Source organism: Rhinatrema bivittatum, chromosome 13, assembly GCF_901001135.1.
Source record: "Rhinatrema bivittatum chromosome 13, aRhiBiv1.1, whole genome shotgun sequence".
Classification (NCBI taxonomy): Eukaryota; Metazoa; Chordata; class Amphibia; order Gymnophiona; family Rhinatrematidae; genus Rhinatrema; species Rhinatrema bivittatum.
Window position 1 is genome coordinate 12,219,166 of NC_042627.1, and position 71,314 is coordinate 12,290,479.

The following is a 71,314-nucleotide window of genomic DNA, read 5'->3' on the forward strand; positions in this document are numbered from 1 at the left end:
ACAGCCATGTTTTTAAGTTCTGTTTAAATTTCTTGTGGCAGGGTTCCAGGCGCAGATCAGTGGGCAGTTTGTTCCACAAGTTGATTCCAGCTATTGTGAATGTTCGTTCTCTCGTTGAGACATATTTTATCTGTTTAAGCGTTGGAGTAGTTAGCTTAGCCTGGTGCGTTTTTCTAATTGCTCTGTCTGAAGTATGGAATGTAAAGAACTCAGATAACCAATGCAAGTCTTGGTTATATAATGTCTTGTGAATAAGGGTGAGTGCTTTGAATGTTATCCTAGATAGGATCGGAAGCCAGTGCAGGAATTGTAGAGCTGGAGTAATGTGTTCGTAGCGGGGCGTGTTAGTTAGCAAGCGTGCAGCTGCATTTTGTAGCATCTGTAATGGTTGTATTGAGTTCTTTGGTAGACCTAGTAATAAGGAATTACAGTAGTCCAATTTAGATAATATAGTAGGGATGTGAATCGTTTTTTGACGATTTAAAATATCGTCCGATATATTTTAAATCGTCAAAAATCGTTAGAGGCGATATATAATAGGACTTCCCCCGATTTATCGTCAAAAATCGTAAATCGGGGGAAGGGGGAGGGGAAGGGGGAGGGCGGGAAAACCGGCACACTAAAACAACCCTAAAACCCACCCTGACCCTTTAAAATAAATCCCCCACCCTCCCGAACCCCCCAAAATGTCTTAAATTACCTGGGGTCCAGTGGGGGGGGGTCCCGGTGTGATCTTCCACTCTCGGGCCACGGGTGCGTTGATAGAAATGGCGCCGGCGCTACCTTTGCCCTGTCATATGACAGGGCAAAGGTAGCACCGGCGCCATTTTGGTTCCTGTCCCCCGACGTCATAAGCGTAGGAGATCGCTCCCGGACCCCCGTTGGACCCCCAGGGACTTTTGGCCAGCTTGACAGGGCAAAGGTAGCGCCGGCGCCATTTCTATCAACGCACCCGTGGCCCGAGAGTGGAAGATCACACCGGGACCCCCCTACTGGACCCCAGGTAATTTAAGACATTTTGGGGGGGTTCGGGAGGGTGGGGGATTTATTTTAAAGGGTCAGGGTGGGTTTTAGGGTTGTTTTAGTGTGCCGGTTTTCCCGCCCTCCCCCGATTTACAATTTACACGATATTTAAAAAAACAAAACCGCGACGATCCGATTCCCTCCCCCCCCAGCCAAAATAGATCATTAAGACGATCGATCAAACGATTCACATCTCTATAATATAGTAGCCTGTAGTACTGTCCGAAAGTCGTTTGGGTGTAGTAGTGGTTTTATCCTTTTCAAAGTATGAAGTTTGTGGAAACCATTTTTAATGGTGGAATTGATGAATTTTAATGTAAGATGATTGTCAATTATGACGCCAAGACTACGGACTTGTTGTATCGTGTGATGGTCAGATATTGATAGTATAGTCGGGCTAGTATGGTTGTTGTTTGTGCTGAGAGTGTGATTACATTAATTGGTTAATTTGTACAACTGTGAAAAAACAAAAGAAGGTGTGGATAATATCATATCAATTCTACTTGAAAGGTTTAAAAGTATGTATGGAGAAGAGTGGTATGGATGAGTATGAATGAGTGTAGATTTTAATGATGTATTGATGTAATATGTGGATTTTATAAGAGTTTCAAGATTTCTGCTACTTCTTGTATGTAACTTTTCACAAAGATTGAATAAAAGAGGTATTTGAAAAATAACAAAAATAATAATAATTGTGCTTTTACTCCACTCAAATGAGAGTGTTTGTCGGTGTTAGGATTTAAGAGGCACAATAAGAAGTTCGATATTGCCTAATAATTGGGTTACTATATATATATATATATATATTCAAATTCTGGTATTACCTCAGCACAACAAAGTTCTTCCAGTGCTAAATGCTTTGTGAAGTAAGACAAACCCCTGCAAATGAAAAAAAGACACTTAGAACCTTGCCATTCTATACAATCACAGCACTATTTCTCAGTACTCACATAATAATAAGTTTATCTATGAAAAGGCAGAAATACAAATATTACACCAGGCCCTAGAACACTAACACACCACCTGTTGGAGTAACCGAGCAAGCCGGACTGCTACAAATCCCTACAGAGAAACTACACGCTAGCAGAAATATTGCACCTCAGTCACACACAGGCAGATCACAGACTGACTGTTACCTAATACAGAAATAAGAATAATAATTAGAAACAGAAACATGCAGACAAAAACAAAATAAAAAATACAAAAAAAAAACCAGACTCTAAACCAGACTCATGAAAGAGCAAAATACAAAAATATAAGAAATGCTCACTCCACCAGAATTCTCGGGGCCAAATTCAGAGAGTTCCCAGGCATGGGCACTGCACCCTATCCTTTGTGCTTTTACCCACCTTTGTTCCAGTCCACTACTCAGCACCAGTATCCCTTCCATACTTCTCTCTTCTCCTGCTGTCACCCTAACCTCTCAGAAAGCCAGCTCTGCAACCCCAACTAACAACTCCCCCCATTCCTCTCCCCATGTCCGACCCCAGCACTCTCCCCCTTCCCACCGGGCTGAACCTCAGTATTATATTCTCCTTTCTCAGGCCGAACCCCAACACTCGGTTCTCCCTTCCCCTCCAGACTAGACCACTGTACTCTCTCGTTCCTCCCCTGTTAAGGCTGAACCACACAGAGCTTGCCTGCACTTCAGCTCAGCTCAACAGTACCAGCATCAGGCTGAGAGGCCTTGTCTGGCCATTTCTTCTATCCCCAGTAACATCCGCCCCCAACTTCGGGTGGGTCACAGCTGCAAGAGCTCCCTGCACCAGACCTGACAGCTTACCGTGTGCCCTTAAATTAAAAATAAACTAAAGACATGGCTCTTTAAACAAGCATACCCGGAATAGGATGCTCTCCCACACCTTCTTGTTATTATTTATAATGCCCTCTCAGTTCTCCTCATAAGTTAAACACACTTCTCTCCTCTTTTCCAGTACTCCTCCTCCTAAGTACACCTGTACATAGGTACCCTTCATTATTTTCTCCTCCTGCTCCCTGTTTTACCCTTCCCTGTTTATTGTATTTCCTTTAAGTTCATTGTAAACCGATATGATGTTATCACGAATATCGGTATAGAAAAGCTGTTAATAAATAAATAATAAAAACCGTGATGGGGCTGGAGGAGGAGGAGGAGGCTGCAGCAGCAGCTCGGGCCGGACCACGGGATGCACACGGCGGCACCGGCAGTAAGCAGGGGAGACTCCTTACAACACAGCTTTCCAAACTTGTCATGTTGCTGACACACTTTTTTTTAGACAAACATAATTTCACGACACAGTAATTCAGTCTACTAGCAAACCAGAGGTTAAAGGTTAAACGAAGAAAACGTATTTCGACAATTTATGTATGTTTCCTTAAATATATACATACATTTTTGTAGATTACATAATGTTATACCCACAGTGACCCCCAGGCAGCTCCCATTCATTCTCACACCGCTCCCTCCCCACCCCCCAGGCAGGCACCAATTCATTCTCTCACACACACACACACACACACACAGACCCCCAGGCAGGCACACATTCATTCTCACACACACACACACACACACTCCCAGGCAGGCACACATTCATTCTCACACACAGAGACCCCCAGGCAAGCACCAATTCATTCTCACACACACACAGACCCCCAGGCAGGCACACATTCATTCTCACACACACATGCACCACACACAGGCAGGCACCTATTCTCACACAGACAGACCCCAGGAGGACACCCATTCATTCTCATACACAGGTACAGCCTCAGGCAGGCACCCATACATTCACACACATACACCCCCAGGCAGACTCCCATTCATACACTTGCACGCACTGAAGGCAGACCCCCCTCTCTTTATTTTGCCAGCAACCTCAGAGCCTCTCTCATTCCTCTGCTGCTACTGGCACTGAAGCCCATTCTGCTGCCTCCTCTGTGCAGGCCCTGTGGTATTAAATATTTGCGGGCTTCCACTTCCTCCATGCCGATCTCGTACATTGCGAGATCGGCAATACAGAAGGTGCTATTCTTGCACATTCCCAAAGATAACACATGCCAATCACTAAAAAGTAATTTTTTTACCTTTGCTGTCTGACCTTATTTTTCTAATCGGTTGGTCACAGGCTTTTTTTTCCACCTTCCCATTCTTGGTTTGTTTTTTTTTTGCCAATTCCTTTTACAGGGTCTTTTTTTTTTTTTTCTATTTCTTTTCTCTCCATCTGTTTTCTTCCCTCAAACACACAATCAGGTTCTCATTCTCACAGCGGCCCTACTACCGGGCAACGTTTTTCTTCTGGGGCTGCGCAGGCAGGGAGGAGGAGGAGGAGGAGGAGCGAACGTGACCCTTTTCGTCGGGCCGTGGTGAGGTAAGCTCCACCACGGGCCCCCTCCGGCCCCGCTGCTATGTGGACCGGGCGCCACACCTTCACACTGCAGGCGCCACACAGAGTTTGGAAAGCTCTGCCTTACAAGATGGAGCTGGCAGTGCTTGGCCCTCGTGCAGGTGCAGGAGTCAGGACCCTCAGCCCAGCCAGCTAATCCCGTGCCGCCCCTGCAGCGTGCTGCGTGCGGATTGGCTGGGGCAGCTGTGACTCCTGCAGTGCCCGCGTGCTGGCCAAGCAAAGGCACCCATTTCTAGGGAAATTCTGCTCAAAATATTTAAAATTCTGCATCTTTAAGTAAAAACGTTTTTCTGTATTAATTTAAAATGTAATTACTTAGAGACTGTCATGTAAATTGTGTTATTTTGACCAATATAAAGTTTGCAGAATTTTAAGTTTTTGTGCACAGAATTCCCCCAGGAGTAATATAGGAAAGATGTAACTAAACTTGCATGGACAGTAGTGGGGCTGCAGTTCAGTTTGTTCATCTTTGGTCCAAGATGTGCTCTAAAAATTGTTTAGGAAAAACATGAAATTTATGGAGATTTTTTTTTTGTCGCAGTTCTGCCAGGCTTCAAGTCATATGCTGGTGTCTCTCAGAGACTGGCTTGATAAGCTTTTGGGAAAGTGCACGAGTGAGTCACAGACACCCTGTGGGTCAGTTGTGAAAAAGTCCCAGGGGCTGATATTTTCCTGCAAACCACCCCTGGCCGCCCACCAAACCTTTACTACCCCGGCCTAGTGTGCCTTTGACAAATCAAGACCTGACCAGAGGAGGTGGTCTGGGAGATGGGAGGGCGAACCCACTGGATGAGACAGAACTGGGGGGAGCGGAGAGACAGATCTGGGGGCATTGAGCCTGTTTCAGAGGAAAAGAGAGCTGGGGATTGAGCTTGGTTAGGGGGAAAGAGAACTTGGGGGGTACAGAAGAGAGCTCAAATATGGAGGGAAAGAGTGGAAGGGGTCGAATCTGGGAAGAGAGGTTTAAGCCTTTTTGGGGCAGGAAAGGTCAGGCCTTATGATGTACTTTTATGATACACCCAGGGAGAATTCTACATACAGAAAATTAAAATCCTGCATCTTTTTTTTGTATTGCATTTTAAATTATTACTCAATGACAGTGCTTGTATTTTATTTTGGCAAAATGAGCATGCAGACCTTTAAAATGTGCGCAGAATTTTTAAGTCCCCCCCCCCGGGAGTAGAAAGGTTTGTTTGTTTTTTTTTAATTTTCTCTGTCAGTTTTTGGGAACTGGGCTTCTTTGGGGTTTGCACAGGACGGAAGACCATGCATTTCGGTTTCCCTTTCCTGGGGGTGGTGCTGCCGCCTGCAGATTCCGGCTCCGGTTTTTTTTTTCGCCCGCACGTTTCTGGTTTATGCTCTCTGGCTCCGCTTTCCCAGCTGCAGTCCCCAGCGGGGGATGCACGGGTGCCCTTTGGTCCCCCCCCTGCCCCCGGCTCTCCTCCTCTGACTGCCCCTTCAGTACCTCGCCAGGCCGCGCTGCTTTTCTTTCCTCCTCTCCTTGTCAGGGCTCGGGCGGATCTTTTTCCCCGCGTGCACCCGGAAGGAGCCGGGCAGAGAGAGTGGGGGGGGGGGAGGGGAGCGCCGCGGAGGAGGCGATGGGGAGCGCGGCGGGTGCGCTTTCCCTGGGCCCGCTCTGGCTCTGCTTTTGAAAGGTAAAGCTTTCTTTTTGGCCCGAAACCGGGACGGGGGCCTGGGCACGGTCTCCGGTCAGCAGCAGGGACCGGCAGGGCTGCAGGGTGGTTTGCAATGAGGGGGGACGGGGGACGCGGAGATCTTACCGCCCGATGTCATAAGGTGCACTCCGCTCTGCGCAAACTGTACCGCCCGTGCAGAAAAATGTGCGCATTGCCCCGGGCCGGCAGATGAGGGCGTGAGCTATTACCCACCCCTGGCTTAGCTCAGGGTTTCTCAGCACTGGAAATTGTACTCTTTGTCTGAGGTGGGGTAAAGTGTCAGCCTGGGGGCCAGGAGCTGGAGTACCAGGACCGGGACTTGAAGCTGGGATTTTGTGTTTCAGTAGCGTGCTTTGCGCGCAAAAAAAAAGCATGTTTTCTGTGCAGGAAGTAGGGAGATCGATATTCCAAAGCCATTTAGACGGATAACTGAAGAGTTATTGGTCTAAATGGCTTACTCAGCTATATTCAGCCTTTATCTTGCTAAATTCTAGCCAGCTAATAAGTTAGGTGGGGGGGGGGGGGGTGTCTGATCCAGTCAAAGAGTTGCCCTAAAGTTAGCCAGCTATAGTTAGCTGGCTAACTACTGAAGATAGCCGGTTATATTCAGTTGTGCGGCTGCACTTCTGAATATGCCTCCAAAGTTGGCTGGATAAGTTTATCCGACTAACTTTGCTATCCGGACTGTATCTGAATATAGACATCATTATTTCTGTACATGAATCATGTTTGTCAGTGTGCTAAATCTTTGCTTACATTTTCCAGTTTGTGTGCATATTTAAACTCCTGATGTATTAGAATACCATTACCTTACTGCATCGGGAATTAAAAAAAAAATATATATTAAGTTTGTGCTGAATTTTAGTGCATATTTTTAATGTTCAGCTAGTTACATTGGCCCCAAAGGTAGCTTAGATCTGCAGTCACTGCCATGAAGATGCCTGAGGATGGTTTTTATTCACTGCTCTGTGAAAGAGTGAGATAGGACACCTGGGGATAGGTGTCTATTCCTTGCACCATGTGATACGGTGAGATGGAAGGGACAGAAATGTCTTGGGATTTGTCTTTATTCTTTGCACCATGTGATAAATGCCTGGGGATTTTCTTCCCCGTGTGATACAGTGGGATCGATGGGATAGAAATGCCTGGGGATGGTCATTTGTTCCTGATCCTGCACCACATGACACAGTGAGATTCAGGAGATCTCTTGCTCAAATGGAAATCTGAGTAATTATGATTATTCTAGGTTTTGCCTGCTGTGCTTGTCCTGGGAGGCTCGGGCTGGTTGCAGTTTACCATACAGTGAAGTTCTTCTTGGGAGTGTGTGACTGCCCAGCTGTTGACCATGTTTGACCGGTCGGGATACCAGGCCCTCCCCATGGGGGACTTTGATCGATTTCCCTCCGACGCTGGTCTCTACGGGTCTCAGAAGAGCTTCTTCCATCTTGGCCCTGTGGAATCGGCTCTGGGTTACATCACAAGAACACCTGGTCAAGACTTTCCAGGTGAGTGTTCCTAGCGGAGTGAGAGCTCTGCGCAGTGAGCAACAATTCACCCTATTCAGGGCCAGAACCAATTGGTGAGAAGGTCCAATCAGACAGATCTGCAGCTCAGTCTGGCCGGAATAATAATTCCAAATCCCAGATCTGGCTGCTTTAAAAGCTGAAAGGCTATCTTGGTGATTTGCATCAGTTGTGATTCTTATTTTTTATTTGGCTGTAAACTCTCGCCAGCTCTTTTACGGTTCCTTGCCATCTGGAAACTGTGGTTCCCTTATTTTTCTTCTCTGAAAGTTAATTTTTAGCGTGATCAGTATTTCCTTGGAATCGAGGCACATGAGAGCGTGCCTCGATCAGCAGTTACAAAAGAAATATTCCAGCTCTAAGGGCAGTTTCTAACAGTGAGGGTAGTTGTGAGGGCAAAAAAAGGTTGTGTCCACCCTCAAACCAGCAGATTGCTGGGGCGAAGCTCGGGAACAATCCGACACTCGGACTCAGCAACGTGGGCAGGGGCCTAGAACAAGTAGGAAGCCGGGCTCTTCACTCTGCCCTCCCTGGGGGTTTGTTAAGGAGTTGCTGGGATAGTGGGAAGGCACTCCTGGCCATACTGACGGGCCGATACAGTAAAGTCCGTGGGAGAGCGGCCCTTCACCGGTGCGCGTGATTCTCTATTTAAATTAGGTGACACGGTAAAAACGAGGAAAAGGAGGCGCTAGGGACACCAGCGCGTCCCTAGCGCCTCCTTTTTGACAGGAGCGGCGGCTGTCAGCGGGTTTGACAGCCGACGTTCAATTTTGCCGGCGTCTGTTCTCGAGCCCGCTGACAGCCACGGGCTCGGAAACCGGACGCCGGCAAAATTGAGCGTCCGGTTTTCGGCCCGACAGAGCGAGAGGATTGTGCTATAAAACCTTGCCTTGTTGGATTATGCTTTGAAAGGTGTTGCTGTGCTTTCTTCAGCTTTTCTTTGCCCTCCCTAAACGTTTACAGCCCCTTTGTGGGCGGGTTATTCACGCAGCTGTCGGCGTCTCTGTCTGACACGCAGGCCGCGTGGCCTCTGATGGTGCAGGTTTCTCTGTAGCGTAAGGGCCTTGTACAGTGCTGGAAGGGAGCGCTCATGCCAGCTGCGTAGATGACTTGGATTTCAGCAACGTTTTAGTAGGCGGCACTCTCCCTGCTTATACTGGAAGCTGCAGGCTCCCTCACCATTTTGTAGCTCTTACACATGCATTCCTGCCACCCTTTTGTAGCAGCTCTGCTGCCCCGCTCTCTCTCTCAGCTCTGTCTCTGCTGCCATGCTGTGCATTTACCCACTCACTTTTCATTCCTTTAGCAGATAAGTCTCAGAGCTGGCTTTCGTGGATCTGCCATGGGATTGTCACAATCCTGGTCTTTGCGCTGCTGGTGCTCACCTTTCCTATCTCTGCATGGTTTGCCCTGAAGGTAAGGCACAGCTCTCGGCGCTCAGCAGGTCACGCTGTAGCGATAAGACAGGCCCTTCCACTAATCTCCAGGACACCCACTGCCCCCATCTGTGGCATGCCACCCACCCACCCCTCTTATCTCTGTGAGTTTCCTTTTATACCTACTTTGATAATAAGCTCTTTGGAGCCGAGACCTCCCTTGCCTTGTCTACCTTGTGTTAACAGATTTACTGTATTTATTCCAGGGTTGACATACCTCCGTTTATCTTAGCTTGCACGTGTTGTCAACACATCATAAAATAAAGCAAGAATAATAATCCTGGTGGCCCCACTGCGAATGGGCCACAGCTGGTTAAGCAGCTGGAAGTGCAGAGATACAGAAAAGACAGGGAATTCGCTTTAATACATTTAAAAGTTTATTTTCTGCCAAAAACATGCTTAGAGTTGTGCATTACTAATGCACAGGTCTGGCAGAACAAATGGTTCTTGCCATGTTAACTTACCTGGTCCAGATCCCCTTTAAATATTTTTAAAAATTTTTGGTAAAATGAAATTCTTTTGGGAAGGGGTGATCACATTCACAGCAAGGTTAACATTAAAACAGCAGGGTTTTTCAGACTCATGATTTTGCCTTGTCACCAATTCTGTGATTCAGTCACAGATTTGGCATCTGAAGTCTCTTTCCCCTTAAATTTAAAAAAAAAAAAAAAAAAGTCTGATTTTCATGATGTGCTCATTATTGAGTGGGTGCAGTATTTTGTGTGCTGTTGCTTCTTATTGTGCCGTTAGCATTTTCTCATCGAGTTTGTTTATTTTTATTTATTTATTTACTAGGTTTTCTATACCCATCACTAGGCGATACCATCGTAACGGTTTACAATACATAAAACTGGGTCACAACATAAATAATTCAAAACAATAAAAAACATTATTTTAACATCACTAAAATGTAAACAATCATTACATCCTAAAATCTCTCAGTATATTCAAAATAAAATTAGTAAAACATCAGTAACTTAAATACTAAAATAGATGTTAATATTGTTTAATTCTTTACTTATAAACCAAACATACAGCAGATACATAAGGAAGCAAGTTACATGCAATAGATATTCTGTGGTCCTATATAAATCATGGACTTGCATAGTCAAAAACCCTGTAACCAGCCGCAGCACGTGTCCCTTCTGTGACAGGTTATAATATACACGTAATTTCTGGCTTCCATGCCATTGACCCAAGGCTAGAGCTAAAGTCAGGCCTTATAACCAGGCGACTGACCAGTTAGTGACTGGATGTGCTCTCTGTAACCCGCCTCATCCATGTATGGAATAGTGAGCCCAGGACTACCCCCTTACTGCATCATATTTGTTTAAGGCTTCTTTCAATGAGTGAGTTGGGTTTTTCTATTCAAGGTGCGCACTTTTCATTTAAACAGCGATTGTTCTGACTCCTCCGCAGAGCCCCACCTACTGCTGGGAAGCAGGGTCTGCAGTGCTTGGGACAAAACGATCAGAAAGATTACCTCCTGCACAAAGTTATTTAGAAACTTCCACACTGGATCAGATCGGGGGTCCATCAAGCCCAACAGCGACCAGTCCGGGTCCCAAATAGTAGATGGATTCCATGATACTTTTGCCCAGGGATAAACAGTGGCTCCCCCAAGTCTACCTGATTAATTAATAATTGTTTGTTTTTCCTCCAGGAAGTTATGCCAAGTTTAGCCGGTTTCATTTTCTCAAATGTCATGACCCCTGTAAGCGCAAGGGATGCCCATGTGTCATGTGGTTAAACCTGTAAACGACTAGGGGGACAGGAGATGGCATGAATGTCACGTGGAAGACCTGCAGACGCTTGGGAATCCTGCTGCATGAATTCTGCCTGTGCTTTCTCCTCCCCCCCCCCCCCAGATAATCCCGCACTATGAGCGGATTGTGGTGTTCCGGCTGGGCAGGGTCCAAGCCCCCAAGGGACCCGGCGTGGTTCTGTTGCTGCCGTTCATTGATCATTGGCAACGGGTCGATCTCAGGACGAGAGCCTTCAACGTCCCTCCCTGTAAGGTGAGTCATGCCGGCACCCAGTCCGTGAAGTTGGCTCCTTTTTTTTCTCTCTTTTCCTGGCTCCTTATTTTTACCTCTCAGTGGTGTTTTTAGCAATGTTCAAGAACAGAATAGTCTAGCGGAAAAGTCGCGGATAGCAGCTGCCCTGGTGTGAGGGAGTCTGAGGTTTAGTTTAGCTTTTGTGGTTGGGATGGAGACTGAAGCTTAAGTGAAATTCTGTCAGCACATCGAAGGAGAAGGAACAGAGTATGGTGGGACTGGTGCCTGCTCTGGTGGAGAGAGGTACAGCTTCTGCCTGACACGGAAGGCACCTGAAGTCCTGGGGCTAAGGGACAGGAATCTGGGAGGCCAGGGGTATGTGCCTGGGCTAGGAGGCTGGCTGGGTGGCTTGGTCTTGGTATTGCGTACAGTATTACAGGATTTCCAGGGTCAATTTAGCAGTCCCATCCACACCTAGGAGCTCTGCACCTGTCTCTGGTACTCCCAGAGGGGTATTGGACCCTGGTGCAGTACTTATGGAGGGAGTAGTGTTGGGCTCTGGTGAAACATTTATAAAGGATTCTTATCAAAAACCCCTGTCGCGCTTCTCAGAGATGCTCTGTCCTTGTGGATTTCTGCAGGTGACTACCAAGGATGGAGCAGTGATCTCAGTTGGTGCTGATATCCAGTTCCGGATCTGGAACCCAGTCCTGTCCGTCATGTCTGTGCAGTGCCTAAACACAGCCACTCGAATGACAGCCCAAAACCTGATGACTACAACCTTAAGCAAGAAGCTCTTGCGAGAGGTTCAAATGGAGAAGCTGCGTATTGGAGACCAACTGCTGGTAGGGCTTCGCCTTTTATATTAACCTGTCCCTTCCTTCCTTGCCCTGTACTTCTTCCATGCCAGTGTACTCTGTCTCATGGAGAGTGCTGACCACTACTCCTGGAGCAGTGAGGCTCAAATGTTTTTGTTCATTAGTCTTTGGGAGGTATTGCTATGTCTTAAGACCCAGCACAAACCAAAGTGATGTCATAACAGATGAATATTTCCCATTCTTCACACCTTTAGTGCTGTGAGCCAGTTAAACTTATAGAAAGTAAATTCTCCATTATGGTAGATCTCGATTTAACCCAGTGGATCACTCGCTTCTCCTACAAGGAAGGCCATATATATTATTCCTAGTTTTATTTGTGCTGGTATTTCTTTGTTGGATCATTCCATTAGTGCTACGCCATTGGTATGGGCAGATCGCTTTATGGTATCCTTCCAAAAGTGCTATCTGCAGTCCACATTTAATCATGATTGTGTGACCTATGTTCTTTCCAAGACCATATGGACACAAAGGAGAACAGACTGTAAGAGAGCCCTGGGGTATTACCTAAAGAGGATGCAGCTACACAGTCAAGCTTCCCAACTGCTCACGTCTTTTGATCCCAAAAGGTTGGGAATGACAGTTGTCAGATGAGCTTTGTGGCTAGTTGACTGTATAACATACGGTTACGGGCTGGGGCTGGTGTACAGATTACAAAGTCTGTCAAGGCTCATCAAGTGCATGTCATGGCAACTTCTGTGGCTCAATTCAAGTTCATTGCTGTTGAAGACATTTTGCAAAGTTTCTTCTTGGTTGTCCGTGTAGCCCATCGTGTTTCGAAGAGACAGTGACTTTAGACAAGTAGTTCTGCACAGCCTGTTCACCCAGTAATCCACTCTGGGGCTGGGTTATCTTTAAGTAAGTGCTTCTACAGTGCAACCCTCAGCTTGCGACTGCTCACACGTAATGGCTGCTTAATGCCTGCTGGTTGATGGAGAAAGCAAGTTTGCTTACCTGGAAACAGGATTCTCTGTAGATTGCAGGAAAAATTAGCCATTCTTAATACCTACCTACCTCACTAAAGCTTAAGTTTTGGAAGAGACCGAGGGACCCGTGAGAAAGCAGGCTTGCACGGGAACACTGGAGCAATTCTCAGTGAAGTCGTTTCTAAGCAGTGAGAGCTGGGTCTCTGTTGGCGCCGTCAGATGACATCACCCACACATAATGGCAAACTCATCCTACTCTCTATCTGGAGAACCCTGTTTACAGGTAAGCACATTTGCTTTCTCTGTATCCTTTCCCCATCCATTATGAATCTAATCAGTGCTTCTCTGTGTCTACCCTTCACAGGTTGACATCAATGAAAAGACTAAGTTTTGGGGGCTCGAGGTAGATCGAGTTGAGTTGATTTTCGAGGCAGTGCTGAAGCCAGGTGAAGACATGCTCCCGGGACCCTTGATGGTGCCTCCTGCCGTTTCGGGATTGGAAGGGCTGGTCGGCCCCATTCAGCAGCTTGCAATGCATTTACTAAGCAACAGTCTAGCAGGAGCCAGTCAGAGCACAGATCAGAGTGAAAACCTTGATACTAGTGAGTGTTCAATCTTGTTTTTAAAAGAAAAATTATTATGCTAGATTGCCGAGGGTTATCATATGTTACCTCTTATAATGTCCCTTCTGCACAGTGATTTTACTCTGACAGTTGGTACGACTGCTGCGGTTTTTGATATTTAAACGTCACAATTAAACTTGGCATTTGTTTCTATTTCTGGTATTTGTATATTAATACTAACTTTAAAAAGTCTTTTTATTTTGGACTGAGTACCCAGGACTCTTCCACAATAAAATGAAAAGCCCCTGAATACGATCCAGCCTTTGAATTCCTATAGCCCAACGTTTCCCAACCGGTCGGCACACACTGGTGTGCCATGGCTGCAGAGCCCATCCTGCACTCGTTTTTTTAAAAAAACAAAATCAGTGCCAGGATTGAGGTACAAAAAAGCACGACACGCAGATGTGCATGTGCACTCAGGAAGCAGACTCGCTGCCGCTGTGTGTGTGCAGGCAAGCGAGAGGTATCAGCCTCGCAGGCCACGGGGGCGGGAGTGGGCAGAGAGAGAGGTATCAGCCTCGCAGGCCACGGGGGCGGGAGTGGGCAGAGAGAGAGGTATCAGCCTCGCAGGCCACGGGGGCGGGAGTGGGCAGAGAGAGAGGTATCAGCCTCGCAGGCCACGGGGGCGGGAGTGGGCAGAGAGAGAGGTATCAGCCTCGCAGGCCACGGGGGCGGGAGTGAGGGGAGAGAGAGAGCATTGTAAGAAAGAGAATATGACTATATATATATATATATATATATATATATATATATATATATATATATATATCTATCTACCACTGTAAGAGGGGCACTTCCAACTCGGGATGGATTTTGGAGAGGGCAGTGTTGCATTGGTCTGCCTAGGGTGCTACAGACCCCTTGCACCGGCCCCTGCTGCTGGTGAAATTGGAGGAGGCCAAGAGCCGGGCAGAACACAGAGATCGCAACCTGCACAAAAGTTAAGTGAATGCTATTAAATAGAAAGGGGGCAAGTAAGGAAACTGTTTTAAGTCTCTGCAATGTGCTTGTGTGGCATGAAATCCTTCCCCTCTCTCTCTCTCTGCCCCTCCCTCCACCAAGCCCAATCTACAGAGCTCTTCTGTTGCCCCATCATAGCCTTCCCCTTGCTCTTCCCCTTTTCCATCCACAGAGGAAAGGAATGGGGCAGTGGAACTGAGGGTCACAGTTTAAGCAAACAATAATTATAAAGTAAAAAATGTAGTACATTTGTTTTTTATTATTAATAATGTGCTGGGGCCAATGAGGGGTGAGTTGTGCGGAGGGGGAAGGAGTGGGGGCGGGATCTGGTGTGACCTAAATGTGTTTTGTTTATGTAAGTGCGCCTTGGGCTGAAAAAAGGTTGGGGAAACACTGCTGTAGCCCATCAGGTGTTCAGGATATGCATGAGATAAATTTGCATGTACTCCCATGTCTTTATAAGGACACTTTTTGTCTTGACTGAATTAAGTTCATTACCAATATTGTGGGCAGTAGTCAGCGCTGGTACCAGCAGCCAGTAACCCAGGGAAAAGGGTCTGATCTTTCCACCCACGTTGGGAGTGAACTGGGATCCCAGAGAGGTTTTCAGAGATGAGAGCGCTCGGCAGGGATGAGGATACCAGAGGAGCCAGAGAGTAGGAAAACCCCCCACTACCTGCAGATTGGAATGATAAATGGGAAGCACCTGAGCCCAGTGACCTTTGAACTGTGCTTCAAAACCTTTCATCTTTTCAGGAATAGATTATTCCAATGCTTGCTTTATGGGCGTTCCCACAGATACCCTCGGAGCTCTTCAGGTTCTTCAAAATTCAGCTGCTCGCATTCCTAACAGATTCCCAAATGCGAGATCCTCTCACTCCAGTTTGATGTTCTCTTCATTGGCTTTCTATCCGGTGGAGAGTTAACTTCAAAGTTCTTTATGCTGATTCACACATTTTTCAGTAACACTTCATTACCCTGGCTTATCTTCAGTCCTGCGCATTTACAACCCAACGTGTACCTTAAAATCCACACACAAAGGTCTTCTTGAGGTCCCCACTCCTTGCATAGCTCACCTTGTTGAGACCAGAGACCAAACGCTTTTACTTGTTGGTCCTCTTTTATGGAAGTCTGTGCCCGAATTTTTACACATTGCACTAACACATTTAAAAAAAAAAGCCTTGAAAACTTTGCTCTTTAGACAGGCATCTGGATGTAAGATCTATTAAGAAGTCATCACTTTTGATGGAATTGTTTGCTCATTTGACTCAGTTTGGCTGCACACCTTGATTGGTTTGAAGGACATGAGGAGAGTGAGGACCCTCTCCCTGCCAATGGAGTACTAAATTGTGGCCAGATGTGCAGGTCGTCTAGGGTTTGCTCAATATCTATTACTTGACTAGTCGCAACAGATCATAGTGCTGTTGGGCTGCTGTCTCCGTTCTACGTTTAGCCTTTGTCATTGATTATCAAGTTGCTTCTTCTCTGCTGCCGCATAGCAGGTGAAAGCGTTGAGGTGGTGAATGAAGTGGACTCTCCTCCTCCTCCTCCTCCCTTGGTGCCGAGCCCTTGCAAGACTTATCTGGGTGCAGATGAACTTATCTTGGCTGTGGAACTCTTCCTCTCCGAGTCTCTGGTTCGCCAGGTTGGAGCCTGCTACCAGTTTAACATCACCCGCCCAGGGGGACAGCTGAAGACGTACTTCTTGGATCTCACAGCAGGTATGGCGGCACGCTCTCATACTTTAAAAGCAGTTGCACCTCCCACCTAATGCAAAACTAAGATAATCTGGGAGACGGACCTTACTAAGACAAGGAGTAAGAGCTGCTGGCTGTCTCCAGAATAAACCCGTACATTGTTTTAACACGAGATAAAGAAAACGACCACAGGATCCTCTTCCTCCTGTTTCGCATCACTCTGTACAGCTGACGTTAGATGCTTTGGACATGATATTCGGTTTTGCTGCAGGTAGGAGGTGCTACTGCTCACATTTATTTATTTGTTTAAAAACCTGTTTATACCGCTTTCTCCATGGATTGTTCAATGCGGTTTACAAGTAAAGTAACGTACATAATTCTTATAAAGTCATTAACAGTAAGCATTAGATAAAGGAAGATTAAAATAACATGCATAATAAAACATTAACTAAAAATAGACCTAAAACTGGGTCTGAAAATATGCAAGTAAATAAAAACTCAAGAATGCTACTAGGTAAATAGAACACAATGCTGAGGCTCAGTCAGCATATGCTTTCCGCTAGTACAAATACGATGACCAAATTCTAACTTTTTAATACTGAGAAAATCCTATTAAGGTGACTAATAAGGAGAATTCACACCTACTCGTGTGCCTGTTTAAAAAGATAAGTCTTCAAAGTTTTTTTTTTTCTTTTTTTTGGAGTCTTTTAAATTAGTGATGTCTCTTAAAGCATCTGGGATTGTAAATATCCCTCATGTTTGTGTCTGTCTTCTTTCTTTTGATATTCCTTCATTTCTCTTTCCTTCTCTTCTTTCAGTCCTCAATTTCTCTCTCTAATTTTTCTACACAGTTCATGAAAACTCTCTTTCTTCAGTGCTGCCTTGCTGTCTCAGCAGCCCCCCCAGACAGCACTTTACAGTGATATTTAACAAGATGAAAAAATAAATTCTTCAGGGTGTCTGGCAAAAAGCCGCCATCAGTAGTTGAAGGAGTGCATTTGCAGTCGTGAAACGTCCATTGCCGAAGGGCATGACCCATACTGCCACTGCAGGGGTCTGGAGCTTGACCCGGCCAGCTGTTACAGTTCTGGCTCAGTGTCCCCTGTATTCCCAAATGTCAAGGGCCTGGAAAATGGAGGAACTGCATAAGTCCGCCTTGCCTGCCTCCCCAGGAATGGAGTTTGGCAGGAGCGCCTCGTGAATTTCTCCCCCTTCGGTAGAACAGGCTGAATCCCCTGGGTCGCGTAATCAAGGGGAATGCACTGAAAAAAAAATGTAAATTATTCTAACAACCTCCGTTTTTAATTGTTTATTTAATTTAAATATATTGGCTTCTGTTTGTCCGTCCTCTGGGAGACGACATCAGATGGGATTTAGGGCCCTATGTTATTTCGAGGACCTGACTGAGAAAAGAAGTTCTCCTCTGTGCCCATCTCAGAAACCTCCATTCCTCAGGCACTAGAGCGGCATACTCGGGGTGCAGAAGGGGTGTCTGCCCACTGGGCTGGTTTACAACTCCATAAGGTGCCTGGTAGTGAAGGGAGTTTGTGGCACTGGTGTTGAGATGACACCTGTGCTTGAATATTCTTCTTCTTTTTTGTATCCTGAGTAGTAAGGAGAAGCGTCCTTGTCTTGCTGTCATTTATTCTTTAATTCAACCAACACAAGACTTCTCCAAAGATGTATTTTTGTCCATGAACTTTCAAAACCAAACAAGTCCCTTTTTCAGGTGTCTGTTTCCTTTTACTGTCAAAGTCTCTGGTGCCGTTTCTCTGATTTTTTTTTCTGAGCTGAGCTTATTTGCTTTGGTGGCAGTTGAGCATTGGAGAACGGTGCTTGGCACCACGCCATGGCTTCTACTTACCAGCCCAGTCTCAGCAATGCCTTGCATGTGTGTGTGTGTGTTCCCCTCTGCAGGGAAAGGAAAAGCCGGCCACGGAGAACCCGAGGGCAAGCCCGACGTAATCCTGGAAATGTCAGAAACCGATCTTCAGGCCATGGTGCACGGTGACCTCCAGGCCCTGGGGGCCTACATGAGCGGAAGACTTCAAGTGCGCGGTGACTTCAGGACAACCTTAAAGCTAGAGGAAGTCTTCAAGGCCATGATGCACCGATGACGCGCCTGCTGCTCGGGCGGAATTCCCTCGCTCCGTCGCATGCCATGGCGAGAGGCAGAAATGAAGGCCACGTTGAGAGGGGATCACCCTCAAGCCCATTCCAGCTAGCGTTGCCAGCGGACCTTCTGATGCTCCATGTCGTCAAGCTATTTGAGACTAGATCTGGTTTTCCGACTTGTGCCTCCAGTGCTCGTGCAGAGTGCTTTGGAGTGAAGGTTAAAAAGAAAATGCTGCCTACTACAAGGAGGATTATGAAGTACTGAAGAGAGAACTAATTCAATTTGGATGCACAGCATTAATGCTCCAAGTGTCTTGTTATGCAAGATGACTGTAAGCTGATAACTTTTTCCACAAGCAAAGATGTTTTTAGGTTTGAGGTCCAAACAGACTTGCCCCCCTAGGCATTGTATGTACCCTTTCTGTCCAGCACTAATTACTGCTGCTTCCAAAAATAACAAACTGGAAGGCCCTAAACCTCCCCAGGATTGGATGTCAATCTCATGGGGGCATGGAAGCTCAGCTGGCATCACTGCTGCACAAGAAAATGTAAATAACATATACATTTACATATGTTTGTTATGACAGATGGCATTTGACTGGGTTTTATTTTTCTTAATTTCCATATGAATTAGGAGGGTTTTTTGGCCGTTTTGCAGAACTGCACGGCAACGGGTGGTATGGTTGCTGTTCCTAGAGCATCAAGGTGACACATGAAGTTTTTGGGTTTTTTTTTAAGGTGGTGCAGTGGCAGTGACTCCTGGGATGGTGCCTGCCTCTGCATTATAGTAAGGCTGCCAGATGGCTTCTATGACATCAGAGACAGGCTGAGCAAGTTCCTGTTTTTGTCCCGATGAATCTTGGGATGTGTAGTCTCCTGCTGTTCTCAGTACAATGGGAGCTACAAGTCCAGAGATCCAACAGAGCACAGCAAGGGCCTGCTCAGCCATCTGGAAATTGTAGACTGCAGGGGCTCTGTGAAATGCTTTACCTTGTGATTTTCTTAAGAAAGACTGCAGAGCTAATGAGTCAGATCTGTGAATGATGTTGTAAGCGCCTAGCAATCTGTACCCCAAACCCAAAATATTGTCATGATTTCTAAACACATGCCAGAGGTATGCAGTGCTTTACAGAGAGATACAGTGGTCAGCCCCTTTTCCTTGAAGTTCACAATCTAGTCAAGACTGACGGACACAACAAAAAAAACAAATAAGAGACCTCAGGTAAGAGAGCAAAGCCATGACTGGGAATCCAGAAGGTAGGTGGGATTAAACTGAGGAGGGGGAAATGATCAAGTATGATAGGTGGGGTTCTGGAAATGTTTCCAGGAGAGCTCTAGCTATGGCAATTGGAGCTAATCAGCCTTGTAAACCGTGAGGAACGTCAGTCACAGTTCCGCTTTAAGAAACTGAGAATACTGGAGATTTCGGCTCCTCTCCCAAAAGTCCTTTAGTGTGTAGGAACCATGATGCTCTTAACTACAATTCTTTGGATTGGGAAGGGGCTTAGTGGACTGAGATTTTGTAAAGGTTATTTATTTATTGCTTAGTTGCTCATGTCCTAGGAAATCATTGCTGTCGCTGAAGCAGAAGGCTGTATAAATAGAAGAGGTGGTCATACAAGTCCCTAAAAAGGCCCCCTCCTCCTCCGCCTTCTCTCCCCGTTTCTATTCTGTTATTTACTGTCCAGAAGGGTCTTGACTCACCTTTTGCTGAAGTAAAGGCTGAAAAACCTTTGACAGGTGTAATGTTAGCCCTGTACACTGGGAAGAGAAATGCAAATCCTGCTTGGTACCTGCTGCTATAGCTCCCGTTTCTACTAGGGGGGGTTTGCTTTGCTGTTCTTTGTTCAGCGTGGCATTTATATGATGTGTAGGAATTTTGTGATTTATCATTAATTATTGGACTTTTCATATCGCTTGTAAAAAAAAAAAAAAAAAACCCCACATTAGCCACGCTCAGAAGATGCAGCATAAAGCGTGGCCTGGCTATCCATCCCTTGCCTGCTGCCCGTTTAATTACCGCACTCCAGAGCTCTTGCCTGTAACTAGGAAAGAGGCGTGAACGGTTGCATGTGTTCTGCAAAAGGAGCTCCCACACCTTTAAGAGCCATTGCTGGTGTCTCTTGTTGCTGCCGGGTGCTGAGAGCGGAGCCCAGATCCTGGCCTGGATCCGAGCTTCAGGCAGTGGGGACTTTTCTGTGGCCCCCATCCTAATCAGCTCCGAAACACGGAGTCGGAGGAGGTTTTGTTAGGAAGGGGACTAGCTGGACTTTAGTCAAATGAGGTTTTCACTAAGGATGTGCATCCATTTGAAATTAAAGTGAAAAGTGATCCGAATGAGCCCTTTTTCATTTTGTTTCAAATGAATCAAAGAAAAAATGAAATATGCTGTGGATTTTTTTTTTGTTTTGTTTTCGGCAAATGGTGCACACAGTTTGCCAAAAATGAAAATCATGAAAAGAAGGAAAAAATTAAAAACCCTGAAAATGAAAAACAAGTCAACCCCCTCCCAAAAAAAATATATGAACTAAAAATGAAAAACGTTATTGTGTGCATATGTCTAGTCTTTAGCAGTTTCCTAGCACTGAACTAGCTTTGGATGACCTTTGCATGAGTTTGGATGAACTATGATAGTTGTGTTGGGTTTGCTTGCTCCCTTTGACACAGTTGATCATGAGATTCTACTTTATAGGCTCGTGGCACTTGGTGTCTATAGAGTAATGTGGAGCTGGTTCCACTCCTTCGTGACAAGTGGATCCTAAAGAATAAATCGTGAGTTCACAGTTCTTTGGATCTCCACCCCTTAATTGTGGGCTCCTTCAGGGGTCAGTTATATCTGCTGTTTTGTTTAATATCTGTTTTAAAACCTGTGGGCCATATTATAAGGGAGACGGGTTTCAAATTCCTCTACTATGCTGATGATATACAACTTTGGGCCAAGTTGGCAAAGGATCAGGATGGGATATTGGGAGAACTGTAGGACTGGTACAAGTGGTTCTACAATGGATGTCATTAAATACATTGGCCCTTAACCCATCAAAAACTGATGTTTTATGGGAAAGGAAGGCCAGTTGTGATTTGGCCATTAGTGCCTTTTGATGGCCATCTCCTCACCCCCAAAAAAATGAAGTGAAAATTCTGGGAATAGTTCTTGATTTGGCTCTAACCATGTAACAAGATGTGAATCAGGTAGTTAGATCTTTGTTTTACTAATTAACAGGCTGATACAGTACAGTGCGCTCTGGTGGAGCACACTGTTAACCGTCATTTGGACGCGCGTTTTTGACGCGCTAGCTTTACCCCTTATTCAGTAAGGGGTAATAGCGCGTCAAACGCGCGTCCAACACCCCCCCCCCCCCCTTGAGACTAATAGGGCCATCAACATGCAAATGCATGTTGATGGCCCTATTAGGTATTCCTGCGCGATTCAGAAAACAAAATGTGCAGCCAAGCCGCACATTTTACTTTAAGAAATTAGCGCCTACCCAAAGGTAGGCGTTAATTTCTGCCGGCGCAGCTTTTCTGTGCACCCTCCGACTTAATATCATGGTGATATTAAGTCGGAGGTCCCAAAAGTTAAAAAAAAGTTAAAAATTTAAAAAATTTAAATCAGCCCACGGCTCGCAGGTTGAAAACCGGATGCTCAATTTTGCCGGTGTCCGGTTTCCGAACCCATGGCTGTCAGAACCGACGCCGGCAAAATTGAGCGTCGGCTGTCAAACTCGCTGACAGCCGCCGCTCCTGTCAAAAAAAGAGGCACTCGGGACGCGCTAGTGTCCCTAGCGCCTCTTTTTACCGCGGCCCTAATTTAAATATTTTGTTTTACTGTATCGCGCGCACAGGACACTGGCCTGTGCGCTCGCCCGCTCTCCCGCGAATTTTACTGTATCGGCCTGTAAAACTGGCACGAAATCTCTGTCCATATCTTTCTAGAGATAACCTAGCGATTGTGATTCAAGCAATGGTCATGACTGCTTGGACTATTGTAATATTTTGTATATAGGGCTTTCAAAACAATTGCTAGATTGACCTCAGTTTGTCCAAAACATGGCGGCATAGGTTTTATTGGGCCTGAGGTTATATGAGCACATTACTGCAGATTTAAAGAAACTCTAGTGGTTGCCCATTTCTTTTCATGTTCAATTAAACATGTAGCACATTTTTTGTTTTAAGATGCTTGATGTGGTGGGTCATCCTGTTTTAATAAAGATTCTTCTTAGTTTTTGTAGGCCAAATAGGAATTTACAACCAGCTATTGATGTCATACTCTGTTATCCAAAGATTAAAGAAAAGAAATATATGGAAATATGCAAACCATCCTTTTCATGCATGGTACCCAGAGTATGGAATTCCAGTCTAATGTTGATTATTTATTTATTTATTTTTTAGGAAGCAATGTAAGGCTTTGTATTTAATGGATGTTTTTAGAGATATTTGATTTTATTTAGATCTGCTTGTAATTCTAATGTTGTACTATACTTACGTCTTGCTGTAAGTCACCTAGGGTCATTTCGCATCACATAAATGCTAGAAATGAAATAAAAAATAAGGATGCTACCATGTTGGCTGAAGAAGCTCAATTTGTCTCAGATTATACTATCTACCGGTTCATCCCATATTTTGCTTCTACACGAGTATCTGTGGATGATGAGGACACAGTTGGGGCATGTCTGAATTGTGATAAAACTCCATCTGTATAATTTCAGTAAACCATAATACTAGAGCAAATCTGGGTCAACTGTGTTTTCATCAACTGACTGAAGATATAGCTGGTCAGAAAGGTATAGCATCAAGAGCCATCTCATCCGTCCTCAGCTATGTCCAGTAGGCGTCTGTTGCGACTGAAACCTATATTGAAGAGAATAAAAGAATTGCTGATGCAGTTTGGCGTCACGGCATGTGACGTCACGTCTTGAGCGGCCCAATTGCACGTACAGGGGCCGCTTTCGCCCGTGCAGGCATCCATCTTCGCTGGGAGGCAGGGGAGTCGCGATCCGTCTCCTCCGATGTCCGTCTCCGGAGGGGGGGGGGGGGGGGGCTGCAAAAACATTAAGTCGCTTCGTCGCTTTACACTGCCAGTCCTCTCTCCCCTCCTCCCGGAGCAAGGCTGCTTTTCGCGCCTTGCTTCGGGAGGAGGGGGGGCAGGACTGGCAAACCCGAGCGTAGGATTGCCCGTCCTCTCTCCCCTCTCTCTTGCTACTTTTTTTTTTCCCCTTTTTCCCGCTTTCGTTGCTTGCTTCGGGAGAGAGGGCTGACAATCCCGAGCGTCGGAGAACCGTCCACTTCCTGGTACCTGTCATTTCAAATGACGTTTGAAATGACAGGTACCAGGGTGTCCGTGAAGCGTTAGGCCCGCGCACCCAGGTTACTGCATAGGCGCTGTATAGCGCTCTATACAGTAAAACGGGTTGCGCGGGCCTAACGCTTCACGGACGCTTCTTAGACGCAGCTTGCATTTGCAAGCTATTTACATACAGGAGCGAGCGGTAGGTGAGCCGGACTGTGCGTGCGGCAACCGCGGGTGCGCCAGGCCCTAATGCAGCTCTTCCTACCGCTCGTTACTGGATTGACCTGTCTCCCACTTGTTCCTCCCTCCCCTCCTGAGCTTCTCTTACGTTCTTCTGCTGCTGTGAGTCTGTCATAAGGTGATAATAAAGCTCTTGGTTTATTCGTTCTTTCTCCTTGCAGCAGAGAGAGAGAGTTTGGTTGTGGTGTCATCAGATTCTCTGAGGGAAGAGTCTGAACGAGTACATCTGTTCCCAGAAGAGAGGGCAGCACCAGCAAGCACAGTAATCTAATCAGAGGAAGTCTCACTCCCTTGCTCTTTTCTGCTTACAAATATACTTCATAAGGAGGGAATCTGATTGCTGTGAGAGAGTCGCTAGTTGTGTAGCAAAATTGTCCAAAAATAGCGCTCTCTTGCAATCACAATTCTAAAAATCTCAATCAGGTTAAAAAAATCACTAGATCTAGCAATCAAATTGCTAAATTGGTAGCACAAAATTAACACATGTAAATTACCATGTATTAATTAACACTAGAATTATCGTGCTAATTAGTATGGGCTAATTAGCATGTGATAATTATATGCTCATTCTATTGCTATTTAGCATGTGATAATTAATACATAATTATCATGTGATAATTGCCACATGATGATTATCACATTCTAATTAGCATGTGGTAATTAAAACATGATAATTGTAATGTGGATTAGCATGTGCTAATTCATGTGCAGGGGAGTGGGGGAAATTGATGAAAAATGAGTTTCAAGATATGGCTTACAAATAAAAAAAAAAATACTCCAAGGGAAATAAAACATCGCCATGCTGACCAACCCAGTCTCTGTCCTTGCTCCTGATTGGCCTCTGCATCATGCCTTTTCTTTCTCAAGATGCAATTTGTTGGCGCAATTTGTTTGACCCATATTTTGACATCTGCTGTTTGAAACTGCAGTTTACCAAAGAGAGAGTCAGGGAAGCCAGCACTTAGGGCTGAAGTGAGCATCTGTGCTAAAGAAAAGAAGAACATTCCAGAAAAATGTTCAAAGTTTTGGAAGAGCCCCTCAAAAAGACAGTAAACAGCCTAGTCGAACCAAAAAAGCTGGCAAGATGCCATGCACTCTTTAGCAGGTAAGACATAGGGGTAGAGAATGGCCAATGTGTAGTCTGCATCATAGAAAAAGGTGGATGACCAATCCAGACATGGGAAACTCCAAGACAAGTGAAGACTGGTCAAATGTTCATATAGTCCATAGCATTTTTATCAGATAATAAAGTGCATAATTTATCGAGACTTGAAAATATTACAAGTGCATTTAGAGTCCATTTTACACTGTCCCCCAATGTTTCCTCTGCAACATGTTGAAGGCAGTTCTAATGTTTTGCTCTGCCCTTAGTAATAAATTTATAACTGTACCCACCACATCATGAAGGATCTGTGGTTTATTCAATTAAGACTTTCTTCTCTTTCCAAAACAACTGTAAAACTCACACCGCACAAATAACCGTAAAATGATTTTTAAAAATTACAGTCCATGTGGACATTTTGTGCACATGTTTATGTTTCTATGTAGACCACTCTGAAGTGGCTGAAAGGCAGACTATAAATCAAATAAATATATACATTTACCCGATCAAATTATCCACTGGTTAAGGTGAACACCACTTAGCCTTCTAGAAACAAGATCAGAGTTCAACAGGCTCTTTGTGCAAAATTGAGAGACTTACCGTAATATCACAGCACCAAAATGCATTTTGGTATAAAATCACAGCATAAAGGAATATAAGATTGGTAAGTCTATCTGCTCTAAGGTTTTTCTTTGGTTTTTACTTTTGCTCCTGTCTCTGTCCACATCCATTATAATTCTTTTTTTCTATACAACACCAGGTCACTAAACAGTCCAGATTCTTTGCTCTCATCAAAAGCCTTAAAGTATTCTTTTTTTTTTTTGTCTTATTCATGAATGCTCTTTCTTTATTGCTGTAGAGAAACTGAATATAGTGAGTAGGCAGGGTATGCAGAGTTCAGGAGCAGAACCTGGATGGTAACTCTCACACAATAGTCTCTTGGAACAGCCCAGGAGCTGGAATGGAGGAGGCCCTCGAGGAGCGAGTACCTGGTTACAGGGAACCCTCTGAGAGTGAGAAACTCACTGATCTTATTTTTATATTTGTACATTATTGGAGGGAATAGGATGTAGTTCACCTTTGATTGTAGCTACTACGTAATTTCTTTCTCTCATTCTCTCTCTCTCTCTCTATGTTTCTCCTTTATTAATTCTTGCATTCCCTCTGTTAGTGCTGTCTTCATGTTCAAATGTACACCCGATTTTATAACACGTGTGCGCTGCCGTGCGCATGTTATAAAATCCGGGGTCGGCGCGCACAAGGGGGTGCACACTTGTGCACCTTGCGCGTGTCCCGAGCCCTAGGGGAGGCCCGATGGTGCTGTTGTTTCACAGCTGCAGTCCCAAACTGCTAGAGAACCAAGTCGCATGCTGTCCAGCATACTTAAGACACTGACCATTAATATATTCGGCCAGGGCACCAAAATGCAGTACTGCAGAACTTCTCACCCCTCGGGGAAGTTGGTTAATAGTCACAAATAAACTTTACCATGTAGAGAAAGAAAAAGCAGAGGAGAAAAAAAAATTGCCCTAGAAACATTTCTCATTAGTGACACGGCTGTGGCTTTAATACTCCATCTTCCTGCCAAGTGTCTCGCAAACCATGCTCCCTTACAGCCACGGCTGACCTCAACCCGACTGACCAGAAGGCAGGGAGTTCAGAAATGCGGCTGCATCATCCACCGATGCATAGGGCAAGGGCTTGTTTCCATGATCAACCTTCAGTTTCGCTGGAAACAGTAGCATGAAGTGAATTTTTTTTTCAACTAGTTGAGAGCATATGGGTGCAAAGGCCTTGCATTTTGCCAAAACTATTGTGGAGTAATCCTGGAAAATTAATATCTGGGCCCTTTCATATATAAGCGTGCGATTAGATTGGTAAGGTTGCAAAATATCAATCTTATGTGTCGAGTTCAGCAATTCCATGATAATAGGATGTGGTTTAGCCCTTTGTGCAAGTTTCGGCCTGATTCAACGTGCTCTTTCTATTTTGAGGTCACCATGCTTTTTACTGAGTTGCAGCACCCAGGGTAGCCAATCTTCCAAAACACTGGCCAAATCTTGATCATGAATAGACTCAGGAAACCCGATGAAATGAAGGTTTCTCCTATGCAAACAGTTTTCTAAATCATCTATTTTGAGAGCTGGCTAGTTGTGCTTTCTTTTTAGGGTATTTATCTCCGATTTCAGTGTATGAACTCAATCTAAGTCTGACATGCTCGAGTGCATTTCCACAATTTGTTTATAGGAATTCACAAGCATCAGAAAAACATCATCAAATTTGGCATAAAGCTTATCAAATTTTGCCTCTAAAGTGGCAATCACCGTGGATGTTACCTCCGTATTGCTAGTGTCCACTGCTTCCGGCGGCGGAAGGGCACTAAGGGAAGCCGCCATCTTCTGAGTCGGCTTTTTAGGCCTTTTGTTTTCACGGCTTTGTGGTTTGGAGGCCATAAAACTGTCAAAGTCCCTAGAAAAACAGACAACACAATCACTTAGAAGTCTGTCAGGCTGGAGCAACCGGCAATAACAGTCAAAACAGAAAATAAACCCGGTTTAAAAAACAAAATAGGAGGTGGAGATCCAAAGCTATGCAGGCACATGTCCTACACCTCCATAGCGTCACGTGACCCTCCCCTTATGCTAGTTTAAGAATTAAAATATATCAGTTCAAAAAAGATTATTGAGGAATGGGAAAAAGAAGAAGCAGAGCCAAGAAGAATATATTTAGTTTATTTATTTGTTTATTCATTTTTGTATTCCGCTACTGCCATAATATTGATTATTGATTTCCCTGGAGTGGCTAAGTCTGTTTCAGTCTGCAAATTATTCTATACTTTACCATATTTTCAGAAAATGGAATAACTTCCTTCGGACCAGTCATAAAATGGCTGCAGATAAATATTTAATAAAGTTTATTTGGTTTTTAAGCTCTAATCTGAATTGCATATGACTGCTATGTTCTCCTTTTCTACACTTGCAGGTTTTGCCTTAGATCTAACATTTTGTGCAAGAGTGGCTCATGAGACCACTCTTGCACAATTGGTAATTTCTTTGCACAAAATTATGAAAGAAAAAAAGTTCCCCGGTGGTTCATATTCAGCTACAAGGCTCTTCTAAAGCACTGTGTGGTCAGGCTTCAGTTCCCAATTTTAAAATGAAACATTTTCTGTCCAGCAGCCACAGGATGGCAGGTTTGCGTTAAGAAAGAGTTTGCTTCATATGAAGCTGTAAAGAAAGAAAAACTGAGCCTTGCACATCTGTAAAAAAAACTGAATAGAGGATCACCTTTCAAACATTTTGTAGGCTGGTTCAAATAAAAGGATCATAATCTGCAAGGAATCTTTCTCAAAGTATAAAAAACACTGGGTCACAATAACATCTGACATTTTTTGGCTCTGTTTTGTTCCATAGAGTTGAATTTCTTTGATTAGTTTGTTAAAAAAAAATGTCTGATCTTGAATAAATGAGTTTGAAAAGATGACTATAAATTCCTGCTTTTCTTCTGAAGAAAAACATTCCTGGCAATCTTTTCGGCTTGATACATACCGACTTTATTGACCCTTGTTCCGTGGCAAAGGTCCTTGATCTCCTGTGTGCTCTTATCAACAGGTTTTCACATACAGGTAGAATGGGAGCACACTCCCGATGCCTCAGGCCATTCGTTTTTCATTACCCCCCATGCCAAGAAGGCCATCTCTCTTTTACTTCCCTCAAACAATTTCTAGCCCAGGTTTTTGGAGGATTAGGGGTTGGCCGTATCCTCTCTAGAGTTTGTGTTGGCTCTTCTCTCTATCACACTGAAAATGTCCACTTTCTGAGTCCTTCTGGTATCTTCCCTGCTCTGGCAACAACGGAAAGGTGGGAGATTGGGAGTGGAAATCAAGAAAGAAATGTAGGTTTAAAGATTTAACGCATTGGGGCATGTGCCATGGGTCCTGGAAGCTCAGAGTGCACCCGGTGATGGCAGGAAAGCCTCCTGATAGTTAATTGCATGAACAAGGCCTCTTCCCCCCTCCCCACCAAGAAGGCTCACAAATGACTGGGACCGGGTTTCTAAGCCAACTTGCTCCGACACCAAAGGAGCAGGCAGACTGTGAGGACAAAGTGAGAGCATGGGAGAAAGATTTTTGATGGACCCTTTCAGCTAATTAGTCTGCAATAGCAAAAGCTACTCAAAGGTTTGGGACATCTTATAGACTGACAGATTGACTGAGGCACGAGCTTTTGAGGACAAGAGTCCACTTGGTCAGATGCATCAGGAGATGTGGAAGGGAGATGCATCTGACCAAGTGGACTCTTGTCCACGAAAGCTCATGACCCAATAAATCTAGTGTAGCTAGTCGCCAGGGTTGCCATGACTAGGATCACTAGAATGGATTTCTAGAGGGTTCCTACTCTCTGGAGGCTTCAGCAAGACAACAAAGAGCATAATACATCCATGCTCTGCAAGATGGAAGTTCCTTTCTGGGAAGAGGGATTTTTGGAAGGTTCATAGAAGTGTATAACTAGTGTTGAGTGATGGGAAGAGTTGTCATTCCCCTAAAGGGGATGGGGTTTAAGGAGAGGACATAAAGGTGCTTCCACGAGCACTAGAAGGAGAAGCACTGGAAAGAGTTGAAGAGGAGACAAGGAGAGAAGTGAGAGGAGAAAGGGTGGTGTACAGCTCCTAGCTCAGGACCCCTAGCTGAGAGAAGAAGCTTTTTTGGAGTCTTGAAATGTTATAGACCACTAGTGTGTAATCCAGATTTCTCTCAAGGAAAAAAGAGACTGTTCTACCTGGCGAGGCTCATAGTGGATGTGTTTGGAGAATGCACTTGATCTCATGGAAGGACTCAAGGTCTTTGGGGCTTCTTACAGAAGAAAAGATTATGAACTGACAAGAAATTACTTGAAGTAAAGAAACTGTTATTCAGAGACTGTGACTGTGATCGAATTCTAGTTATTTTTTTATATTCTTGATTTTTTGACTAGAGTTGAGGATTAGTGTTCACTACATTTGTTACCTCTCTTGGATGTTACAATAAATTATATCCTTTTGGAACTAAGTAACCGGTGTGGATATTGTGTTTGTGGTAAGGCTCTGCTTGGGCCTCCCAGAAGACTCCTGGTCCCCAGTTGGTGGATCCTGGTGGACTGAACTCCATTCTGGGGCTGCAACAATACTACTTACCACCTCTGCGGTCTCCGAAGGTGCCCCTCCACCCCTGCAGAAAGAAGGGTTACACTACATTTGTAGCTAATATTGTTCAAAAATAGCTACTCACACATCCAAGGGCTTGGCCTATTCCCTGGAGCTTTCTTCTTCTTAAGCCCGGGTTTTATTTCTCTCCTAAGGGAACCGCCCTTTGACCTGGTTTTCCATTTTGGTTATCTCTTAATATGGATTGGACTAGATAGCTGGACCAGGGAATCTTGGGTGTTCTGGTGGACTGGCCTACACGCCCCTTCATAGGAGTCTATTGGAGAACCAAAGGAAATTGTATAAAGTAGAAGAATGCACTGGACGTGCTGTATAGCAAGAAAGCCAATGATAGTCCCCGACTCCTATGTGCCCCTCTTCCACTTGCCTGATACAAGGCTGCTCCAGGAGCCTGATCATGCCTGTGATGTAGGACAGAAAAGGCTCTGGTGCTGACTGACTGCTTGGCTCTAGCTCCAGAAGTAGGTCGTCTGCTACTATTCTGCTACACTATCAATAGGATTTTCCTCTTTTGGCATTCAATGGACAGGAGCTGCCGATTTAGCCTGGGCAGGTTTCACACCTCCGTGCTTTGATTTGCCGGCTTTTGTCTTGCCATTTTCTGTTGATTCTGTCCACTAGCATATCATAGCATACTCAGTCGATGATATCATCCCACTGGTGATGTCATAATTGTGCTGCTATATTATGGGTGTGTGAAAGATCAGGGCTCTCCATTTGGCCCTTTGGTTGCTTCTGGAGCTTCGTGGAAGTGAAAGGAATGAAGAACCAGAGGGTTGAGACAAAGAACAAGTGGAATTCATGTAAGATGGGCATTTACCAATGTGTTCTAATTAATTGTAAAATATATTCTAAATGCTTTCAATTTTCTCTAACCTAGTTTTCTTGAAATTTACCAGTTTAAGCTGAATTTAGATAAAGTATAATTATAGCATGGTGGAGATCCTGAGGCTACCAGCAAGACAGGTCTGGCCACAGCTTTTACATCCTTAGGTATCCACAGGACCCACAAGCCTCGGAGGAAATTCTGGGCCCTAGCTAAGGATAAAAACGTCACTTCCTAAATGTTTACAGCCCCTTTGTGAGCGGATTATTCACGCAGCTATCGGTGTCTCTGTCCGACACGCAGGCCGCGTGGCCTCTGATGGTGCAGGTTTCTCTGTAGCGTAAGAGCCTTGTACAGTGCTGGTCACCTAAACACGGAAGGGAGCGCTCATGCCAGCTGCAGAGATGACTTGGATTTCAGCAACGTTTTAGCAGGCGGCTCTCTCCCTGCTTACACTGGAAGCTGCAGGCTCCCTCACCATTTTGTAGCTCTTGCACATGTGTTCCTGCCACCCTTTTGTAGCAGCTCTGCTGCCCCGCTCTCTCTCAGCTCTGTCTCTGCTGCCATGCTGTGCATTCACCCACTCACTTTTCATTCCTTTAGCAGACAAGTCTCAGAGCTGGCTGTCGTGGATCTGCCATGGGATTGTCACGATCCTGGTCTTTGCGCTGCTGGTGCTCACCTTTCCTATCTCTGCATGGTTTGCCCTGAAGGTAAGGCACAGCTCTCGGTGCTCAGCAGGTCAGGCTGTACTAGAGATAAGACAGGCCCTTCCACTAATCTCCAGGACACCCACTGCCCCCATCTGTGGCATGCCACACAACCACAGCTAGGCAGTAATCAGGAAGCAGCCGGGAGTGCAGAGATGCAGAAAAGACTTTAATGTTCATGGAGTTAGATTTAATACATTTAAAAGTTTATTTTCTGCCAAAAGAATGTATGCAGTGGCACTGCACAGCTCTAACAGAACAAATGGTTCTTGCCAATCTAACTCACGGGGTCCAGATCCTGTTTTAACATCCCCTGCAGTGTTTTGCTTCAGCCACTTGGAGGCAGCACCTGCATGAATTATGATGATTAGTATTAATTATTGTTTTAGAGTTGCACTGGGAAGTGCAGTGGGTCTGGCAGCTGGCTGATTAGATTCTGAGGATTTAGTGGGGATGGGGGTGGGGGGGGGCCAGCAGTGAGAAATGAGGAGGGAGGTTAACCTAGGTCATCTAGGAATGCAGCCTTCATTTACTAGCTTAGTAAATGACTGCAGTCTGCCCGGTTGTTCTGTCTCCAGTGCTAAGGACACATCCCAGCTGCCAGCCAGAGTGGGCGACCACGTGCAAGCTTCTTCTTATCCAGGACATTCTTTTTGCCTTCCTTCTTTGTAATCTTGAGCAAATAAGACCTCAACCCCCACGCAATTCCCTCCAGCACCCCTCCTTCCCCATGCCTAGACATAGGCGTGAGCCAGCTTTGCCTGTCACTGATATTTCTCCCTTTTGTTTTCCATCTGGAGAGAGGCTTTTGCATGCCTTGAGTCCTGCCCTTGCTTTTTTTTTTTTGTGGGCTGCGCCTCAGGGATATCAATTCCCCCCCCCCCCCCCCCCCCCCCCTGAGAATGTGCAAAGGGATCATTGCCTCTCCCTAAGAGGAGCGATCCAGAGCTGCTCTTTAATGCTTAATAGTGGCGTGGCCAGGAGCATGGAGACGAATTTTGGAAGTTTTTGTTTTGAACCATCCTGAGAGAAGGGCGTCCCGCCCGGTATCATGAAGGGCTGGGTCCTGGATCTTTTTGTCTGCGTCACCAGCCAATAGCAGAGGTTGAGGACTGTGAAGATTTGTTTTGAGAGTTTGAGATTTTGATAGAGTCTGTTGCAGTTATCTGTGTCTGAAGATCTGTTTTTGTCATCTTCGCCAGCCCTTCTTTATGCTGGAACTACAAAGAGATTAGCCTTTTCTCCAAGGGGAAGGGATTCTACAAGTGGACCCTGTTTCACGTGGGGATTCACCATAGACTAAGAGGCTATATATATATATATATTTTTTTTTTTATTATTTCATACTGGCCTGGATTTTTATTTTCAAGCTTTAAGTAAACTTTGCTTTGAACACCATTCTGTGGTTCTTTGTTGCCAGTACCCTAAATGGCAGGACTTTCCCCCACCTAGGATCCCACTGACCAGTGACAAGGATGAGTGGGATGATTGTGAACTTGAATGACTGCGTCCATGACAGCATCAAGGACCCATGAGGTTAAACCTCCCTCCTGCCCGTTGACTCTGGCAACGGAGCTCCCTGGCTTCAGCCACCTTGGAGTCCTGCCACGCAGAGCTCCGTAATAATTCTCGTCAGCAGCGTCCGGCCTTGCCAGGTCCTCTGCGTAGTCTGCCAGACAGACCCGGCTATGAGCCGCTAAAGTGTGCAAACCCAGATTTTGCTTTCGCGGTTTGCTGAAGAGTCACAGATGCAAACACATTGCGAGAGTGCTCAGCCAAGAGCTCTGCTCTTTGCATGCGGGGCAGGGTATATACCTGCGTGTTCCCGCCAGCTGCACTCACTGGCCCTTGAACGGACCACAAAGTTTTACCGTTACATGAAATTCTTCAAGGGACATTGCTGGAAGCGGCGGATTACCTCGCCTGCTGGATGTGATTTGTCTGCCTTGCCTGTGATGTCACAAATGGTATTGAGCTGAACAGGCCAATCGGATTCCGCCTCACTGAAGCCTTTATGGAGCGCTGTTGTGAACATGGCTGCTCCCAGCAGTGCAGGGGGGGGGGGGGGGGTGCGCAGGAACAGCTTAAATTTAGTGAGCTCACTGGTAACGTGTTCTGGAGTGAAGGTGCTACCATAGCCTGGGTGGGCTTTCAAAACTTTACTCAGCAGGCAGAGATCACATCTTTTTTTTTTTTCCGTTTATTTATAAACTATTATAAACTAGAAAAAGGACAAACAGCAGGTATATAAGGAGGCAAGTTACATGTAATAGATATCTCTGACCTTATATAAATCATTAACTTATAGCCATAAACCCTATAAAGAGCCGTAACCCATGGTTCTTCTGTGACAGTTTATAACTTATTATTTGAAGCTTGGTTCAACCAGGAAAGAAAACATAACAAAAAGCAAATTTGCTTATCTGTAAACAAGAGTTCTGTATAGACAGCAGGATGAATTAGCCATGATACATGGTGATGTCTTCCAGCAGTGCCAAATGGAACCATCTCTCGGAGCTCAGTATACTTTACTGAGCATGTGCAGAAGTTCCCATGAGAGGAAGAATGGCTCTGATGTCTGGACTCATGCCATTGCTCACCCTTAAATGCTCTTCTGAGGTCCTGCCTCTTCCAAGCTCGAGACTGGTGTGTGAGATTACAGCTGTCTGACTTACAGATGTTAATCTTCCTCTGGGCACGTGTCCCTTCTCTCAGGTTCCTGGGGTTGAGTTTATCTCTTATGCTTTAAGTGCTTAAGCTGTCCCAGGGGGCCAGGGAACCTTTACTTGTGAGGGAATCCCATTAGAACTGGAAAAATCCTACCTGAGTCCACCCAGCCTGTGTCCTGGGCCCTTTGGGTGGAGATCCTGTGGAGGGTCTCCATGATCTTGGTCCTTCTTCCTGAATGTCAGTGGTCGGTGACTTCTCTGAAGGAAAAGTCTGTGGAGAATGGGAAACCGGCTGTCGACCATAAAGTCAGCCACTGGTGGTTGGGCAAGTGGGCAGTCCTAGGATAGTGGCCTGCTGCTGGCAGTAATGCTGGAGTGAGGCTGCAGAAAGCTAACACAGGAGGGGAAGAGGAAGTAAAAATAAAGAATGAGCAGTGGATCAGGAGAATACAGAGGCACGAGTTGTTCAACAAGCTTCTCTGCCCCGTGACTTTCTGTGGCACCTTGGGCAAGTCACTTTGTCTCCCCACGCTTAGTTCTTATCCCAGTTCTGCTACCAACTCTCTGTGTGACTCTGGGCAAGTCACTTTAATTCTCTGTGTCTCCGGAGCCCCAGCTGGAAACAATGAGCCCAATATGCAAAGGCATTTAGCCAGATAACTTGTGAGTTCTCAATATCACCGGCACTTATCTGACCAAAATTTAGCTGAATAAGTTAGGGGCATTTCAGGAGCCTTCTGGGGTGAGGATGAGTTAGCCAGGAGCAGGTCTAAAGTTATCCGGGAATGTGTTCCCAGAAAACTTTAGGCGTAATTGATGATTTCAGCATCAGGCCGGTGGGCCCGTGCCCCTCCTCAGTGGTTCAAAAGTTTTAACTTGGTAAGGGGGTCTGCCTCTCACCCCCCCCCCCCCAAGCCAACCCCATCCCTACCTCCTTGTCTGAGACCCCCAAGTATCAAAGGCTGATTAAGCCTAAAGTTATCCATCTACCTCTAATCCTAACCAGAAATATTCAAAGGCGGCTGTTATCCGGTGACCGCCATGCTCAGTGCTTGCCCATGTGCCACGTGGCTGTCAACATGACTCGCTTCCTTTTATTTTCTAAAGTGTGTTTGTGCTTCTCTCCTTGGTCCTGTAAGAGCAAGGGTTGCACCCATGTCCATGTGGGAGGACCTGTCAACACTGGAGGATTGGGGGTGTCAAGGGGATGGTAGGCATGTCACGTGGGAGACTTGCAGACAGAGGGTGCATGCATGGGAACCCTGCTGCAAAAAATTATGCCTGTGCTTTTTACCCCCACAGATAATCCCAAAAGGCGAGCGGATTGTGGTGTGCCGCCTGGGCAGGACCCTAGCCCCCAAGGGACCTGGCATGACCCTACTGCTGCCATTAATTGATCAGTGGCAACAGGTTGACCTCAGACCTAGAGACGTCAATGTCCCTCCCTTTAAGGTGAGACATGCCGGCGTGAGTCTGAAATCTGCTCGTTTCTCCTCTCCTGGCTTTTTACTTTTATGTTTAACTGGTAGTTTTTAAGCAATATTGAAGAACAAAATTGCATACCTAAGAGGTCGTGGTTAGCAGCTTCCCATGTTATGGGAAAGACTGAGGTTTAATTAGTGCTTCGTGGTGGTGATGGAAACTGCAACTCAATGAACTTTTTCAGCACTTTGAATGAGGAGGTACTGGGATATGGTGGGACTGGGAAATGCCCTGGGCGGAGGGATATACAACTTTTGTCTGAGGCTGGAGGCATCTGAAGTCCTAGAGCTATGCAATCGGGATTTGGGAGGCCAAGGGTGGGTGCTGGGGCTGTCAGACGGATTGGATGGCTCAGTCTTTGTATTACATGCAGCAAAACAGGACTTCCAGGGTCTATTTATCAGTACAGTCACCCCTAGGAGCTCTTCAGGTATCTCTGGCATTGCCAGAGGGGTCTTGGACCCCGATGCAGTACTCATGGAGGAGTAATGTTGGACTCCGGTGAAACACATGTGAAAGATTCATGTCCAAAACCCCTGTCGTGCTTCTCAGAGATACTCTTTGCTTGTGGATTTTTCTGCAGGTGACAACCAAGGATGGAGCAGTGATCTGGGTCAGTGCTGATATCCAGTTCCGGGTCTGGAACCCAGTCCTGTCCGTCAAAGCTGTGCAGTGTTCAAACACAGCCATCCGAATGACAGCCCAAAACCTGATGACTGCAACATTAAGCAAGATGCTCCTGAGAGAGATTCAAACGGAGAAGCTGCACATCAAAAAACAACTGCTGGTGGGTATCCCCTTTTATATTAACTTATCTCTTCCTTCCCCATCCTGTACTATGCCTCTTTTCCTTCCTTCATGCCAGTGTGCTTCTTTCCTATGTGTTTTTTTTATTTCCCTGGTTCAGGGGGACCACAGTTGGGGTGGAGCAGAGGATAAAAGGGGCTTATCGCGTGACCCATCTGAAATTCTCTTAGGGTGCACTAGTGGACTCAGACTCCCAATCACAGTCTAAAGGTAGCGCCGGCGCCATTTTGAAGATTGGCAATACGGCCCGCGTGCAGGAGGTCGCTCCCGGACCCCCACTGGACTTTTGGCAAGTCTTGTGGGGGTCAGGAGGCCCCCCCCAAGCTGGTCAAAAGTCCCTGGGGGTCCGGGAGCGATCTCCTGCACGCGTGACGTCGGGAGCCAGGAACCAAAATGGCGCCGGCGCTACCTTTGCCCTGTCACATGATAAGGGCAAAGGGCCACCGGCGCCATTTCTCAACGCAGCCGTGGCCAGAGAGAGAGGGAGATCGCGTCGGGACCCCCCCCCCCCCCCCCCCACTGGACCCCAGGTAATTTAAAACATTTTGGGGGGTTCGGGAGGGTGGGGGATTTGTTTTAAAGGTTCGGGGTGGGTTTTAGAGTTTTTTTGGTGTGCCGGTTTTCCCGCCCTCCCCCGATTTACGATTTTTAACGATTTAAAAAAAACCAAAAAAAAACCCACGACGATAAGATTTCCCCCCCCCCCCCCAGCCAAAATCGATCGTTAAGACGATCGATCATACGATTCACACCCCTATAATATATACGCGTACCTGCACATTAACGTGTGGATGTTATAAAATCAGCCATCCGTATGTACCTGTACGCAAGATTTTATATTGACACTGTATGTATGTGCAAATGCTGCCTCTATCACGTAAGTGGTGGGGGATTATATAAGATACATGCACTGATTTAGTTAGCAGGTTCCCCAGATGGATCCCAGTTTGCCCCTGTAAAGGAGAGGACTTTCTAAACCCCATAGCTAGTTATCCACCCTTTTACCCTATTACCCCTGAGCCTTAAAACCCCATAGACTAGCCTCTATTTTTTTATTTCACAACTTAACATGCCATCCATAGCAGAAGAAAGTTACGCGGTAGGGAACCCCAGCATGTGCTTGTGTGTGTAAATATTTATGCACTGGAATCATGGTACAGACCCAGCCCACCCCTGTCTCACCCCTTTTCCCCAAAATATTTTTGTGCATGTAGCGGTAGATACGTGTATGGCGCGCCTTTTGAAAACCGCGCAGCGTGCGCCAGCCCGAGTTACGCGCATATCTCCCAGTTTTCACACACGTAGGGCTTTAAAAATTAGCCACTTATTTTTTAGACTTCTAGCATTTGTATACAGACATTTCAAAGTATGTTTTTTGTTTGTATTAACAACTTGCTTATATTCTGACAGAGGTAATTTGGAATCTTTCTGCTGTCTGCCATTTACTTAAAGATGAATTAGCCAGTCCTAATATTCACCCAACTCCCTGGAGAGTTGACCAACTCACAAAAGCTTAAGCTCTGGAAGAGAACGAGGGGCTCACAAGGCAGTACACATGTGGAAACTCTCACGCATGCTCAGTAAAAACTTTACCGTGATCTGAGAATTGGATCCTCGGTGCCATCAAATGACAAATGGCTAATACTGTACATTTTGCTGTTTTTGGAGAACTTTGTTTATAGGTAAACAAATTTGTTTTCTCTGTATCCTCCTCCAAGACTCATCCATTACGAATCTCATCAATGCTATTCTATGCCTCTGCTTCACAGGTTGAAATCAACGAAATGACTATGATCTGGGGACTCAAGGTAGATCGAATTAAATTGATTTTCAAGGCAAGGCTGAAGCCAGTCGAACCTGCTGCTTCTCAGATCACAGATAAAAATGAAAACCCTGATGTCAGTGAGTGTAGTACAATCTTGTTTTAAAAACAAATATGTTGTATAAGCCAAGGATTATCATATGGAAGATGTAATTATCTCTTATAACGTTAACATAAGAGTACATCATAGGGATGTGCATTCGTTTGATACAAATAGGTAAAATGCAACAAATGAGACCATTTTCATTTCATTTTTGTCCCATTGAAATTAATGGAAGGTTCCCATGTATATAAATGAAAAATTGTATTTCATTAGTTTGTTTCCCATTCAAGTCTATGGCTCATGTAAAAGTGCTACAGTGAGACCAGTGGGTTTTCCCCTGAATGTAACTAAAGGAATCAAGTAATGCCTGTGAGGTAACAGTTTGAATGGAACCAAAGCAGGAGAGGTAGACAAGTAGACAGGATAGAGGACCAATCAAGATGAAGCATTTTTAAAACTAGCCTACAGTTGGCATCTGAATTAAGTGACACTGATGTCTTCCCACTGATAGGTCTGGCATGTGCAAAGAAACTCTATTCTGTCTATTCAATTTCACAGGAAAGCTCTGGTAGAGAGAAAGAAAAGGTTATTGAAAAGGAGGAGAGAGAAGAATTTTGGCATTGGCAAAGTTCTTTTTGTTTTTTGTCACTGCTGCAGACAGAGCGAGGCAGAGATGCTGCATTTTGTCTGTTCACTGGGGAAGGGCAGTGGGACGGAGAAGCAGTGATTCTTTTGTCTCTGTCTGACTGCCCAGTGCATGCTTATAGTACTTACTGAAGAGAGAGAACAGAAAAGCAGCCTAGCTAGCCATGTCAGTTTCTATTCTGTGTGATAAGAACTGTGTATATGTAAGAGAAACATTTCTCCACAGATTGTGAGGGATAGCCAGAGAGCAGAGAATTTATGCCACTGGCAAGTTGTTAAGTCTTCTTGGCAATGATTGCTAAGTAGTGAAATGAACTCAACATTTCAACTTAAGTGTGTATGTGACAGACAGGCAGGCACTCAGCCAGTATTAGAGTGGTACTGGTGAGTGGTAGAGTACAACAATATGATATACTGTATGCCCTACCAACATATGGTCCTATCATTATCACTTTTACCCTTACTATTACTATTATTATTATTTCACTTTCAGGTAATATTTTTAGGATATTTTATTTTCATATGTCACTACCTTCCCTTTTCTTTCTTTTTCCCTCTCATATTTAGATGTTAGATTTGAACACGTCTTATCCTTTATGCCTTGTGTTAAGATTACATCATCTGGCTTTTGCATATCTATGTTTTGTAGATACTCCTTTCTTTAGCTGTTATACCCAAGTATGAGGGAGGGATGAGTTGGGGTTGGGTTTACTGAAGCAGGTCTTGGTGATGATCAATTATCTAAGCGAATGATGTTTTTCTTTTTCTCCTATCTGCTTCTTCGGTTTCTTCCTAATTACGAGTTGTATTATGTATATGATTACTATCTGTTGAACGTATTTTATCATGGTAGTTACTTAAATCAAGTAATGCTTCTGAAATATTCAATAGAAGTGATAGAAAAAAAATAAAAAAGAAAAACAAGCTCAATGGAAACTTTCGATGAACCCCCAAAAAACTGAAATAATTTGGTTGAGCCGCAACCCACCAAAATCAATACCCCCAGCGATAGATCTCAGAAGTTGCCAAGTAACCCCAGCAACCCAAGTGAGAGATCTAGGGATCCAAATTGATGAAAATCTTACAATGAAAGTCCACATAAGCAAACCGACTAGATCTGGGTTCCACAAGCTGTGGAAAATGGAGCCGATTGAAACCTCTACTAAGCACAACAGATTTCAGAACAGTTTTACAATCTCTCATATTTTCAAACCTGGATTACTATAATTCATTACTTCTAGGCCTTCCGGTTAGCGACTTAAAACCTCTGCAACTACTGCAAAATGCCGCAGCTAGACTATTGTCTGAAGCAAGGAAATTTGACCACATCACCCCAACGCTGATGGCTATGCATTGGCTTCCTGTACTGTTAAGAATACATTATAAAGCCCCAAAATAATATTCAAAAACGTTAACCTGAGCAACAATGATCTGCTGGGAATAACATTTAACCCCCCCCCCCCCCGCCCCCCGACACACACAAACACTCAGCTCACAGAACAAAGACCTCCTAGAAATCCCGAACTTAAGAAATTCTGAACTAACACAAACTAGAGACAGAGCGATATCAATTGCTGGCCCCAAACTATGGAATTACATGCCAGAGGAACTTCGAACATTAATGGACAAAAAGAAATTCAAGAGCAACTTAAAAGCCTGGCATTTCAAAACGGCCTTCTGCTTGACAGAAAAAACCCCACTTCCCCGTGACTCAGATAACCAAAATAAGTCTTGAACAATAACCTCCACCTCGCAAAACCCCTATAATCTAGCTTTGATTTCATGTTATATGTCTGCCATTGTATTACATTCGTTTATTATGAATGTGTGTCCACCTTGTAAATACTCACTATAATGATGAACGTTTTACCTGCAAACCGTTATGAACTAGTGATTCTCACATTGAATGACGGTATATAAAACATACAAATAAATACATAAATAAATGTATGTGACTGAGATGAGGTATTGCTGCTGGGGTGTTGTATCTGTATTGGGCTCGATAGCAGCCTCGCTTGGTCCGTTTTCCTAATAGGACGTGTATTGGTGTCTTAAGGCCTGGTGTAATATTTTCAGTGTTGCCTTTTCTTAGGAAAGGTGGTTACTGGGTGAGTGCTGGAATCTGGTACTTTTTGGTATGAGAGGTTTAGTATTTATGTAATTTTTGTTCGGAAAGAGTACTTATCTTTCCCTTGTGTCATTCTTAAGAATAAAAGTAATACTGGACCTTTATTTTTTATTTCTGCCGTGAATTGTAATGAGCAGCGCGTGACACAGGTGAGTGTTGGTCTGTCAGGTCTGTCACGATGGGAAAAAGGTTGAGAACCGCTGCTTTATGGAACCCCTCGTTGTTCAGACAGATGCCTCAGAAGTAGGACTGGGGGGGGGTCGGTCCCTCAGCCAAACGAAGGATGTCCAAGAACATTCAATGGCCTATATAAGTCAGAAGCTCCTGCCATGGGAGAAAAAGTACTCTACAGTGGAGAAAGAGGCCTTAGCGGTAAAGTGGACCCTCGAAGCATTACAATATCACCTCCTGGGATGGCCATGGACCACCAACTGCTCATATGGATAAACCGGATCAAATAGACCAAGTCCAGGGGGATGAGGTGGTTCCTGGCCTTGCAGCACTCCAGTTATACAATCCAGCAAGCATAGGCCTGGGAAGGAGAATGTCAACGCTGACTTTTCTGTCAAGAGCGGTGTGCCTGACACAGCCAGGCATGCGCTCCCCCAAGCCGGGGAGGGTATGTGAGGGGGTATAGAAAAGACTTCCTCAAACCGTCTTAAAACAGAGCCAATGTGCCCTGCTCTGCCTTAAGGCCGCAGGGCCGCAAAGGATTCCCCAGGGAGCTGCTTGGAGCCCATGGTATGACCATACTGAGTATGTCTGAACTGTTTTGGGACTTTAAAAATTAGCTGAGCCGCTGTTTGTGTTTGGTTCTGCTGGTTTTTTTTCTACGGAACTCCTGTAAATAAACCGTTTCTTCCTGACCTGAATAGCCAAGTCTTGCTGTGTTTCTTGGCTGGTTCTAAACGCTGTAGCCAGCCCAGAGCTACAGGACAGCGGCTTTGCCCCTCTCATGGTGCTCTGGGATATTAATGCCACTTTTTTTTCTGCTTCTTTGACCCTCTTGTCGGTACCTTGGGGTTTTTCCTGCCCCATATGGTGCATTGTTCCTTATTCATGGTGCGTTGAACTGTTCATGTCAAACTTAGTGCCACTTTGCCCCTCTCTTATGCCATTATCGTTGGTGCCCTTTGTCCCTCTTCTGGAGAACTGGGGGATGTTCAAGCCACGCTTGCTGGCACTTTGCTCCTTTCATGGTGCCTTGGGCTATGCTTGCCATTTTTCGTGCCATGGTGCTACAGTTTTGTAACATGGGCGTGCCCTTCACCCTTCTGATAATGGCTGCCTACCAGTTTCATTAGCAATTATCAGAAAACCCCAGTTCAAGAGCCCAAAATAGATTGCATTCCTTTCCCCACGGACTTCAATGGGAAATGGACCAAACGGTGATTGTGACGTACGAAACAAATAAATGAATAGAACACAAAATTTGCGTCTGCACATCCCTGGTATGTCCCACTGATTGCTTTCACTTTTACTCTGACAACTGGCATGACTGCCGCAGCTTTTGATATTTAAATTTCACAAATTAACTTGGCAATTTTATTGTCTCTCTCTTTATATTAATACCAACCTAGAAAGGTCTTTTTATTTTGCACTGAGTACCCAGGACACTCCCACAATAAAATAGAAAAGCTGCAAAATGTGACCCAGCCTTTGCATTCCCAAACCTGACCTGGTGATCTGTAAGCCTTTGAGTTCTCAGGATATCAGCAATGAATATGTATGAGATAAACGTGCATGATCTAGGTCTCACACATCATATACAGTATGTAAGGCCATGTTACCTTAACTGAGTTAAATGAGTTACCATGACCCAGGGAACTGGTTTGATCCTTCCACCCATGTTGGGAGTTGTAATTGTTGCAATCCAGTAGGGCGTGAACCGGAATCCCAAAGGGGTTTTCGGAAATTCCTTTTCCTGTAGGGCTAAGAAAGCCAACAGGGGTAAGGATGCCTGTGGAACTGAGAGGTTTTCAGTCAGCCTGAAACCCCTACCACCCCATCTTTCCAGCAAGACCCACAAATGGGAACTGAGGGTAGGAGGAATCTGTGTACTGGCGTTCCTAAGCTGCCAGTGTACAGTAGACACTCTTATAGGGGCAGAGAAATAGTCCCGGGGTTTTTGGCGGAGTGGCCAGACAGTAGCAAACTTCCGGATCAGGCCATGGAATCTAGGCACAGAGTCTTTTCTGCCTTAAACAGAGGATTTCCCCTTGGCCTTGACAGTTATATTGAGAACTTTCAAGAGATCAGCGTCTTAGTTCTGAGGAGCTGGAAAAGAGTAGATGTCTATTCAGCAAGATTAAGAACCATGACTGTACACAGATCATTTTTCATTGTAAATTCTTGCAACTCTTCTACTTTAGCAATAAATACCAACCATTGGCACTACCAGTTCATTGTGCGGAATGCCTTTATGCAGTAAGTCTGTGTTCCTGGGTGTCAAGGGTCCACTTCAACATCTACAAGATCCCTTAAACAGGTTGACCCTCCACTCGTGTAAAAGGAACAGGGAGTGGCTACATATGTAGGTGTACCTTATGCATATTCATTGTGGATATCCTGATTGTGAAGTCACTAAGACGGGTTTGGGAAGCCCTGACCAGAAGCGAGCAGGTCACTCCATATCTTAAGGGATAACCTGTGCTAGTCCTGCTTATGCCCCACTGCATCTCTGGACTGGCAGCCTGGCATTTCTTGGGAACTTGGATCTACAAATCCAGAGATGCAATGGGGATGAATCTAGAACTGGCTCAACTTGCTCATATGACCTGAACTTATCTCCCTGTGCTCCAGGCAGCATGTCCTTTTTTTTTTTTTTTTTCCTGATTGGGACTCAGAGCAATGAAAGACTTAGGAGGACCAGGGAAAACTGTTCCCCTCTGTCCTAGCTCCATCCATGGTTTTGCACTGTGAAGGCTGCACCAGTCACTTTCCAGGTAGGAGCTTCCTTCCAGCTGCCACCATTGCTCTGTGATTGCGGAGGGGTAGGGGGACTTTAGGGCAGAATCCCATCGAAGCCTCACGCATCAGCTTTCTCTGTTATAGGAACTGAACACAACAGAGCCTTATGCCTCTAGGTTACCAGTCCAGATCTAGCTCAGGTTTGGTAGGGACATACGAGTTGATGGTTTGAGTCCAGTTCCAGAGGCTGTAGCAGAAGTGTTATGTCATCTCAGCCCCCGTCAGATTTCTGCGCCTTGACACTGCAGGACCAGATTGGGGTTCAGGTGTGCATATGCAGGTCATGGCTTCCTCCAGGGTTTGCGCAACATCCGTTACCTGACTAGTAGTAAGAGATCATAGTGCTGCTGGGCTGTTAGCTCCGTCGTATCTCTAGCCCTGGTCATTGATTATCATCTCCGCTATTGCCTAGCAGGTGAAAGAAGCGTTGAGGTGGTGAGCGACATGGAGCTTCCTCCTCTTCCTCCTGCTCCCCCTCCTTCCATGATGTCAGTCGTCAGCAAGGCTGATCTCAGTACAGATACACTCATCTCTGAGGTGGAGCTCGTCCTCTCTGAGTCTCTGGTTAAACAGGTGGGAGCCTGCTACCAATTCAACATCATCGGCCCGGAGGGAGAGCCGAAGATTTTCTTCCTGGATCTCTCAAAAGGTAAGGTGGCATTCTCTGATCTTTCAAAGCAGCTGCTTCTCCTACCTGATGCACAATTACGATGTTCCGGGAGACAGATCTTACTGAAATAAAGCTATGGATTAAGTTGTTTTTTTTAACTTGAGGTAAAGAAGGTGACCACAGGGGCCTTTTCCTCCACCTCTCTTATGTCTCACCCTACAGCTGAAGTTAGATGCTTTGGAAGTCGCATTCACCCTTGCTGCAGGTAGGCGACGCTCCTGCTTAAATATCCTGTACCTTTGTGTCTGTCTTCTTTGTCTCGCTGTTCCCTTCTTATCCGTTCTTTCTGTTTCCTTCTCTTCTCTCCGTCCTCTCTTGCCCTCATCCTCTCAGGCTCTCTCTCTCAGAGATTCAGAAAACTTTCTTGGACTGACACTTTGCATACGTGTCGCAAAAATTATAAAAGGAACATATTACAAAATACAGAAGAGAAATAAAGAGCTTGAAGTTTCTGGCCTGGCAGCAGGCTGCAGCATGTTTTGCTGTTGATTTCCTGTACATTTTATAAAGCTTTCCCTGCTTGTTGTTGTGGGGAAACTCTTAGATGTTCTCTGTCACTTTTGGGAAATGTGCCTCTCTCCTGTCTTTGCATTTTGCTCCGCACAAGAGGCAATGCGTTTCTATTTCATTTTCTGCAGGTTTGCTCTGCTTGCAGAGTCTGCTGTCTTGGGGGAGTTTCAGTTCAGATTTCTGTTTCTGGATTTGTGGTCAGAAGAAGGACAGTTTAGAAAGGAGCATAGGCGGGTGTAAAAGCATCTTTACCGGCACAAAAAAGGCTTTTGAAAAATTCCTCCCCCAAAAGCACATGCATGGCTTCAGATGGGGAAAAGGGGCAGGGATAGAGAGGTCAGGGGAAGAGAAGTATGGAATAGATTAGCTGCATAAATCAGACTTATCTGGCTAAGTGGCTGCCACTGAATATTCGGCTATACTTCTTAAACGGATAAGTGACTTATATGGCTAAATAGTTAGCTGTATAGTCAGTGGGCGGGCAGTGGGTGTAACCAGGCGGCACTACCTATCCAGTTAACTTAGCCGGATAAGTAGCGATATTGAGCTTTATCCAGTTAAGTTAACCGGATAAGTTAGACGTGACCCAGAGCAGGTCTAAAGTTAGCCAGACATGCTTATGCAGCTAACTTTAATACTTATCTGAGTATACTCACTGGCATTGCCGTGCCACTAAATATCCCATTATATTATATACTTTTGCACCTGAGTGGTGTGTGCATGACAAAGCATTTTGAAAGAGACGTGCTCCATGAGGAGTTTCCCTTTGAAAATGAGCTTGCAAGTTTGTACCTGCAGATCAGAGAGATCGAAAATTGCCCCTTAGTCTGTATTTGGTGAGGGTCTGTCTGTGTCCTGTGTGTGTGCCTAAGGTGAGAAATTCTGTAAGTGTGTAGTTTGAGTTTCTGTGTAGGGATCATCAGCCTTCCAGCTTGTTTTGGTTTCCATCTTCAGCTCCCAATGGGAGACATACTGATGTTCTAGGGTCTGGTGTAATATTTGTAGTGTTGCCTTTTTATAGGTAGGGATGTTGCTGCTTGCATCCTGAGCATCACTGCTGCTTTGGTATGGCAGGCTGCTATGTAGGTGCTGAGTGTTATTTTTGCAGGGTTTTATTTTGCAAAGTGCCTGATAATGAAGGGAGTTTGTCACTGTTATTCAGATGACACCAGAATTTGAATATTCTTTTTTTTGTCTGCAGAGTAGTAAGGACAACATCCTTGTTCTGCTCTCCTGCTCCATTTTCCTGGTTATGATGCCTGTAATTAAACAAACCTAAGAATTCTCCAGAGATGTAGAGTTGTCCATGGACTTTCAAGACTACATAAGTCCTTTTTTCAGATGCCCGTTCCTTTTACTGTCAAACTCTCTGGTGCCATTTCTCTGGTTTTCTGCCTCTTTCACCGACAACTGTATGTAAAAGAGCTGAGCTTGTACATTTTGGTGGCAGTTGAGTGGAGCACGACTCTGCTCGGCACCAAGCCATACCTTCGGCTTACTAGCCCAGTCACATCGGGTCCTTGTATGTGTTTGTGTGTCCACTGCAGGCAAAGGAAAAGTTGGCCTGGGAAAACCTGAGACCAAACCAGCTGTCATCCTGGAAATGTCGGAAGACAGCCTTCAGGCAATGATCCACGGTGATGTTGGACCCTTGGGGGCATATATGAGTGGACGATTGCAGGTGTATGGTGACTTTAAGACTGCTTTGAAATTAGAGGAAGTCTTCAAAGTGTTTGACCAATGATACGCCTGCTGCTCCTGCTGATTTCTCTCAGAGGTGATTTGCTTTACATTCATAAACTGCTTTTTTTTTCCTGTGCGCTCGTAAGAACCTTTGCATACATTTAATGTGAAAATTGCTTTAAGAAACTGAACTTTTCAGAATCAAGGGGGTTTTTGTGATTATATGATCTTAGCTGGGTATCTTCAATGTACTTCTAGCAGTCTCTTAAGGTCTTTTACCTCTTAATAAAAAAATAAAAATGTATTGAAATATATATATAAAAAAATTAAAAGCTGCAAATTTAGTAATTTTTGAAAGCATGCCTACAAAAAGACTGTCATCTCTTGATTTGAACAGCTATCAAAAGTTTTAGTATAATTATTTTGGTCACAGTATTAAAGGGAAAACCAGTTCATTTTGGGTAGAGAAGATGAGGAAACTAAATTATGCCCCAAGTGTTTTATTGTGCAAGATGACTGATCACTGATAACTTCTGCCAAGCAAAGGTGTTTTTAGGCACAAGCAGACTAGTTACTAGTGATGTGCATAAAAAAAAAAATCTCGTGCCAGTTCGTTTTTTGGTTTGGGGGTGGGCCATTTCGGTCCACCCCTCCGAATCAGAAATTCTTTTTCGTTGTCAAATTTGTTTTAAAAAAATAAAATCCCCCCCCCCATATCCCCTTCAAATTTAACTAAATGTAAAGCCCCCTACCCTCCCAATCCCCCCAAGATTCACTCAATGTACTTGGTGATCCACCGGGGGCCCCGGGAGCTCAGAGTGATCTCCAGCTCCAGGGGGCCATCAGCTGCCTGTATTCAAAATGGCGCCGGCGACCCTTTGCCCTTACCATGTGACAGGGGCCGGCCAATGGCACCGGTAGTCCCTGTCACATGATAAAGGCAAAGGGTCGCCGGCGCCATTTTGAATACTGGCAGCTGATGACCCCCGGGAGCTGGAGATCACGCTGAGCTCCTGGACCCCCGCTGAACCACCAAGTACATTGAGTGAGTCTTGGGGGGATTGGGAGGGTGGGGGGCTCTACATTTAGTTAAATTTGAAGGATTGGGTGTTTTGGTTTTTTTCTTCCCAAAAGGCAACAAAATAGGAAATTTCGTCTTTATTTCCTATTTCATTGCAAACGACTGCACATCTCTACTAGTTGTGACTGCTCTTTCCAAAAATGGAAGGCTCTAAACCCCTCTAGGATTGGATGTCAATCTCACAGGGACATGGAAGCTCGGCTGGCAACAAGAAAATGAAAATAATGTAGATAAATTTATCATCCAAATATAAAAAGAAAACCCTCTTAGAGTAGAAGAATGATATAAACACAATGACATCCTACTTGCACAAAGAAAGCCAAATAAATCCTTCTGTGTTATATCATGACCATCATATTTATTTATTTATTTCAAACTTTTATATACCAACATTAGTGTGCAACATCATACCGGTTTACAATAGAACTGACAGGTTGAAAATACAAAGAACAGGGGGAGGGGAAAAAATGTGCAAAAACGAAACTAGCAGGACAGTGGGAAAATACAGCAAACTAACAACTTTGTAGGCTAAGAAAGCAGCCATAAATAATTATAAGTAACATATATACAAATGGATGGTAAGAAAATTAAGTATATATAACGAGGGTGCTATGTGGACGTATGTAAGGCAGGGAAACTATGTTGGTTGAAACCAAGATGATTGGGGCTATAGTTGTACGGGAGACTCGGTCATAGAGAGTAGGGTGATGTCTAGTCAGGGAAGGCTTGCCTGAAGAGCCAGGTCTTTAATTTCTTTCTGAATTTAGAGGGGCAAAGGTACCCTGCATTAAAGCTTGCAATTGTTTATGGCATCTAACAATATAATCATTGGTCAAAAAAAATGAAAACGTAATTTTACATTTGCAGATAAAATATTCACTGAATGCCCATGTTTTATCCTCTGACGCAGACTTGGACCTCAAAACACCTGGCAGTGTCAGGAGTGTTTTTCTTTGATGGACATTTGCTATTGAGATAAGTACGTTGGATACTTTTGATTGCAAAATAAAATTTTGAATTCATGGACTAGCAATGCAGAGACAGGAGCACTGGGCCTGGATCGCAGTAGCCACACTGCAATGATCCGGGCGGGACTCATGAAATCGTCAATTTAAGGTATGGGAGGTGGGAGGGATAGGGGTGGGGGGAGACCCTGGAGGATATAAGATTTAAGAAAAAAACAAAACAAAACGAGAGCTGGGAGCAGGGAGGCGGGGCTCAGGCATCGACCCGGGACCTATTATTTCTTTTAAGTTAACATGCAGCCAAATTGAGGAGGGGCTGGCAGGCTAGGCCTGGCATAGCCAAGCTTTTGGAACTTGCAGGGAATGGAGGAAGAGATCGGGTTAGGACCTGTAGTCCCAGGTTCTTTTTTTTTTTCCCTTTCGGATCGCTATGTAACCAACTATATTCTTTTGAATACAACCAGTTAGATGTAAAAAGTTGTCTGGCTACACAAGGCCAGAGAACTTTAGATCTGTTCTGATGCAGGTTTAAAGTGATCCGGCTAACTTAGGGGGTCATTTATCAAAATGCGGTAAGGGGTTTTCGCATGCGTTAAGGGCTTATCGCATGCGAAAAGCCCCGTTTTCGCATGCGATAGGCCTTTAACGCATGCGAAAACGTGTTTACCGCATGCGGTCGCACCGTATCGTGTGGTGCGATGATGTCAAGTATTAAGAAAGTTTGTTCTGAGCAGGTTCCAGCTAATAAAATCCTGCTGACTGCAATCAAATGGGCTGGTATTTTGTGCTTGTAAGATTTGCTTCTGGGGTGTTTGCATGAAGCCACCTGTTAGTCTAATGCAACCTCTTTTTTGTATCTATTACCATCAGGGCCGGCGGGTCCATTAGACGGACTAGTTGGTTGCCTAGGGCACCGTAAGTGGGTGGGGTACAAGAGGGCGGGAATTTTGAATTTTCAGGAGGCTGGAGAGGCAGGTGCAGCAACACAGTTGAGATTGCGTCTTTGGATGGAGGCGTGAACCCAAACCACCCCCCCCCCCCCCCCCCCGGTGGTTTGGGTTGAGAGGGAGAGAGAGAGAGAAAATCACGATATGACGATGACGTCACACAGAGGGTGGCTGAACATCCTTCCACCGGCACTGGCTACCATGTGTCTAATACATGCTCATATCTTTCGGTGTGATTAACAGCATGACAATTGACAAACTGCTGCTGTTAAGGGCATTTTTAGCCCACAGAAGTTAATATATTTAGAAAGAAAACAAGGGCTTTCTGAAGAGAATATAAAAAAGATGATTGCACTATTTCAGTTCAAAACAAAAGTGAGATTTCACAGTTCAAAGTTTGCAACTTCTATGTCTTTTATTTGATAAATTGTTGATTTTTGTACATGGGACATTTTTTTACTTTTGTATCATTTAATTATTGTTTAAAAACAAACAATGGTTTTCAGTCAAAAACTGACTTTCTTTGCATAGTCAGCGGTGTGCATCCTTAGGAAAAACTGCCACATAATAGCTGTAGAATTTTTGAAAAATCTCCGGCAGGAAATGTGGGGGCACTGTCTTTAATCACTAGGAATATGTTGCAGTGCATTTACATGTTTGATAAGGGCAAGCAGCTGCCACTAATTACTTTTACTGCAGATGTTTAGCTGTAAGAACAATAGTCCACCAATACCGCCATGACCATGGATCCTTATCTTCCTCACGACAGCACACCAGGTTTTCAGTGACACCCGCACACCCTGCGTGCAATGCCTTTAATTGCCTGAAAGGCACTTAACAATGTTCAACCAATCAGATTACACGATTGCCTGCGAATTCTAAAGTCTGTAATTGTTCTCCCTAGGGAATCAGTCATGTGCTCTTCAGAAATTGCATGCCGAGCAGTAAGGAAAGCAGGGAATAACTAATAGTGAATTTAATTAATTTGTAGATGTGTGATATATATTGTAATTCATTGTCATGTCCAAGATGAGTACCAGGAAAACAGTGACTTGGTCAAGTCCCTTTTTCCCTTACTGTTGCTCACCCAGCACTGGTAAGATTGCTTTGGAAATAAATGTTTCCTTTTGCTTTTTTTAGTATATCTTGAGTAACTGAAAATATTAAATGCAGAAGGCGATCCTATCAGAGCACACTGTATACATTATGGCTATGCATTCGGATGATCCATTTATGAAAAATGTGACAAATTCATTGATTTATGGCTTGGTTTGAGTAAACTGAACTGAATACGCACAGTCCCCTGAATAATGTGAATCCCTTTTAGCTCATTTGCTGGGTCATTCATCAAGCTGCATTAGGCCCTTATGAAGCGATAAATGGGGGTCTAATGAGCGATGTTTATCATTCATGTGTTAGCATGTAAATATGATAATGAGTATGCAAAGCCAGGAAATTATGCAAATGAGGGCACTTCTAGGTAAAATAACACAGGATTTAATGTGGGGAAAAAAAACTTTTTTTTTTTTTTTTTTGCGGTAGAGTGTAAAAGGTTTTTATTGCACCTTAGTGACCATTATCGTGGATCACAGCTATTATTACACATTGTAAAATGAGGTATTTTTTAGAACTTGAAGACAGATAAGCTGAGCTAGTTGGGGATGGGTCAAGGAAGGAACAGGACCAATCATATTGCAGCGTTTTTTCAACCAGCTTATCCCAACTGATAGCTGCATGCCACTATTTCATCATTCTTGTAGGTGAATGCAAAACTAAGAGTTCTTTGGGTAGTCACAGTTTTGTTTAGTCATTCCTATGTTGGATTTCAGGGAGAGAAGGCAGAAATTCTGAATCTCCTTCCTTCAAAACTTAGAGTGAAAAAAGATTTTAAAAAATTACAGGAGAAAGCAATGTATGCTGTTAGAATCACTGACACTGTACCTGGTTGTGGTTTGGGGTTCTACCATGCAGCAGGAAAAGAAATCTGTAATCTCTATGAGCTGTTTACAGTACTTATCATCAGCTAAAATTCCACTGCAGCTGCCATTGTGCCAGTGGCTGCAAAAAAAGGTACTGGCAGAGAAAATTGTCAATTTCTTGGAGCATGTGAACTGCAGTGACTTAGGGGCAGCATCTGCTTTCTCTATGTAAAAAAAAGTCAGTATGACGGTGTTAAGAATTTTTGTCTCTGTGTCCAGGGGCGGATTTTAGGAAAATGTTAGCTTGGAGGATATTTGCAGAATATGCGTGAGCTTCAACAGGTCACAAAGCATGCCAAACCGAATTGAGCCAAAAACATCTCCCACATATATTTCACATTTTCGTAAATAACCAAGAAACAGAGCACACCCTACACTAGGGGGAGAACAAACTGAACTGCAGTTCCCTTCCATCCATGCAATTAATTGGAAGCCCTTCCCCCCCCCTCCCCAACCTGAAATCTGGTTACATCTTTCCTGCATTCCTGGCCTACTTTTTAAGTCTCTTGCCAGTCAATCAGCTCTTGAACCAGTTGTCATGTAATGAGACAAGCAAGCACACTGCCAACCAGTGGCTCAGATACTTTTTCAGACACATACACTTGCTGACACAAACGCACAAGCTCAGCCACGTAGACAGATTTGCATACTGACACTGACTTACAGGGTCATTCTTTATTCTGTGATGGGCCGTTACCGCGTGCGTCAGGGCTTTATCGCGATAAGGTCCTACCACACGCGATACCGGCCACATCGTGGCAGTATTATTCTAATCAGGGGAAGGGGAGACGTGTGGGCGGGGTTTGGGCGGAGTTATCTCCCGGCAGCGCTGTGGGCGACGACGTTTTTCACATTATCGCCGGCAGCACCGCGGGGAAACAGCTACACCTTTTCCCCTGGTGCTATGGGAGCGATAGTGTACAGCGCGCTGCACCAGGGCGGGCGAAACCGCACCACCGCGATGTGGCCGGCTGCCCACTATCGTCCCCCCGCCCCTTTTGTTTTTCGAGTCAGATCATTCTGCTTTAAATATAATTATAGCAGAATGATGAATCTAGGGGATAGACAGACACGCACACAATCTCTCAGACACAAAGACACAAACATGCTCAGTCACAAAGAGACATTATACCATATCTAAATCCATTTAAATTTAACTCTTTATTATCCACTTACAATGGACCTATGTGAAACATGCTCATTAAAAATCACCCCATACAACCTGTTCACTTACTTCTCACACCATTCATACCCATACAACACTCACATGCTTTACCCCCAATCAACATACTCTCATACATACTAAAACCTCATATATTTCTAAACAAGTACAATGAATCAGTATACTTTTACAATTGTATTGAAGATTGGATTATTTATTTATTTATTTATTTATTTATTTAACTTCTTTTACTATACCGATACTCAAGACCAGGTCTTATCGTACCGGTTTACAATAGAACAGGGGGGAAACCAATTAACATCTAGGTAGAAAGTAAAGTTACATTAAACAGGGAGCGTAAAACATGGGAGATGGAAGACAGGACAGATTTTAAACTATAACAACTGGAGAGTGATAAATATAATCAACAAAAACAATATGTTAGTGATACATAAACAGATATTTATCCTAGGCGATTATTAACATGGTATATTGAACATGGTTCAATATATTTTTATATATTATTAACATGGTATATTAACATGGTATATTGATTATTAACATGGTATATTATATTGAAGATCACATCAGAGAAATATTGGACTGGGTTTGGAAGACTCTGTTAAGATATTGAACGTATTGCATTTCAAAATAAGTGAATGCTTTATTGTAAAAGTATACTGATTCATTGTACTTGCATAGAAATATATGAGGTTTTAGTATGTATGAGAGTATGTTGATTGGGGGTAAAGCATGTGAGTGTTGTATGGGTATGAATGGTGTGAGAAGTAAGTGAACAGGTTGTATGGGGTGATTTTTAATGAGCATGTTTCACATAGGTCCATTGTAAGTGGATAATAAAGAGTTAAATTTAAACGGATTTAGATATGGTATAATGTTTATTGAACCACCTCCAATTTTTTTTATGATAGAATTCTCTGAGTTTTGGAGGGTATGCACAAATTTGTTTGCCTGATGCAGTCACAAAGAGACACATATACACTCTCAGACACACATACACTCAGTCAGGCACCCCAGTCCTGGCAATTGCACTAAAATATGACCTCCAGGGCCCCCTTCTTTATTGCCTTCATCCTCAACCATAACTTTCCCACCCTAACCTCAGATTAGTAAGGTTTTCAGCCCTGATCATGGTAGAAGCTACTGTGACCTGAACCCAACAATTCTAATGATGCTAGGGGTTACTACCAAGATCCAGGCTGAGGATCTTAATAATTTAATGTACTGGTAGGGTGGGAGGGTTAGGGTTAGGGCGAGGTGGAGGGGAGAAGGAGGGAGTCCGGAAGGCCACATTTTGGAGTAAATGTGCCAGGACTGTGGAACAGTGGGGGGAGGGGGAGGCCGTCACTGGCCATAAAAGTTTACTTTCTATGAGTTAGAGGGTCTGCAGGGCCCAGCATTTGGTGCTTGGATGGGCTGCCTGATAAAGCCAGTAGGCCCACAAATGTTTTTCTTTTTAAAACTGCTGCTTGGCATTTAACTGGCCATTTTCTGATTATAACTAATTGTAAATCAACAACAGGCCACACACGCTACTATTTGGATTGAGGTGTTCTGTTCAAATGTCTGCACAATGCCAGCAGTTTAAGATTTGAAGTTGCCATACTCTTAAAGAAGCACGCCAGCACCAACGAGTCGGTAAAATCCCGAGGTTGGTTTGTAGCAAGACCTTGAAGCTGTTCCAGAACGAAGTTTGGGAGCTAAAAGAGTCCCCTGATGCAGGTGGCAGGATAGCCGCCGAAACGCCATGGCATCGGGCATACTATAACGATATTATTATATGAACTGCACTGAGGTGTAAGTTACAGTGTGGCTGTCTTTGAAGTCGGGCACATTACAACAACCACTTTATGAACTATACTGAGGTGTAAATTCACAGTGCGGTGTTCTTTGAAGTTGTAAAACGTTCCGATCTGACATATGAGAATTATAAAAGTGAAGTTATTGCATCTCATTGGCCAAAGAACAGACGCCATTAGAATTGGAGCAGGAAGGTAAAAATAAAGAAATAGTTGAAACTGTTTGGCTAACTGCTGATTAATGAATTTACACAACTGAAGGATGTCTAACAAATATGTAGTTTGATGTAAATTCTGTATAAGCTTTACATTTTAATGTGGAGTATTGGGGAATGTGGTGTGAATGGGATAGAGGTATGAATGTTGTGTGTGAGGGGTAATTGATGATTGATCAAATATTTCTATATTGTATTTAAGACAGTATTTAACAAAAATGATAAAAAAGATGATTTTGATTAAATAAATGATAAAGATTTCATCTTGCATGAAGAGGTTTCAATATATGGTGATTTGGTGAGCATTAGTGTGTGGCCTGTTGTTGATTTACAATTAGTTGTATTAACGCGAAACGGGCATTTCAGCGGTTTCATTTGGGATTACATTCTGATTATAACCAGTTAAAGCTAAAGTTCCTGGATAGCTTTAGATCTGCTGTCAGGCACATCCAGAGATAGCCAAATAACTTATTCAACTAACTCCCCATCCCGGCATGCCTCAGTTGCCCCTTTCTTATTTGGCTAAATCATAGCTGATAATGACTTATCTGGCTAACGTTTAGTCAGATAAGCAAAGGGACTAATCAAAACAACAGGCTAGCAAATGACCTAAGCTTGATCATACGTGCATAACACAGATAAACCTTCACCAAATACAGAATACGTGACCACAAATTAGGAATAGAAATATATAGACAAAACTGAACTGGAAACCCCAAACAGCCAGACTCTGGAGTGCAACACTGAACATACCAGTCACTTTTATATAAGCCTGTCTCACTTCAAGGAGACCCAAGGCAGTTTACAATAAGAATATAATATAATATAATAAGAAGAATAAAATATGTAAAAATACATCAGCAGATAATAATTTAACCAAATACCATCTTTATTCCAAAAGTGCATTCTCTACTACAAAAAAAAATCCTAAATATGCTGTATCCTGTCACTAGGTCAAAAACAAAATCTGACTGGGTGCATTATGGATCAGCACCAGAATCTGGGAATTTCTATTGTCCTTTCTTTAACCTTTAATTTTATTATACTGTTATTACTATTATGTAATATTTTTCCACAAATATTCCTTTATATAAAACACATTGGTGCCTATTTGCTAAAGATTATGAAGGGAATATTCAAAGCCATTTAGCCATGTCGAAATGCTTAGTTTTCAGTAACCCTGGTACTTATTGTGAAAGTATATGTGTTGTGATAGTATGTGCGTTGTGAAAGTCTGCGTTTTATGAAAGTATATGGGTTGTGAAAGTACGCGGGTTGTAAAGGTATGCACATTATGATAGTATGTGCATTCTTTTGGGTGACTGAAAATCCACTTGTGCAGACTCAATCAACCAGCAATGCATACTTCCTTTTTGTCTCCATGTGCGGTAGGTCCTGACTAAAGCTTTAAAAAAGGTACCTCATTCTGTATTCTTTCATTCTGATCATAACCTAGAATGCAGTTCTGCTATTGCCTGTTGATTCTGACAGCAACCTCTAGCCATCTCAGTCCTGAGACCTTCACGTGCAGCTCTGCCAATGCGCCTCTCAATCATGAGCAGCAGCATCTCATGCTATTCCAGGTTATACTGGGTAATTGTTGAGGGTAAAATCCTGGGAAGGCTCCTTAAACTCCATCTGCCAGAGCATAATCTGTCAGTAAGAGCCCTCGCTAGCAGAAATCTGTTCTGAAACAGCAGAAGGAAATTGCTACTTAAACATTGAAAGCATATTCCTTCCACGGATAGGGATTCTCGGTCTTCTTTTTACCACACTTGCAACAAATGTTTTCCGAGTGCCACTGGCTGCTGACAGGGCCAAGGACGGAGTTAATAGCTTGTTCATACTGTTCTGAGATGAAGGTTACCCTGCTGAGAGGCAGAGGCCACTGAAAGACACACAAACTCCGCCTGCACCACACACTGTACACGTCGGAGGCCTCTCAAGAGAACACAAGGCAGAGAGGCACTCCGGAAACCCACAGCTGTGACCTGATAACAGCCTTGTTCTCGTAGAACCCATCCACCCCTGCCTAGCAAAAAAAAAAAACCTCTATTATTTATTAATGCTCAAGGCCAAGCGCTTGCAGTAGAGAATTTTTATTCTTTTGCTGCACTCGAATTGCAAACGAATGTGAAGATTCAGGTCTTAATTGGCAGCGCAGGATTTCAGGACCTTCTCTGGAAATTTCATTACCCTTTCATCTCCTTCAATCAATGCACTGTAAGCATTAAGAATCAGTAACTGATGCCACTGGAGAGACTGCGGCAGAGCAAAATAGATGAGCCGTGAGTCTGCATTTAGAGTGCCTTTCACTCTAGGGGACGCTATAAGGCATTTGTGTATGTGTGAGAGAAAAGAGAGCAGCATCCAGGATATATCACAATCCTCAGTAACATAATAAAAGTTGTATTGCCTTTTTTATGCTGTCCAGTACTGCACTGTGAAAATGGATGGTGAAGCCTACCCTGTAATCTCTTAGAAACAGAAACATGAAAGCAGAAAACGACCATTACTGCCTCTATCTAGTCTGCCCATCCACATCTACTAATCAAATTAGCTTTACAGTTCCAACCACTCCTTTGTGTTTTTCCCATGCTTTCTTGAATATGGATATTGATCTTGTCTCTACCACCTCTACAGGGAGGCTGTTCCATGCATCCACCTCCTTCTCTGTAAAGAAATATTTCCTCAGATTATCGTCCTGCTTATCACATCATCAGACAAAAAGAAAAAGTCATCCTGATCTCCCCTTCCAGTACAGTGAAAGAGGGTTTAAAAGCAAAATTCAATGAAAAGCCTCTGGGCTTTGTTTCTCAGAATATATTTTTGGCTGCTATCCAGATGCATGGTTTCAAAACTCAGTTATCAATTTAAGAATAACAATGAAATTGGATTGCCAAAATCCTGTCCCTTTAAAAAAAACAAAACAAACCTGTCACATCTTGATGACTTCAGTGTCTGAGTTTATGAACCAATGTAGGAACAGTCTGGGCAATAAATCAGGTCTATGGCCGTCTACAGGTGGCACCCCTAACTTAAGGCCTAATTAAGCAGATGAACTGACCTAGTCATGGCCAATCTTACTGACCTGGGCTCTTCCTGAACAGCCTTTAGAGAAGCCTACGACAAAACCACTAAGGAAGCCAAAGGGCCCATAAGGCACCAAATATATGCATAAGTAGGCCTGTAGAAACTTATGTTAGTGTTTTATAAACTGTTTGGAGGGAGCTGCAATTTATAAAATAGTTATGTTTTATTTATGTATTTATTTGATATGAAACGCAGGAAATCACATACTTTTTTAAAGCATTTTATAAAAATATGCACTTATATTTTACATATGTAAAAATGTGCATGTAATAACCCTCAAGTAAATGCAAAGGCAGGAATATTATAAAATATGCATGTCCTCCGCGTATGACAATACTGACTTGTGTGTGTGTACTTGGAATCACCAGTTCACTGATACTCCACCAGTTCACCTCCTCCCCCCAGTACTTCACCATGAGCCCCCACCAGTTCTCCCAGACTTCCCACCCATGAAACTACAGACAGACGGCAAGTACAATTTCAACTGCGCGGGGGTCAATTAGCAGCTGGAAGAGTGCACAGACGAGTTCAGCAATGCATGCGTGTGCACCGCGTACCAACCAACTTATGTGCATACTTCCGAACCTTGCTCTGGACACCCTAAAGTTAAACCACCCCTTTTTTTCCCCTGTTAACATTTATACATAGTAACATGGTAATGATGGCAGAAGAAGACCAAATGGCCCATCCAATCTGCCTAGCAAGCTTCTAATGATAGTAACTGCCGCTCCGTGCAGGTTCCACCCCCCCCCCCCCCCCCCCCAAGCCTTATGTTAAGGGTAGTAATATTAAAACTCAAAACAAAAAAACTGTTAAATCCATAACAAAATTACTGCTAGGAACATTTTTACAGGGTGAGCAGCCTTCCAGATATTTCATGCATACTGCTGCTTGAACGTGCTTTGCTTTTAGACCTGGCCGTAGAAGCAGTCCTGCGATTTTTTTCCATAATGTCTGCATACCAGTACTTCAGACTGTAAAAGTCAGGGCCCGGTGTTGGTTGTCATCTGAATCCAATCCCCCCCCCCCCCAATGAAAGCAGAGAGTGATGCCTCACTTGCATCAAAATCATGTCAGCTAATTGGTTTGAAGGTGAATTTTAAAAGCCCTACACGCGTCAAAGTTGGGAGATATGCACGTGCCTTGAGCCGATGTGCGCTGGGCGGATTTTAAGAAGCGGCCGAGGACATGCGTATCTCCCGGTGTGTGCGCACAAATCAAAAACGTTAAAAAAAAAAAAAAGGGGGAGAGGCAAGGGGGTTCAGGGAAGGTGACTTGGAATGTGCGCATAAGTATCCGCTCACACAAGCACACGCCGGGGTCCCCTACCGCGTAACTTCACTTCTGCTATGGAGGATGAGTGAGTTTTAAAATAAACAAATCAGGGCTAGTCAGTGGGGTGTGAAGGGTCCGGACTAAGAGGGTAAAAGGGAGGAAGGTTAATTAGGGGGGAGGGCTAGGAAGTCGGGAGCCTTTACCAGGGCAAACTGGGAACAGACTGAGGAAACTGGTAATTGCTTTGGTGAGCGCATGAAATAAAATCCCTCCACTTATGTAGTAGAGCCAGCATTTGTACGCACAATCACGCGTCCATACAAAATTGCCGCACATCTGCGCGCATACAGCCAATTTTATATCATGCGCACATATAGGCGCATATGTTATAAAATGGCCACTTCCGTTTGCGCAAGACGCCATGCGAGCATACATGTATACTTCTGCGGCTGTTTAAAAGTTACCATCTATGGGTAGTAACCCCCATGCCTTCTGTTAGGGGTAGCAGCTGCCGCTATGTGTTGGTTACCCACCTTGCACCTTTTCTTGATTTCCAACTCTAGCCTTCTGGTAACCGTGCTTTTTTTTAAATTTGTTTACTGTTTTTGTCTTCACTACCTCTTCCGGAAGGACATTCCAGGCATCCACTTCCCTCTCCGTGAAGAAATATTTCCTGACATTTGTTCTAAGTTATCCCCCTTGAAGTTCTGTATCGTGAGCCCTAGTTCTACTGTTTGCTTTCCTCCAGAAAAGGTTTGAGGAACATGCATCATTAAAACCATTCAGGTATCTGAAGGTCTGCATCATATCTCCCCTGCATCTTCTCTCTCCCAGGGTATATATATATTCAGATCCTTCAGCCTCTCCTCATAAGTCTTCTGGTGCAGACCCCCACACACTATTTTGGTCACCCTTCTCAGGACCACCTCTGTCCTGTCTCTATCCTTTTTCAGATTCAGTCTCCAAAACTGAACACACAGCATGAGTTTGCGCATGGGAGAAAGCGAGAGCTTGTTTGTGTGTGTATGTGATTGCATGTGGGATATAGAATGAGAGAGCATGCATGTATGTATATACGTGATTGCATATGGGCTAGCATGTGTGTGTGTCTGTGTGTGTGTTTGATTGCATATGGGAGAGAGAGAGAGAGAGAGAGCGTGTGTGGGGGGGTTTATATATGTGAAAGAGAGAAGAGAAAGTTTGCGTGCACTCTCCGCACCTCCAAATAATTTATGACAATCTCAAGGTGACTGGAAATCAAAATTTCCCAGATATGGAGAGCAGATTTTTAAAAAATATTTAATTATTGGGTGTTATTTGATGTGCCTGCTGTTTTGAAATTTTGGAAAATTTCAAAAAATGTGTGTATGAGTTTTTAATTATTGAATGTTATTCTGTTTGTCAGCTGTTTTTAAATAATTATTAGCATTAATATGGTTTTGCTGTTATGATTGATGTTTTAAATTTCTTAATGTTGTTGTTTTATGTTTTATGAGTACTTTGTTTTTCCATTGTTGCACTGTATACAGAATCTGGCTTGTTGCAGTTTCCAATTCAGTTTTTGTCTGCATATTTCTATTTATACTTTTTAATGGTCACTTTATTCTGCATTTGGTTAGGTTCTGCATGTATGACTGGGGTGAGGTATTCTGCTAGCTAGTGTGTAGTTTGTGTAGGGATCTATAGCTGCCTGACCTGTTCTGTTTGCCTAATAGGGGGTGAATTAGCAAGGAAGGGAGAAGACCTTTTTCTCTTTTGTTTTTACATGAGGAAAAGTATATCAGTTTCAAACACATTTTTACATAATTCTTGATTATTTTACCTGGAGATTATGTCAATTAAAATTAATATTCAATAATTGTGTGAAAGGAAACTGGTGGATCAAAGTGCTGATTGGCTTGCGGCACTTAAGAACCAGAATTACCTACTCCTGATTTAAATTTTGGCACACCACTTCAAAAAGGTTGCCTACCCTTACATAGGGCGACAAGGAGTCATCTGGCAACCCTACCCACATACACAGACATGAAATGATTATGGGAAAATGTAGTTTGACTCAGTAGAATTAACAGTTAGGGATATGTGCAGAAAAGTTTTTATCTTTGGTTCATTTATTTATTGTGTATGCTCCCATAATTCATTTCAAACAAAAAAAATTGTTTTCATATCAGTGGTTCACTCATTTCCCATTAAAGTCCATGGTGAACAATGCATCCTATTCTGGGCTCCAAAATTGGGTTTTTCTAATCAGTTGTAATGAAACTTGTGGGTAGTCATCATCAGAAGAGGAAAAAGCACTCAGGGCATCAAGATCCTGCCAAAGTGTCACCTAAAGTCGTGTGAATAGCTCAATAGTTTTACCTTTTGTAAGTGTATTTTCTCTTAAAGATTTTTATTTTATATTATGGGTATATAATATTTAATACTTTTTATTATTGACCTAATTAAGGATTTTAGAGAATATTAATATGCGATGTTCTTAACGTTTTGATTATTGTGATAAGTGTATTATCATTATTTTGTAAAACTGTATTTTAAGTTCGATGTTACTGGCATGTTATCAAAATTTGTATTTCTTTTTCACCGCTGTTATATTATGTGCCTTTTTGTAAACCGTTGTGAAGGAACTGCTCTAAACGACGGTATGGAAAATTCACAAAGTAACCCGAACAGAAGCAGCCACACCCCAAGGCACCCTGAGAGGAGCAAAGCAGCAGCAGGAATACCACAAAACTACAGGGCACCAACAACAGTGGCATGAAGACACCAATGCATTAAAAGAGGTGAAAAGCAGCAGCAAGAGTGGCATGGACTAGTTGCTGCTAGCTACTGCTTAATTGACTGGCAGATGGAGTCCTCAGGCTACTGATGGCATCCTCTCCTGAAGACCATGCTAACGGGTGCTCTTTTTCACATGATGCAGCACACCACTGTTTGTAAGATGCCCCGGTACTTTATCATCTATTGATGTATTTACAAAAGTGAATGCACTCTGCAATCATGGACCCTCCTTCTCTCAGAAGTGCCCCCATACCTCAGATTCCTTACAAGACTTCCTCTCCCTCTCTGTGGGCTTGGAGTTTGCTGATGCTGGGGCTGGGATTGGGGGTGGCCTGAGAGGCAAAAGGCCCGAGGCCTTACTCAAGCCCTCCACCCTCTTCCTGGAGGGTTGCTCTTCCGGAATTACTACTACTGTTACTAATACTTGGCATTTATATAGCACTACACAATGTACCCAGCACTGTACAAACATTTTAAAAAGACAGTCCCTGCTGAATAGAGTTTACAATCTAATAAGACAAACTATACAGGGCAAGAGACTCGGGGCATTTCATAAAGTAATGAGGCTAAAAGCAGACAAATCAGGCCTAAGATGTGAAAGCAACCTCAAAATGGCGGGTCTTTAGGTGGAATTTAAACGAGATGAAAGAGGAAGCATTGTGCAGCAGTTCAGGAAGCCTATTTCAGACCCATGGTTCAGCCAGGAATGTAGATGGTAGTGGAGAGAGATGGCTCACTGGGAGACCTGTGAGGAGCAGATTACAATATCTAAGCGAGAGGAGATGAGAGGGTGGGAAGGGTTCTGGTAGTGTGTCCAGAAAGGAAGGGATGGATTTTGGTGATATTACAGAGAAAGAAACAGCACGTTTTAGCAGAGTGCAGGCACCCATGCAGTTCAAACTCATAGACAGCCTTGACGTGCTGGCATTTGCTCTTTGGGAGATGGGTCCAGAGACTTAAAATCCTCTATGGCTTGGGGGCAGGGAAACTCGGTGGAGCCCGGGACTGGGTAGCCCATCCTGTCCTGATGCCTGTGCTTTTCAGAAGTTTTGAATGAGGCAGCATGGTGACTGAATTCTGAGCAAATGTTTTTAGCTTCCTGTCCTTAGTTCCAGCTGATATCGTGGTCAGAGTATGCTCTGTGTGCTTCCTCAGCCTCATTTCAGACAATGGGGACTTCAGTAGAACAACCCTACATACCAGGAACGGGATAATGAGGGCCAGGTATACTGCAGGAATGCTGATACTATATTACATGACTTATTGAGGACCAGTCTAAAAAGCCACGCAAAAGAGTTTTATGTGGTTTTCATGAGAACCACAGAGCCCTAGAGCTGCAATTTCTAAACACAGCCAATAGCTTCCTATCTGACGAGTTTCTTAAGTCCTGAATCTGGGTGAATCAAGCCCAGAGTAAATATCTTGGTACAGTGAACGCCTCCTTTCTGAAAATAATTGCCAGGGAACAGCTGATTACATAAAGCTTGAATAAGCATCAGAAGGTAGCTGCCAATTTTAATGCAGCGATAAAAGAATAAAATGGTAGGGAAATAGAATTAAAGAACATTATTAAAAACAAAAACTTTCCATACGATGGCAATTACATTACAACTGGAATCTGGGGCTCTGCTTAATCTGTCTGGAGATGAATACAAATGTGCCATTATGCTAATCACACCGAGGTGATTCTGGGTATATTTTGCCTCGAAGATTGTGTATTAATAATGCATCAGTTATTATAAACCATGCCTGAAAATGTTTCTCCGCTAGCCAACAGTGACTGGCACGGCCTCCAATAAAGTGGACATGCTAAGTAGTTAGGAAAGTGACTCTCTCCAGGAAATAATTACAGAGACCCAGAGCCAACAGGAAATGCTTTATTGGATTTGGGGGTCTAATTAAATTCATGCAGCAGCAGGAACTGGATTGCTCCGTGGAGGGCTTGGGAACGGCGGCGACAGAGGCCCTGGACATATGGAGAAAGGCCCTAGCCTCTCATTTCCTGCCCTTACTTCCCTACCACAATGCGCTCCTAGCACTTGTTGTTTGCCAAGAGCATGTTTGATTGTAAAAGAGTTTTGCTATAAATAAATAAAGCCCCAGAAAACCACCCTCACTTGGAAGCCGACAGGTTGCTTGGGATAGATGCGATAGCTTCCGCTGCTCGGCTCAAGCTCCTAGGCCAGGACCCATCCCCCCTTTTCTCTCCTCTTTCTAAGGCAACCCAGGAAGCCCTCCGACCCTTCCCTTGCTGCGCCCTGCTGGCTTGAGAATTTTGTAGAGAAGGGGGCTGTATCCCCTGACGGCGATGATGTGCTACTCCGGAGCCGCTCTTAACCTGCTCAACAGCTGTCACCATATCAAGAGATCCCCGTGCTTGCCTCCCCTCCGGGGGCTACGAGCTCTGCAGCGCCCTCGGTGGCCCGGTCCCGCCAGGCCTCAGGAGCAGGTGCCAGGCTAAACTCTTAGGTCCAGATCCCCTAGATCAGGGGTGGGCACTTCCAGTCCTCGAGGGCCGCAAACCAGTCGGGTTTTCAGGATATCCCTAATGAATATGTATGAGAGAGATTTGAATACAACCAAGGCAGAGTGCATGCAAATCTCTCTCATGCATATTCATTAGGGATATCCGGAAAACCAGACTGGTTTGTGGCCCTCGAGGACTGGAAGTGCCCACCCCTGCCCTAGATGGTCATTTGCAGAGCTGCTGATGGACTGCCAGACCGGCCCTGGGCGCTGCCTCTTCTCTGCGTTAAAAGCGGCCAGGAGGAGCACAAGGGTCATTGCAGCCACAGGCATAAGAATCAAACAGGATGTCGGCAGCACATTTTTGACTAAATATTCAACAATACTGAGTCTGTGAAAGTTGTTCCACCTTCCCTGGCACTTCTTGTTCTCCTAAACCATCCCTATCAATTCCTTTTGCCACTATGCAACTAAAACACTTTTGCGATGAGAAAAATATATCGAATGTCAGGCAAAGCCAGAAATAAATAATGAATTGCTGCAGTCGTTTACTATTTTCATTGATTTGATTTCAGGTTTCACCAGAACTGGAACACATTGCAGGTAACATGGTCTTAGCAAGTATTGTATCCATTGCGATGTTAAATATTAATGTCCAAAAAAATCTAATATTTGTTGATTCCGGGGCTAAACCGCAATTATTTAGTAAACTCTTATAGGTAGATTTTAAAAGCGTTGCTCGTGCAGAAACGCCCACATATGTGCATAGGCGGGTTGCGCGAGCAATGCAGATTTTAAGAAGCCATGAAGAGCGCGGGTACATACCTGTGAGCTGAGTGACAAGAATAAGGGAGTGGAAAGGGGGTGGGGTGTTTTCTCTCTATTAACCATTTACTAATCCTGAATAAAATGCTGGCCCCTATCCCGTGACTTTTCAGTTTTAAGAGGAATCTTTCATTTGGAACTTTTATCAATCACCTTCTGGAAATTCAAATACACTATATTGATTGATTATCCTTTATCCTTCCTTTGTTCCATCCATACTGGCTCTCTCCTATTAAGCCACTCATATGACCGGTAATTTTGTTCTTAACAATACAGAACCTGCCCTGCAATCGTTGGGACTCTGTGGAAGAGCTGAATAGATCTGCATGACAATGGGAAGAGAATTCATCTTTTAATAATAGGAAACAAATCATACGCTCTATAATCTGTCAATTTTTTTTTATATTTGTTTTTTTTATTGACAGAGGAGATGGACTGCCAATAACTGGATGTTTATTTCTGTTTTCTAATGTTCCTGCGAAAGAAAAATTATAATCTCCCAATTGGTTTTAGAATTACAACAGAAGAGTAACTGTAATGCTGGTTTAAGTAGCTCCCAATCAGCAGCAGCTTGCTCTGCCTAATCCAGGCCTGACCTGAATGTTTGAAACACAACAGAGAGACTGCAATCAGAGAATCAGCCAAAGTTTAGCCAATCCAGTACTGGATGAATTTCAGATTTAGAATTTTTTACTTGACAGATTTTAGAGAGCTGGGACTATTTGAACACAGAGGTAATTAAATAATTTGCTCTGTTTTCATTGCAAAATAACTTTACCTCATCTGCTTGCCCAGAGCAGCCGCCACCACAATCACAGGCTGCTAAGAAATGTATCATGAAACTGCTTGTAGGCAATTCTCACTTGCTATGGGAGTGGTTCCTGAATCCCCTCCTTCAGATCCTTAAATAGGTCTGGTTCTCAGGGTAACCTGTATGTGCATGCAAATGTGCGTGGCTCTTAAAACACATATGCAAACGTACCTCATGAATATTCTTTGGGGGTAGCCTGGGAATCAGATGTGTTTAGGGGGGTTCTCACTCACAGGCTCCCAATTTGCTTCCACATGAATAGTTCAAGCTTCTCTTACTCACCTACAGATGCATTCACTCTGCAGCAGGGGCAGTGGAACACCTGTTTGGTTGGGGTAAAGGCCAAGCCAACCAAGCTTCACCCCCCTCTCCACCAGTCTCTCTCTGTCTCCCTGCCCCTCCCTCTTGCCACCTCTCTTCCTTTTCCTCCTCTTGCTCTCTTTTCCTTCTCCCCCTTACTATCTCCCTTCCCCTCCTTTCTTCTGAGGAGCACCAACAAAGGTGACAGGCAGGTCTATGCCTGTATTGAGGGTGAGCAGGACACCGACTCTCGCAATGCCCAGTCCATCCAGAAAACTTCCCCGCCTAGGGTATAATGGGGGCCTGACCCTAGGCTCCTCAACTCTGGCCCCTCAATTAACCCTCCCTGTGACCATCACCCTCGCCAAGCTAAGCTTCCCAGTTTTGCCTTCATGAACTCGGGGGCACAGGGGAGTTTCCTTAGAAGTCTCTGGTGGACCACCTACATATTCCGACCATTCCTAAAGAGCTATCCCTGGTCATTTCTTCCATTCAGGATGATCCCTTGCCCAGAAGGATTACCCTTACCACGGTCCCAATAACCTTATGCATTGGGCCGCTACATGCCGAGGAAATTGAACTCCATGTGATTGACAAGTTTATTCACCCCATGTTCTTAGGACTACCATGGTTACAACTTCATTCCCCACAACTGACTGGACTTCTCTGCAACTCTCCAAGTAGGGTCCCCATTGTCAACAGTCCTGCTTAAAGAGGATCATGGCTTCTCCACACCTCCCATTGGCAACGTCAGTACGTGGGGTTCCTGCACCCTACATCGACTTCTTGGATGTCTTCTCTAAGAAAAGAGTGGAGATTTACCACCGCATCAGGAATTCCCTGTCAGCATGGTTGAAGTTTATTGGGGCGGTAATGTGTTCGCCACCTAGAGGAAAATGTGGATTTCACTGACATGTACAGTCCTCCACAAGCAGCTCTGAATCTGGGTCTTATTGCAGAAGCCACCAGTGATCTCCTTCTCCTTTTGTGTCTGGCATGAGACAAGAAAACCATATGAGATCCAGACTCCAGTGAGCATAGCGCCTGCACATTGATTTAAAGCTTTCCTTTGCCGGTTTCTCTGGTACACCTTGCTCATGGCGTACCTATAAGTTAAGGCAAGAAAGAGAATGTTTACAGGTCATTTCATTAGCATTACCTGACCTGCCCGGTGGCGGTCACCATGAAAGGTCAAGATTACTGGTGGAGGGGATTAGAGAAAAGGTGGAGAACGTATAGCTCAGCCTCCCCCCATGGGATGATGGGGGCAAAGATTGGGATGAATGCCAGAAAACACGAGACAGTCACAGAGACGCCTTCGTGCTGGGGATGTGAGGCCTAACGCCAGAGGGCAAGCAGAGCAGGCAACACAGACAACTGCCTGGGTGGGACACCAAATTTTGAAGGCACCAAAATATCCAGCCTCCTTCTACTTGCTTTAGGAGACAGGTGCTGGCAAAGCTTCGAGGAGGTGCCACCCTGGCACTCTGCCTCTGGGCACCAAAATCTTACATCCGGCTCTGAAGCACAGTCTCTGGCTTTGCTGAAAGTATGGAAGATGCGCAGACTGGATTGATATGGCGGTCTTTATCTGTTTCTATTGGAGAAGCAGGAGAGGAGAGTTTCCATTCATTATTGAGTTACATTAGGAAAAGAACAAGGCCTTGGGGGAACTACCCTTTTACCAGGGAATGATAACAAGGTTCCTTTCCTCTGATTCACTCTCACATCCATTCAGCAACAGGTTGGACAAAAGGGTAAGAAAGACCCAATTTAATTTTTGGTCTCCCCCTCTTAAGGGGACACTGCCAGATTTGGCAAAATGGGCGTTTCGGTATACAAAAACTGCAAATGCAAGTGATAAAAAAAAAATCCCAAAGCAGCTTATCAGAATGTGATTCAGCAGGGTGGACCAATTCTGCTGCTTCAGTTTGCATTTCCTTGCTGCTACGCCACAAAGGAACATGAAAGCAAAATGGGAGATTCTAGCAAACTCAGTTCCATAGTAAGTTTCCTTTTTTTTTTAAAAACGTAAAGAAACTCAAATCTATAAGTGCATTAAATATAATGTGGAGGCATATTCTGTCACAGTCCGGGAATCCCTTTTTGCACACATCAGGATGCCTGGGGCCTACAGTGTTCCTTTCAGAAAGGTCTTTTTTCCTATTATGTCAACCTGCATGGTGTCTCCTTAATGCAATTTAAATTGCAAAAATCAGTCCTTAAGCAGTGACTTCATTCTTAACAACAAACACCTCTCTCAAGACAAATGAAGGCAAAGCTTGCATAGGCATTGATTTGGAATTCCTTTCCATTTTGATCTTGTTGAAAATGACCTTGACCCTCCCAGACTGAGATCATTTCCTAATCTTCAACTCGCTTCATATTCGACACCCCCATTGGTCCAGGGGCATGACAGATGGATTTAATCAGCACATAACCTGGGATTTTTGTTTTTTTCTTGCACTAAAGCTGAAAAACTTTGAAAGAACAGCAATTTACCCAGATTAATAAACGTGTTTGCACAATTTGCTTTGCAAGCTAATTATTTTTTTCAGAAAACCTATTGATTAATACTAATGATTTGTTCTCTTGTTAATCATTGAGATGAGGGCTAGGAGTGTTCGCATGAATATTCAAAGTGCTGTCAACCGGTGGCAATAGCCTTCCACACTTCCACCCCTTTAGCTATGACTGATGGCGGGAGATCCGAGCAGCTGCTTTATTTAATCACACAGCTATCTATTCTAGATGGTTCTGCTGTTTATCTAACAAATGATAAGTAGTTCCTTAGAAATATGCACGCGTTAGCTAATGGACACGTGTGTATGCCTATGTTTATGTGTGTACACACACACACACACACACACACACGTATCTATTAGCTAAAGTGCACATATTTCTAAGGAATTACTTTTATAAATATATTTCCTCCTATTGCAATGCATTACTAACTCCTTAAATAAAGTAGCCCATATTATCCCTTTGAGGAATTCATTGTCTGTGTCTGGTCATTAATATATTTGTAAAGACAGAGGGAGGTGGAAAGAAAGGAGAGAGAGAGAAAGATGCTGGATGGAGCACATCGGAACAGGACGTCGGGGTTTTTTTTGTGTGTTAATATTTAATTTAAAAAGAATCTTCAAAGCAGGCGAACCCAGGGTGGTCGTGCTAGATAAAACAGTATTTTCTTTAGCCTTATTAAAATTCAGAGCATTCAGATATTTAATACCATTGCATGTTGATCCTTGGACAGACACAACCCCTCCCCCAAACCCAGCTAAACCTGTATTGATCATGACTAGCATGATCTTTACAAATTATTCATATAAGTGCCATGTTGTATTGCAACATATGAGATGAGAAATCTTGATAAATATCTATATTAGGAAGTATATTGTCAGAAAACCTACTGTATGCCACATTTAATTATCTCATCATAGTGTATGCCTGAAGCTATATGCACTACAGACAAGAAGAACATGGGAAAAGAAATGGGAAACGCAAACACCTTAGTAGAGAGAGAGAGAGAAAGAAATAGAACAAGCGGCTATTAATCACATCTGTGGTCTCTTCTGTTTACTATTTTCCCAAAAGAATGTTTTGTATAGAACGGAAAAGGGGAAAAAAAAACTTTAGCAAAAAAAAAAGGCTGTGCAATGCAGTCTGTATAGAAAGATGGGATAGATATCCCCAGGGCGAGATTTAGGCACAGACATACCTAGGGCACCAGATTCAGAAGGCACCCATAAACTGGGACTCGCCCTACTGCTCACTGATTTCCAGAGGTGAAACGCCCCATCTCCAGTCCTCTGCCTATGGGTGCAATATTCTTAAATCTGCCCACGGGCATAACCATGCGGCGTGATAAGGCTGTATAATATTCATGCACAAATATACAAAAATGCAGATAGAGGGCTGCGCCAATAAGGTCCTGAGTGCAGAAATAAAGTGGAGAGATAGTAGATTGGCAAAGATAATAAACAAAGGTGCATGTAGAGCTGAAAGTATGTTTTAGCTAGAACATGTATAGGTCAGCAATATCCATTGTGGGTAGCTTGAAAACCAGGCCTGTTCGTGGCTCTGGAGGACTGGAGTTGGGCACCCCTGGTGTATCACATATGACCTGTACATGTTCTAGCTTAAAATAAGCAAATCAATCTTTGCATATCCATTGTGGGTAACCTGAAAACCAGGCCTGTTCGTGGCTCTGGAGGACTGGAGTTGGGCACCCCTGGTGTATCACATATGACCTGTACATGTTCTAGCTTAAAATAGGCAAATCAATCTTTGCATATCCATTGTGGGTAACCTGAAAACCAGGCCTGTTCGTGGCTCTGGAGGACTGGAGTTGGGCACCCCTGGTGTATCACATATGACCTGTACATGTTCTAGCTTAAAATAAGCAAATCAATCTTTGCATATCCATTGTGGGTAACCTGAAAACCAGGCCTGTTTGAGGCTCTCCAGGACTGGAGCCGGCCATCCCTGTGATCCATAAAATAATATACATGAAAACTGAAAAAAAACAAACCAAAAAACAGAGGTACTGTAAGGAAAAGAA

General features: G+C 44.1%; 2 protein-coding genes across 4 annotated transcripts; both read left to right on the top strand.

Annotated features, from left to right (window-relative positions):
• Window positions 1–5,936: 5,936 nt before the first annotated feature.
• STOML1 (stomatin like 1) lies at window positions 5,937–20,193 on the top strand. Of its 3 annotated transcripts, none has more exons than XM_029575125.1 (8): window positions 5,937–6,061; window positions 7,329–7,587; window positions 8,912–9,021; window positions 10,910–11,059; window positions 11,680–11,883; window positions 13,204–13,441; window positions 15,922–16,143; window positions 18,037–20,193. In XM_029575125.1, the coding sequence occupies exons 2-8, from the start codon at window positions 7,428–7,430 to the stop codon at window positions 18,234–18,236; spliced, it is 1,284 nt and encodes a 427-aa protein (XP_029430985.1). In that variant the 5' UTR covers window positions 5,937–6,061; window positions 7,329–7,427; the 3' UTR covers window positions 18,237–20,193. The 3 variants fall into 3 exon arrangements, with proteins under 3 accessions (XP_029430985.1, XP_029430988.1, XP_029430986.1); XM_029575128.1 differs by having other exon boundaries at window positions 15,925–16,143; XM_029575126.1 differs by having other exon boundaries at window positions 8,915–9,021.
• A 10,632-nt stretch (window positions 20,194–30,825) lies between these two features.
• Window positions 30,826–47,262, top strand: LOC115075331 (stomatin-like protein 1). Its single transcript, XM_029575627.1, has 7 exons — window positions 30,826–30,868; window positions 31,495–31,604; window positions 35,573–35,722; window positions 36,336–36,539; window positions 38,329–38,461; window positions 44,583–44,816; window positions 46,895–47,262. The coding sequence occupies exons 1-7, from the start codon at window positions 30,826–30,828 to the stop codon at window positions 47,089–47,091; spliced, it is 1,071 nt and encodes a 356-aa protein (XP_029431487.1). The 3' UTR covers window positions 47,092–47,262.
• Window positions 47,263–71,314: the final 24,052 nt, after the last annotated feature.

What these genes read in the sequence shown, in the direction of transcription:
- STOML1 (XM_029575125.1), top strand. Translation starts at nt 7,428, where the DNA reads ATGTTTGACCGGTCGGGATACCAGGCCCTCCCCATGGGGGACTTTGAT. An exon ending in ACCTGGTCAAGACTTTCCAG is followed by an intron (nt 7,588 to 8,911) that starts GTGAGTGTTCCT and finishes TCATTCCTTTAG; the next exon opens with CAGATAAGTCTCAGAGCTGG. An exon ending in TCAACGTCCCTCCCTGTAAG is followed by an intron (nt 11,060 to 11,679) that starts GTGAGTCATGCC and finishes GGATTTCTGCAG; the next exon opens with GTGACTACCAAGGATGGAGC.
- LOC115075331 (XM_029575627.1), top strand. Translation starts at nt 30,826, where the DNA reads ATGAAGAACCAGAGGGTTGAGACAAAGAACAAGTGGAATTCAT. An exon ending in ACATCAAAAAACAACTGCTG is followed by an intron (nt 36,540 to 38,328) that starts GTGGGTATCCCC and finishes TCTGCTTCACAG; the next exon opens with GTTGAAATCAACGAAATGAC. An exon ending in CTTCCTGGATCTCTCAAAAG is followed by an intron (nt 44,817 to 46,894) that starts GTAAGGTGGCAT and finishes TGTCCACTGCAG; the next exon opens with GCAAAGGAAAAGTTGGCCTG.